A 72,089-nucleotide genomic window follows, 5' to 3' on the forward strand; every position below is an offset into this window, starting at 1 on the left:
AAGATGTAATACAGAAACTGGAGTTCCCTGTGTTTATATACACAATAGGACTGTCAATGAGAAGTGTTATTTTGCTTGACTTCTCACTACTAACACAAGAAAGAAAATACACTTTTAGTCAAACTGTCATTTTTTTTAGTAATTTATTTTGTGGAATATGGCCCGGACGCTGATGGTTTAAACACCCACACATGTTTATTATACATAGTCCCTATTTACAGTGCACACAACCCCCAAACTCCCCAAAAGTCCAGGCATCACAATGCCTCTTCTTCCTTCGGGCCGCCTCCAGTCCTCTCCACCAAGACCTCATCTCTTGTCCTCCCGACTCCAGCCCCCGAATGGAGGGAGGCGGACCCTTTTACCCCCACCCGGACGTGCTCCAGGTGCCTCCCGATAATCTTCCACCGGCAATCCCCAATGTGGCGGAAGTACCGACTGTGCACCCAGAAGCACTCCGGGTGTCCCTGGTCTTCTTCCCTCCAGCACTTCCGAGTTTGACAGAAGTACTGAGGTCCAGGGCTCCTCAGCCATTGGGGCGCCCCCAGGGGTGACCACGGGCCCCTATAGGGTTGAGCTTCCCATAGTCCCCAAAGCCACCAGGGCGGTCGCCCCCTCGTGGTCTGGAGGAGGTGCAAGCCCTCCTCTGGTCCTCCTGGGTGTCCCGGCTGGGTAGCACCCCCAGTCACTTGCCACAATTTATATTTGTTTCATATACAGCCATGGCTTTACTAGATTGCCATTTACTACTGGATTAAAAAAAATGAGTGTTTGCATAAGAGCATGAGTCCTTTTATGAACTAGCATCCCATCCAGTGCTGGTTCTTCACTTCAACACATGGCTGTCATTCTTCTGCACTCTGTTATTGTGTGGTCTGTAAAATGCCATGGATATGGATTGCTGGACATTGAAACTACATAGAGAATGCATAGAGCCAAGTCCAGTGTTTAGGAACGTGGACATACTGTAACACTTTAGGTTTAAAGGATCAAATCTCTTTCCTGGCTCACTTTGGCTTGACTGCTTTGTAATGTGGTTTTAAGGTAAGAGAAGGGAGAAAGGTGCTACAGTGTTTTTTGAGTTATTATATTATTTAGGACTGAAGGGAAATCAGCAGATACGGAAGGTTCCACAACAGCAATAGGTACACACAGAATGAATATGTATTAAAAAAAACATTTACTAAAAATCACTTTGTATTTTTAAATGTTGATGGAATACTTTTCAATTTTATGACTAGCAGTAGTGGTAATGGATCCACCCCAAGGTAGCTTTTACTATGTAAAAGGCAGGACATGGCATATTCACTCTCAGACTTAAAACATTTGTAAAACAGTAAACATATTTCTGTATTTTTATAGTGACTTGACTTCAAAAATAGTTTAAAATCCTGTGTGTTTAAACTCATTTGATTAAATAGTACCCTTCCCCACAATCTCCCTTTTCAAATCTTTATGACTTTCTCTCCATAAGCATTTCTTGCCTACTGATTTGTTACAAGGCATGGTGCTATGGCACAATGGTAGCAGCTGCCTCTCAGTATGGAGACTAAGGTTTGTATCCTGTGTCCTCCCAGTATGGAGTTTGCATGGTCTCTCTAGTGTCCACATGGGTTTCCTGCGGGTGCCCCATTTCCCTCCCCCCGGTCTAAAGACATAAAACAGTGAAACTAAACTGGCCCATAGGTATGGGTGTGTGTGTTCACCCTGAGATGGACTGGTGCCCTGTCCAGGGTGTGGTCCTGCTTTACGCCCCCCTTGATAGCTGGGATTGGCTTCCCCCATGACCCTATTCTGGATTAAGTTTTTATAGAAAATGACATGAGATGGTTAGTTACAGGGCAAAAGGAGTCGGCCCTGGCAGCATCAGGCTTGACATTTGAGTGAACACTGGATGTGACACCTTACCACACATTAAAATAAATCATTACAGTTTATTACTAACAATAATCAGCAATATCACTGGCAATCACAACTCTGTCAGTTATAGATTGATTTAAATCACATAAAATATACATTGTTTCCTCCATTGTTTAAAAAAGCACTGAAATTGAGCATATGAAGCTCCTGTCTTCCGTAGTCTCCATCTTATGGTGCAAAACACAATTTCAGGGATAAGTGTTCAATTTCTAGCTTGTTTATTGTGTGGAGTGTGCATATTGTTCAGATGTTGGCAACAGTGTTCAGTTAGAGTTGCCTAAGGTGTGTGTGGTATTTCATTGTCACATGTTGATTTAAACAATATTTCCATGCAACAAAATGTGTGCAGAATGCGAGGCACATTCTTAAATATGTCATCCTTTCAAACTGCCATTGAAAACAAAGCAGAGGCAATAAATGTGAAAAAAGGGCCCATGTAAGTAATCTGCTGAAAATAGATTAATTATCTGCAAAAGATGTATTTAAAAAGTTGCATGTTAAATGTAATGGTCCCATGCACAGAGATGCTTTTCACATCATAGGCCTGAATAATGCTGTCAACCATATTCTAAGTGCACAAAAACAAAAAAATGAGGAAACCTGACCTGCAATGAAAGGCTTCATATGGTACAGGATCCAAACATTGAATTCTGGTTCATTAATATGTTTCCTCATAGAATGAAGAAGCTGGAGTCAATATCATTTCAATTACTGGGTGCAGATGCACTAACTCATGGGGCTGAATGTTATGTACAGTGCTACAGAATATAATGAAAAAGCCTTGTTTCCAAGCAACGCAAATTTTTAATGTTTGTTAGCATCGGCCACAAAATTCACACACCATTTATGACTTGCCACTAAATAAACAGACATATTTTTGTTCTTGTATTATACAGATAGGTAGCTGTTATTTCTGCATAACAACATTTCTAAATTGTATTTAGTAAATAGTCAGCTTACATACTCTTTGAAACAACATTAATTTAAGAGAAACATAATCATTAATAAATATAATAAAAGTTTTATAATGATCTCTAGTCAGACCATAATAACATTCTTATTGCGAATACCTTTTGAGAATAATACATGTAATTTGCTTTATAGTGACTAACAATAATGACATTTATTTGCATTGCAGCTGATGCTGTTAAATCCACACTTTGAATTCTCCAGAGATTCCTACTATGTTTAAGTTTCTGGTTAGCAATATCCTTGTACAGTAATCAGCTACAGTATGATCATAAATCAACATCCAGCACACAGACTTAAAGTGCCAATAAGCACAGAGTTTAAATCCAGATAAACATATTTGCCTTTAACCAGAATGAGTTTAGTTGTAAAAATAGTGTAGACTTGCTACAATATTTTTTGGAAAACATCTTTCAATAAGTACGTTAATGCATTTTGCATTGTTCTGGTAAAATTCTACAGGGGACAGTGCTAAGGCAGCTGCTGTTTTTAATATATATAAATGATTTGGATAGGAATATAAGTAACAAGCTAATTAAGACTGCAGATAATACCAAGATAGTTGGATTGACTGATTGGTAGTGGAATCATTACAGAGGGAAAGGACAGCATACAGATTTGTGGCAGATAAAATTTAATGTCAATAAATGTATATTACCAATAGGAAATAAAATATTAGCTTAGAATACACAATGGGAAGGCCTGAAATTGAAAGTACAATAAACCTTATGAAAAGGATTTAGGAGTCATAGTGGACTTAACACTGTCAACTGCCAGTGAACATTCAGAAGCCATTAAGTAAGCCAACAGAATGCTAGGTTATATAGCATGATGTGTGGAGTATAAATCCAAGGAGGTTATGCTCAAGATTCATAATGCACTAGTGAGGCCTCATCTGCAGTACTGTTTGCAGTTTTGGTCTCTAGGCTACAAAACGGACATAGCAACACTGCAAAACATCCAGAGAAGAGCAACTAGGCTGTTTCCAGGGATATAGGGAATGCATTGGATGAAAGATTTAAAGAGGTGAGCCTTTTCAGTTTAGGCAAAAGAAGATTAAGAGGAGACTCGATTGAAATGTTTAAAATTATGAAGGGAATTAGTACAGTGGATCGAGTCTGTTATTTTAAAATGAGTTCATCATGCACATGAGGACACAGTTGGAAAGTTGTCAAGGGTAAATTTCACACAAACATTTTCCTTTACACAGAGAACCATAGACACATGGAATAAACTACCAAGTAGTGTGGTAGATGGAAGGACTTTTGGGTCTTTCATAACTAGACTTGATGTTATTTTAGAACAATTAAGTGGTTATGACTAGCGAGCTTTGCTGAGCAGAATGGCCTGTTCTTGTCTAAATTGTTACAATGTTCCAAAATGTTTCTTGGTTTTGTTGATACAAAATTAAGAGAAAATGTAGATGTTTGCAGTTGAAAAAATGTGTGTTATTACATTATATGGGAAGAAAGAATCATACATTGCTTTTAATGGCAATTGTAACTTTACATGAAAGAAAAGAATAAATACGAATAGGATGGTCCATAGCAAGCCTATAACTTGTAACATGTAGAATGCAGATTCATTGAAATAAATGCCTAGTCTTATAAATTCACTGGATCACATTGAGATGTTTAAGTCTGATTTTGTTTGAAGTTCATTCCAAATTTCTGGGTTGCCTGTATATATAAAGATACAACAAGTTATTAGTTATTCCATAAAGTGTTAGCAGTTCAAAGGCTGATATGGAAATTTATAATGTCAATAACCGGCACATTTCTCAACAAACAACTTTCTTAATGTTTGATTTATCCTTGGCGAGTTAATGCTGTAGCTTTAACAACATATTGTATGCAGAGATCATAAAAATAACTCTGCGTGACACAGTACTGCAGGAAGGCTGCTTAAAAACCAGATCTGAGCAAACATCAAGATTTGCAAATGTTCTTGTTTTATACACAGAAACTCTGATTATTTGCAAATAATTAAAACACCAAAATTGTTAATGCAGCACACTATTAGCAATAGTGACATATGTGACATATAGTGACAGAGTGAAAATGATTTAAGTCACAAGTTTTGTCTTACCAACTAGAATATATCTTTCATTTAAGTGCTGCCAAATAGCATCTACAATGTAAACTTTCTACATGATTTATTGGTCTTAAGGAAATAATTGAGAGTGATTTCTTAAGTTGCACTTTAGAAATGAAATTTATCTGAGGAACAAATTTCTACATATCTCATAAATCTCACCACTACACTGAAATGATAAATGCAGTATGCACATTGTGTAACATATTATAAAATATGCATTACTTAAGCCCAAACATATTTTTGAAAGAACACAGAGAGATGAAATCTGACAGACCTCTGAACTCCTTCTTTTCTTTGATTTTGACATGTTTTATTTTGAACAACAGTATTAATCTAGTAAATGGAAAAGGATTATTTATGTTTGATGAATTTATGTACTGTCATCTTGCCTAAAGACATCTGCATGATAATAATTCTTCTTTTTGCTGTCTTATTTATACATTAGATATATTTATCACCATAACACAAATTGAGGCATATAAGAAATATAAAATAGGATCATATGAGAAACTACATTAAAGAAAATGGGGAAGCAACGACTTGCATTACTTTGCATTAAAATAAGTGATGAGACTACAAGATGCAGGTGAAGTTTGAGAAAAGTGCTTGCTTCAATTATTTATGTCGAGTTGCTTGTATATTTCTAAAAGGAGGCAATTGTACACATCAGTACTTCAATAACTATTAGTTTTGCTCACCTCTGAGTCAATGTTCAGTGAAAGATTGCTTCCCCTTCATGGGAACATTACCCTTTTAATAGGGTTGTTAAGATTTCAAAGTGAAATAAAGTGTTAGAGAAAACAAAATTACATTACACTAGCTGAATCTGAAGTAACCTGTCACCAAATGCATTTCTGAAACAAAGGTAACATTTACAATAAAGTCTGGAATCATTGTATTCAATGAATGAATTTCAGGTTTGAAGTATACATGCCTTTGAACAATTTCTGTACAGGCTAATTTTGTTTCAGATTATGAATTAATATTTAATATTTACAAATATTCCTCAATACAACACATTTTGTGTTCCATGACAAAAGCTGATCATCCATTTATTTTCTTTACCAACAAATATCTGGTGAGAGTTATTTGCCACCAGAGGTCATCCTGACAGGAAAAAAGGCAGATTGCCTCAAGGCTGGGATTCCAGCCCATCATAAGAAAACTTCTGGCAATGTGTGACCATACAGTATACAGTACAGACAGAAAGAGACAGTGGTACTTGTGTTTTGAGCTGTAGCTGCTTTTCTCTATTGTAGGTACAGAAGTGCTACCTTGCACGTCAAGCTTACATAGCAACTGTATATACTGAATTTTCATATAGCACATTTCCTGGTACAGACCCAAAATACAGTTAATGAACGTATAGTATATAAAAAATAAAATAAAATGAAAAATAAATAAATAAAATGCTGCAACAAGAAAGAAAGCATGTACAGTATGTAAAAATAAATATAAACAGCAGAAATACTGTATACAGTTAGGTCCATAAATATTTGGACAGAGACAACTTTTTTCTAATTTTGGTTCTGTACATTACGACAATGAATTTTAAATGAAACCACTCAGATGCAGTTGAAGTGCAGACTTTCAAGCTTTAATTCAGTGGGTTGAACAAAAAGATTGCATAAATATGAGAGGCAACCAAAGTATTTTTTAACACAATCCCTTTATTTCCCTTTATTATATGCTATTATACACATTGATATATATAGACTACTATAGAACAAGATTGCTTTCAGCCTCACATAAAATATGTGAATTGGATCATGTGATAAGTTTTTTACCTTTAAGTTTCTAATTTTCCTATTAAGTTTCCATAGTCTTTTAAGCCATCTTTCTTATCAATATCTGTAAAAGTTTAGGAATGTTTTAGAAATGGAGTTCACTTGCTTCTTTCCAATAGACCTATTGAATTAAAATAAATATATATATACATATATACAGTACACCAAATCCTTTGCAGAGTGACTTCAAATGAAATCCACAACAACAGAGAAAATTAAAGCTCTAGGGGTCAAAACCATATACCTTTACTTCTATTTAGCAAATATTAATAAAACAGTTTAGAAAAAAGCATGGTTCATTTCAAACTACACCATTATCTTACAGTGTAACCCTGTAAAACAAAATCACCCAAATTGCTCACACTGTTTAAAAACGAATCACCAGCAGCTTCTGTGATGCTCTGAAGTGACGGTCTGTGCTGTAGATCTCATGTCAACTGCACTTTTATGTGGACAAAGTGTTATCACAGTATGTCAGATATTGATAACCCAGAATTATAAAATAATAATTCAACAACCTAGATATAAGCATGGCCATTTCATACGAAAATCTAAAAGCAGGACTCAAACCAATGCTTTAAATTTTAATGCTAAGACTCATGTGAAATACAAATATTTACATGATCCTCCAGTTATAAGTCTACGTTGATGGGATTGACGCCTGTAAACATTACTTTGGGTAGCAATGATAACCCACTTTGAAAAAACATTGAGAACCATTGATCTATTCAGTATATTAGAGGCTTGAGTAACAATTGACTTTAATTGAACTTTACTGCCAGGAAAACCATTGTTTGGAATAAGTACTGTACTGTATGTCTTAGTGTTACAACTATGCGGGTAATAGATATATATATATATATATATATATATATATATATATATATATATATATATATATATATATATATATATATATTTGTACTTGTGCCCCATTTGACATATAAGGCTGAATGTGTGCTTATCCAGTATAGAAAGTCTTTCACAGACTACTCTACTTTTGTAGATTCCCCTTTTCTAATAGATAAAGACCACATTGTATATATTTTATTTCAGATTATTTTCCCATTAGGTAATTTTATTTAGTGACCACACCACTGCTCTTTTAAGGATGTTCTCTTAGGAGGCATTTTTTTGCCTTGTAACAGATCTCCAAAGTATACCTCATGATGAGTTATTTTGGTTTGGGGTCAAGGTTTCCCCCCTTGGGGATTTATGTAGTGACAATATCTGCACTTTACTTCACTCCTGATGACTGGTACTGTGTATGTTTTTGTATGTGTGTGTATGTGTGTGTGTGTGTGTGTGTGTGTGTGTGTGTGTGTGTGTGTGTGTGTGTGTGTGTGTGTGTGTGTGTGTGTGTGTTGGACATATAGAAGATGTTTGAGATGAAAAGAAAGTTTTGATTGACCAGGGTAACTGAATTAGCAAAGACATTTTATGTCCCAGATGACTTTGTAACTGTTGTAAGTGGATAAGATGTTTAATTGAGTATGGTTGGGCTTTGGATCTCTTTTGCTGGGTTGTTTCCTGTTCCTAGATATAAATCCTCTAAAAAGAGTTGTGATTCAGGCCTATAATTTTTTATGTTGTCTGACCAATAAAATGCAATTATGCTGTTATGGAGGAAATTAGAATATTGTTTAACAATTTCTCTATAATGCTGGACCACCATTGATCAACTGGGTCAGGTTAAGTTTTGTTTTTGTTGGCATACAAAGCACATTCACTGTTAAGTTTTCTTGACAACAGAGATTACGTTTTCATTCTAGTTCAGACTGTGATTAACAGAGAGGCTGTGGAATGTGAATAATTTTCTCCTACAATTCACAACTATCTCCACGACTTTCAGAGCATTCAAGTACAGACTGCTGAAGGCACACCAAATGGCCACCTTTTGATCTTCATTCATGTAGACACAAGGTACTCATGCAGACAACTGTACTGCCTCTAATAAAATATTCATTATTTTTATTAATCCAGTTGGATCACAGCTACTAGATGAATGAGCAGATTTCAAGATTCTTTGAGCTTTTGTGAGTGCTACTACTGCCAATTAATACTAGTTAATAGATTTTTTGGACATCTGTTGGTTTCTTTTTTTTCATTTTTTATTTGACTATAATAATGTTGTTCATTTGTAAAATTATAAGTGTCACAACCAGCAGGCACTTATAAAATACCAAATAAATAATACACTGTGTGTGGACACACTCCAATGAATAACTAAGTTTTAGTAGTTACAGTGCAAAAGTGGTGAACAGAACATGTGACTGATTTGGAAGAAAACTATGAAAAAAGTGCACTATCAGAAATATTTAAAGTTTGCATCAGCTAAGGCAACAATCTTTAACAAAGAAAAAGAAGGAGGCACAAAACAAGGGAAAATGCTGAAAAGGTTCTAAAAATGATGGCAAAGATGGACAGAATTGGAAAAAGGTGCTTTAAAACATGAACAATACTGAATTAAACAAAGTCTAGTGCTCTCTAGCTGCTTACATGGTGTCCTAAAATGGTTACCAAGACTATGTGACCATGCCCTTAGATCTATTGTAGGGCCATCTTTATTCCTTGAAAGAAAAGCAAAATGAGGTAATATTTAAGAACTGTCCTCAACCATTGGGTTAAAGTAATCAAATTCTGAGAAACATGACAATCCATGCTTACTATGATCAGTAACTGTAATGCACATGCCTGTGAGTGATGCCATGGGCACTACCACCAAAAGGCTACACAGCAAATACAGTTTTCTTGCTGTTGTTTTTATTTTTTAGAAATTTAAAAATAAAGACACTAGCTTTAATATTCTAGAAAATGAAAAATCAGTTCTTATTTTTGTTTATCTCAAATGAAAGGCACTGGAAATAGTTTAATAATTTCTGTTTTTGTTCCTGTCCACTTGTCGTATTCTTGTTAATAACTGTGCTGTTTCTGTTCAGCTAGCTGTCTCACACCGAGCTTTCCAGTTCCTGAAAGCTTAAATCATCAATGCATTCTAAATGTACTGAACCATTCTATTACATTTTTATAAAGCAATGCTACTCAAATCTAGCCATATATAAATTAGCAGTACTATTACTGAAAGGCTGTCACCATAGTTACTACATTGTATTGTCTATAAAAGTAATTATTACATGGGAAATAATTCCATTGGAGAACAATGAACGATTGCCAAATTTCCTCCTGGGAACAAATAAAGATCTAACTATCTAAAGAAGTAAAGCAATATAAAAATTCAATGCAATCTCTTTGGTAAGCAGAAAGTTGTAGACTGAGGGACATTAGTATTTAGAAAGTTTGCAATAATAATTGAGGTCGCCAAGTTGTTTCAAATCTTCAGCAATGTACAGTACTTATCCTTGTGCACCCTATATAGCACAGCACTTATCTGATTGTTGAATAATTTGAGAAGAATAATTAAAGAGTTTTTATTTCTTTTCGATCTACAACTGAAACTAAATAAAATTGACATTTGTTACTTTCTATTTCTTCTGTATTTGTCATGACTGTGGCAGAAAGTATCAATCAAAGGCATAACTTAGACATGTTCAGTTAAATTTGGACTTAAAAGGAAATGTGATTGGATTATCATTGCCTTTGAAAAAGTTATGTAGCCTTATCTATCAAAAACATTTAAAAAGTTTAATGTAGTAATGCTTAAATTTAGTTTAACTTTAATTTGTATTATAAGATCATTAGATGACATGCACCTAACACCAAAGGTACCAACCAACCTCTTTGGTTATTTCCTTATCGGGGGATAAGAAGAAATGCCAAAATTAAGTACGTAACTGTTACCTGTAACCTCTTACCTGTCTTACTGCCCTTATGGTACCCTGTGTACAAAAAACTCGGGGCTGCTTGCAGACTGGGACTGTGTTCTTCTTTCACTTCTTTACTTCAACCCTGTTTATCACCAATTAGGGACTTCACTAAGCATCCTTCATTCCCTTAAGGTGCCACATATAGAACAAGGAATGAATAATTGTGCTTCTTGAACATTGTAGAATCAATAATCAGACAAAAAACTTGAGTTTAAGCTTTTACTTACATCTGTTTTACATCTGCGGCTTTAATATACTGTATCAGAGCAACCTTCTAAAACATGACATGTTCAGTGTCACCATGACACTTAAATTGGTGTTTTTTAAATTTCTTTGTAAAGGTTTTTTTTCTCCACAATGTTGTAGATGCCACACACATCGACAAGCAATCACAAAAGTGTGCCTAACTTTGAAACAATGTCTATACTCACCTACCCACACCCTGACTGTGACAGAAATAAATAGGCACCATTTAAGGATGAAATCTACTGCGTCTCATGAAGGGCAATTGAATTTAAACAACTGTGGCATTTCAGCGCAATAAAAAACTGATAATATGCTACCTGGTGAAGCAAGCTGCCCACCTTCACCCCTTCTGTGGAGTCTCCCACCTTTAAATAAACAATTCTGAAGACTCTCTTCTTCAGCAGATACCTACTGCTAAAATGCTTATTAATGCAGTTTCAATTTGTGGGGTTTGTAATAGAATAAGGCAACAATATTACTTCTGTATTGTATTGTAGTTCATTTGGCTGATGACTTTAATGAATGAAAGATAAATACTGTATATTTATCATATATTCATTACAATTATAAATGTGTCCTCTTATCCATTCTTAAAATAAGATACCATGAACATAATTACAGTAAAACCTTGGATTGCGAGTAACTTGGTCTGAGAGTGTTTTGCAAGATGAGCTAAAATTTGTGATAAAATTTAACTTGATAAACGAGCGAAGTCTTGCAATATGAGTAGTACGTATACGCTTTGTCTGCTGAGCGCCACGTGATCATAAGTGAGCTGATGGTGGTTCTCTCTCTCGCTGTGGGATTGTGGGTAATCATCTCCCATGCTCGGCCTCAGTCGGGGTGCCTCACTCGTATAGTCAACATCTGTACGAGCGTATACTGTTTACTATAGCATTGTGACCACGTGTGTGTGTGTGTGTGGTGTAATGTGTGAGTCCCTGTCTTGCACCCCAAAACACGAGGATGAGTCTCAGTATTTTAGCAAAACCAGCTTATTCAGCTTGAAACAGGAACACCACGCTTATTTTTCGTAGTGGGATCTCTCATATACAGAGACAAAGCAATCAGGCAGGGTCATGACCAGGTTAGTGGCCAACTAATCCTGTGCCCTGCATTTATAATGTTCCTTGTATCACCCATCGATGGTAGGCACTTATAGCATGTTCGCAATCTTTTCAGATTCACTTTTGCGGCAAACTGCTACAGTGTTGGGAGCCTGTGGTTGCTTCGGGACGCTCTTCTGCATGTCGTCGCACTGGGTGGAATCCCAAATGAGTTTAGAAACCTTATAGTGTTTAAAGCATTTTTTTCTTTTGCGTCCAAGTGTAGTGACTCTTCAGGCAAGAGCAACTGTCATTGGAGAGGTACCTTGTTAAAGTCGTCAAAAAAAGAAAACGATTCCAGTGAATGAACAGATAGCAGGGATTCCGTAGTTAAAGTGAAAGTCGTCCTACACAATAACCCTCTTCCTAATCTTCTCTCTCTTGTCTCCCTCACACCAGCCACGATTCTTTTCAAAGGTAAAGTGCAGGATAATTTGTTTGATGTATTTTTACTTTATATTTTGTATTAATCATTTTTTATGAATAGTTTTGGGTTTGGCACAAATCACCTGAGTTTCCATTATTTCTTATTTCTACGTCTCCGGAACAAATTACACTCGCAAATAAAGGCACCACTGTACTGTACTGTACAAATGATGGTGCCAAATATCCAGGGTTGGAACACGGTAAGTTATCCTTGAAAGAGTGGGTGCTGTGATTCTTCTGTGGCAGATTTTTATATGAAAGTAATTCACCTTGACTTTCTTTTGGCATGTAACGGCAGGACAATACAAGGTTAGGAGCAGGCAGAATAACATTCAACATCTCTCACATTAGTCATTCAGTCAGTCAGTCATCATCCAACCCGCTATATTCCTAACACAGGGTCATAGGGGTCTGCTGGAGCCAATCCCAGCCAGCAAAGGGCGTAAGGCAGGGACAAATCCCTCGGCAGGGTGCCAGCCCACCTAGGGGCTCTCTCACATTAACAACTAAAAATACTCAATGTATGTTGAACACTTAATGTCATGGCATTTAAGACTTTTTTGATATTATTACTTTTGCAAAAATAGTATACAATGCTTACTAGAAGCCATATGTAATATTGCTAGTGGTGTAATATTGTACACAATGCAAAACTTTACCACCCAAAGTTTCCATGGATTTCACTTGTCAACGATTTTATGCATTCATTCTTTTAGTGACATTCTTTCACACCATCCCTGTTTTGATTGCATCTGCTGTTGTATTGCCCCTCTTTTGGAGGACATGACAATAATCTTGATACACTCCCATCAGCACCACTTGCTGTGCTGGCATGAAGGTTGTACCCTTTGTTTCTCAGTCTTGTAGTACAAGGTTGATTATTCAGTGATAACCTCTTATGTGCTTGTAAATTTTGTCATGGATATGTGTCAACCTGGGTCAACCTTACTAGGATTGCATAAACCAATTGAAATCCAGTGTTTTGGGACTAGTCCATTGGTACAAAATCATGGCAAAGTAAGACAGAATTTGTTCTGAGATCCAGGATTATCTAATCTCTTTCTAGAACAGACCCCAGATGCTTTCTTAATATTGGGGACTTAAATGTGGATAGTATTCTGTGAGTCAGGGGTAATTTCTTTGCACTAGTCACAGTTTCTGTTATAAGCTATTTCGATTTTTCAATGTAGGCCTATGTCCCAGAAATTTACATCCTAAAATTACAAAAAAAAGATCTTACTTTCTATTTGTTATATTTTTAAAAGTTGTTCTCCAATAACTCCTTAAGGTTTCCTTGGTTGTTTGGTCATTACACCACAAACGGTGCTTCCTTCTCATTTCAACAACACTTGCCTTTAATTTTTAAAACTGCAGCCTTTTCTTTCTTTGTTTATTGTACTAAATACAAACTTTATTTTTTTATTAGACCACAATAGCTGCCATTTTTTTTCTTACGTAAAATATATATATATTTTTTTTTATCCACAGCAGAAACTGTGTCTCTCTTTGCTATCTATTTCTGCACCAAGCACTAACATATTTTAGGATCTCATGGTTGTTTTGTCAGGCAAATACTTCCTTTCTTCCTTTTTCTTTTGTGGTTTAATTTCCTTGAAAAAAGTGCATGATTTGCTTTAATTCTGAAAATCACAGTGCACCTTTAATACAAGCCCTTAATATTATGTGATTAGATATTAATTTCTGCACAAAATGTTTTTTTTCACAGGAAAAAGGGTATAAATCACTTCATAATATTTGCATGAAAATAAATGACATTACTAGAATGGCCTGAAAAGTGTGGGATATCTTTAATTGATTAAGTATATAGAATACCACCCAATTCTGCACTTTAAAAAATAAACTTGTCATTACAAACAGAATTAAACTTTTTGAACACAAGAGAAACCAAGCATCTAATTTTTAAGTTATCCAATTGTAATTATTAATATGGACGAAAAATTAATATGGTCATAGCTCAACAAGAATTTAAAATGGAAATTAACAATATAGGACTAAGATTAGCAAACACAAAGAAATGCCACGCAAAATATAAGAATGCTACAATACTTTATATGTCTTGGTATGTAATAAAAATAAGCGATTTCCTGGAATTTCTGGATGTGAAAAGAAAAGGAGAAGGACGATAAACTGCTAGTGTGCTCTGAAATGTAGGAAAGCTTTGCCTATAGCTATCAAAGCAGGAAAGCTACAGGCCCAGATATCTGTTCAATGATATTTTACAAAAGGCCGTTAGTTATGGATTCCAGAGAAGATAACATGTCATTATCAAGGACATTACACTAGGTATTAATTATTGCTTTTTCAAAACAACAAAAAAGAACATAAAATTCTTAAGAGTGTGCATCCTACAGACCAATCTACCTTTTCAACAATGATATTAAGATCCTGGCAAAAGTCTTAACAAAAAGAATGAGGATATGAGGCATATCCTCCATATATGTTACCAAATCACAAACCTAAGTGAGATAGTTAATCATGGAAATATTTGCTCACCCACCGAAATATAAGAAAGAAAAAAAAAGACTAGAAAAGAACAGGCCTTTCTGTTGCACTTATGCTAATTCCAATATGTCTAAAATTTCTAAAACAGTGAGAGCTGAAGATCCCCAAGATAATACTTTCAATTCCATGACATTTTGCGAAACATACCTGTAGTTCTGTCTGGGAATAAATGTACAGTATTTCTTCATTTGTATAAAAACTATTTAGAGCCAGCTTTCATCAGTGTTGCAGTTTCTTATTTGAGCACATATTTTATGGCAATTGCTGCTGTAGCTTCAACCACAGTTACCCTCTTCATTAAATAAAGTCGCAGGAGACAATGGTGGATTCCATTCCTTGTAACCCTGAATTACCAGGCTTTACCATATATACGTACTTCAGCTAATCAGTAAACCAATGCCTCCATTGTTAAGTGTCTCAACAGTCATGCTTTTGTGAGATTCGCCACTATTAGTTTACATTTTTCACAGAGCAAAATGTTGATTTTCTTTTTCTTTTGACCTTGTGCTATAATATTTTAAAATTGTAATTGGTGATGCAGTTTTGCTGTCCTCCTTTCACTGCCATGTCATTTACTTTTGCCACAGCAATGTCATGTGACATCAGGGCTTGCCTATGAAAGATGCTGGTGTGGTTCAGCTTCTATCCAAGTATTTGGGTAATTTCATAATGTTTGACTTGTGTTTATTTTTTAAATATTTGGATAATTCATAATATTTGGCTTAAGCTTATTTTCCCATTTTAGTTATGTCTTCTTTTTTGTATTTTAAACCTTTTGCCAATGTTTTTTGACTTTGATTTTTGCAAGTCATTTTGGTAGCAATATTTTTGATGTTTAGTTAACAATCCTCTGCCTGTCTTTGACTACTCACTTTGGAAATGTTCTTTATATATATATATCACCTGATAAGCTGTTAAACTGTAATTCTCAGGACAACAGCATTCTCTTTTCTTTCTAGGCATTTAACCTTGATGTGTGAGGTGTTAATATTCAAAAACCTTGACGAGTGACTAAAACAAACAAAAACATCACAACAGCAATTGGCTTTTACTCTCAGGAAGTTAAATTATTTTTACATCTTAAACAAACTGCATTTGAAATTCCAAGGAAAACTGCCTTTCCAGTTCTCAATTTGGTATCACTTTGATTACAAATTCCTCTCACTTACTAAATAAGTTTAGCCCATTTAACTTGCTGACCTATTAAAGCATATTCTCCATATTTCTCCAGACTTTCATATATATAAGGGGGAAAAACATTTTTTTATGTAGAAAACATTTATCAAAAAAGGCCCCGATATTTTGAAATCATTCGCCCACCAGTGTGATGATCAAGTCATGACTGTCACGTTAGCCTGTTTCATTTAATTTATTCTGAATTTAGTAAATATTTTGAACCAGCGGCAAAGGTGGAAATTAGCAAAGTGGGTGAACCTGGAAACAATTGGGTGGGCAAGCAATAAGCCAATCTGGGGTGATTCCTCCTTAGATGTTTACAGCGGCTCAATTCATTGACATTGGGAGCAGGGAAGGGAATCCATCTCCTTTGAATTTTACTTTAGTGCAGCTAAAATGATTGACAATTAATATAAATCAAATGAAAATGTGAGAAGGACCTGGCTTCCAAGTGAAAGTATCCTCACCCTTTCTGTCTTTTTTTGAAATCTGTAGCACTTAATTTCATTGTCATTTTTTAAATTCCATTTTGATTTGAGATTTTTCATTTTATTATACACTCATATTTTGTATTTCCTATAGCACCATGTTATTTTTTTATATAGACACTGCCATTCTGAGCACCGGTTGCTATGACACCAATTCATGTTGCTAAGGATTATGCCCCCAGAGGTTGTGTCACATGACACCATTGGCACAATGCTATTTAAGCCATGCAGTGCTCAGTGTCCAAGTCTTTCTTTTTTTTTTGGTACTTTCTAATTTGACAAATCCTTAGGTTTTCTAGGACTTTTATTTTGGTTTGCATGTTGGGTGTTGTTACACAATAGTTTGTTTCCTAGCTTTAACTCCTGCTTGACTTAAGATAAAGATTTCAACTACTGATCCTTTATATACTTTTGCCCCTGTGGCCTGCCTTACATCTATGCTAGGACAGTGACATTATCAATCATTTGTAGATTGCCTAGGGAAGTTAATCAGCCATATGCCTAGATTTATCACTTTAACTTTTTTGAGAAACATCAACCCACTAGAGAAGTATTTCCACATAAATTGGAATTTTTTTTTCTCTTCTCCCTTTCTTCCTAAATTTTACGAGGTTGGATTTTTCTTCCTTTATTTTACTCATCAATGCCCTACTGCTTGTGTGTTATTCTCTAGTCTGAGAACAGATGTGTGTATTAAATATAAATATATCAAAATTAAAGTTTGATATTAGTCTGTTAGTAAAATTTTGTTAAAATATTTCTCATATAACAATGCAGATTTGATTTGAACAATATACTAATTCCTTATTGATACCTTCCACTGAAAATATTAATATTTTACTTATTTTCTAGCCACCCTGCTGAAATATCCAAGACAGTGACAAGCAGTGTCTTCGTCTGTTAGCAATGACATTTAGCTAGAACTATTTCAATTCATAATCTAACAGAAACAAAATATCCAAAGGTCTTTTATGAGACCTTGAACATGTTATTTATAATTTTGTACTTATTCAATGAGCACAGGCCAACAAAGCAGATACATTTAAAAATGAACAAACTATTTCTACACATTTTTTTCAGGTTTTCGAATTATTGCTTAAATAATGTGCCATTCTGGTCAGAAATATTGAACTGCTAGAAGGTACAAGTCATAAATCTCCTAATTTTGTGATTCAGAGCAAACAACTGGACAGGTGTAGTGGCAAGAATATTATGACGTACTGTAAATAATGTTTTCTGTTTACTCTGTTGAAAGAAGGTCGCGTGCAGGGCAAGTGAGGAGACAGGAAGGAAGGGGGTGTGGGGGTGGTGTGTCTAGTGACCCTAAAAAAAGACAGCAGGTTGGGGAAGTTTTATGGCTGTTCTGCCCAGTTCTTGTTTAATAAACTCAGCATTTTTGGAGCACCAGGTTTTCCAGCACTTGTATTGTGTCTCACCGTCCTTAGTCGCTACAATATGATTACAACCCACTGTATTGGTTCCATACTGTTTAGTGCATATAATGTAGCTAAGTATGGACTTTTGATGTATGACTTGCTTTCAAACCCACATGTCAATGCAAATGACACTAAATATTTCAGAATAACGATTAGAATTAACCTTCCTCTACCTTTTAACATGGAAATTTAATTTTCCTCAGAATGCAATTTCTGCATTAAACTGATTTGTTTTCTTCATTTTATCCTTTCACCTTATGTCTTCAGAATACACTTGGGTCTAGCTTAATTGTAATGTAAATGTGATATTGTTTTCTATCTAGGATTATCCTATGATCATTATGCCTTTAAGAAACTATCCACGTAGTAATTAGACTCATAAGTGTAATTTATGCCAGCCAAATATTCAGATGTTTTAAAAAGTGCAAAATCAGCATGATGACTTAAGTAATTAGCAATAAGGCCACACCCATTTATTTTAGAACTCCTATTCTGAATGGAAAATGTGAATATGTACCTGTACATCTTTTTAAATAACTGTTGCCATCTAGATCCCTTTTCCTAAACCATATCTATAATTAAAATAAAGTCAAGACATTTTCTTTTCAATAACTCCTAGTGGAACATTTAATAGACAACATCTGTAATTACTTTGTTAATATCCAAAAACATCATTGTTGTCATGAAAATTTATTGGTGCCAGGCAGAAAAAAAGTGAAGAATGTACAAAGAATTTATCTCAGAAACTGCTTTTTTTTCTAACTACCTTAATTTCCTAAAAATGTCTATTCCACTTATTAAAGAGTATCTTTGCCATGGCTAAAGTCCTTCTTTTCAAAATACTATGAATCACTTTGGTGCCACATCATCACACAGAAATTAATTCTAGGGGACTGAAGCATTTCACCCTGATACCATATATAATATATGTATGAATACATTATGGTATAATTACAGAGCCTAAGATAACAATGCAATTAAGACATTAATCTTCCAGCTTCATTGCATTTCAGTTCTGGAATACATTATTAAGTGAGCTCAAGATTATTGGTAATTCTTCTTTATTTTAATGTTACCAAGCAATAATCTATTGTTAACATTAAAGGAATACTTAAGTCAGTGGTGATATGTAATTTACTTTCATTTTCTATCCTTTCCAGCTTTGTAACTTACACCTGGAGGAAAGGCAATTTATTTCAAACTTTCTTTTACTTTGCTGCATAGTTCAATAGTTTTTTTCACACTGCATCTGACTATAGAAATTTCTTAGGATAATCATAAAAGGCAGGGTTGTCCTGAATTAGAAAATTCAAAAATATTAGAATTTGGACAAATTATGGAATGGTTCCAAAGATGTTAATTTATAATGTACATTTTAACAAAAGAATTTACAGATGCTCATGGTTAAACTGAGGAATGTTTAAGTGCTCAATGGCATACGGGCACTACTTTTCTAAATTAGATGAAAAGCTATGTTTTGTATCCAGTAAACTGTTGCATCACAGCTGTGCTGTGACCAGGCTGTGTGGGGCAGGGGAAACAACTGACTGGCGTCTGCAGCCCCTACAAATGAAGGACACTAATGCTGTGTTCTATTTAAACTGGGGAGTTGAAGTTTCTATGTTCCTAGTCAGATTTTTTTCATTGGAATGCTTCAAGAAGTCAGATTTCCTATTCAGGAAATGTCTGACTTCAGATTATGACATCAGTCCAACTTGCTGATGTACACAATAAACATTGGTGAAAGCAGAGCCTAATCCTAACCCAATTAGTTGTGAACCTCCCAGTCTCACTGAGATTGCACAGGTGGTGAACTAGCTGAGGAGAAGAAAGGCTGCAGGGATCTGTGGTATCCGGGCTGAACTTCTCTTGGCTGGTGGTAAGGCTGTCCTCCTGGCATTGCAAGCAATCTTTGTTTCCATTTGGGGGACTGGTGTCATCCCAACTGACTGGAAAATGGGACTTGTCGTGCCTATCTGGAAAGGTAAGGGTGATCGCCTTGATTGTGGCAACTACATGGGGATAACACTGTTCTCGGAGCTGGGTAAGGTCCTTGTTAGGGTCATCCTCAATAGGATCATGCACACGCTTTTAACCATGTGAGCGCTACTGTTATCACCAAGGGTGAATCAGGAAGGATTGCCCGGTTACTTTCTGGACTGATCGTCCGTAGCTAATGACACAGCGGCGGTGCTGTACCAGCGGGTTTCCCGTGGACACAGGTTATACTGGTCTTGAATTTTAGCCATTGTCGCGGTAGCACAAAGCGGCGGGCAACAATGGAAATGTTGCTGCGGAATCGAGCAAGCGGAAGTTTTAAACCGTTAACGATCACGTCTGTATGCGGGACCGTCCAGCGGGTTTGTCAGAGCACACCAAGCCCTCCTCCCCTCCACCTGCATTCCTCCTCGCCTCCAAGCGGTTTTGCGTGCCAGCGCCGCGGACGCTGATGCAAGCTCCGGGTTATACAGGGAGGGGCTAGGTCTTGGGACATACCCCGGCTGAGTTTGGCAGAAGGGCGGTTCTGCTCTCCCAGAGTGTGAGGCCGCCCTCTGTGTTTCCAGAAGCTCTATGAGCCAGACATGTTCTTAAACTGCACGCCCCAGACCGGCTGGGTGAAGCCCTGGGGAAGTGCTTTCAGGAGCAGATAGCACGCTACCTGCTCAATGACCTGGTGGGGCTTGTTTTCCAAGGGCCGTAGCCACTGCCATACTTTTGCCCATAAGGACCAGGCTTGTTTACTGGTCGGCCTCTCAGGGTCCAACCTCCACTTGTTATTTTACTCACCTGCCAGTCTGGGGCACCCCAAGGTGGTAAAGGGGCTGTGGTTTCACTGGGGGCGGGCACTCTCCCCCAGGAGAGCATCCTGAGTCCCTCTTGTCTCCCCCCTCCAGGGCAGCCCAATTCGGTGAGCCCCACCCGCACACTCCCTGGCCTCTCTAGATGGCCTAGTTCTGCGTGCTGGGAGCGGAGCCCGCACGGTCTCGCCGAACCACGGGCACCCTCCCGCCTGAATACTCGGCCCGATGCGCTCCCACCTGGGTGTTTTGCAGGTCCCCTGCGGCGTGTGTGACAGCAGCTAAAATGATTGACAATTAATATAAATCAAATGAAAATGTGAGAAGGACCTGGCTTCCAAGTGAAAGTATCCTCACCCTTTCTGTCTTTTTTTGAAATCTGTAGCACTTAATTTCATTGTCATTTTTTAAATTCCATTTTGATTTGAGATTTTTCATTTTATTATACTCATATTTTGTATTTCCTATAGCACCATGTTATTTTTTTATATAGACACTGCCATTCTGAGCACCGGTTGCTATGACACCAATTCATGTTGCTAAGGATTATGCCCCCAGAGGTTGTGTCACATGACACCATTGGCACAATGCTATTTAAGCCATGCAGTGCTCAGTGTCCAAGTCTTTCTTTTTTTTTTGGTACTTTCTAATTTGACAAATCCTTAGGTTTTCTAGGACTTTTATTTTGGTTTGCATGTTGGGTGTTGTTACACAATAGTTTGTTTCCTAGCTTTAACTCCTGCTTGACTTAAGATAAAGATTTCAACTACTGATCCTTTATATACTTTTGCCCCTGTGGCCTGCCTTACATCTATGCTAGGACAGTGACATTATCAATCATTTGTAGATTGCCTAGGGAAGTTAATCAGCCATATGCCTAGATTTATCACTTTAACTTTTTTGAGAAACATCAACCCACTAGAGAAGTATTTCCACATAAATTGGAATTTTTTCTCTTCTCCCTTTCTTCCTAAATTTTACGAGGTTGGATTTTTCTTCCTTTATTTTACTCATCAATGCCCTACTGCTTGTGTGTTATTCTCTAGTCTGAGAACAGATGTGTGTATTAAATATAAATATATCAAAATTAAAGTTTGATATTAGTCTGTTAGTAAAATTTTGTTAAAATATTTCTCATATAACAATGCAGATTTGATTTGAACAATATACTAATTCCTTATTGATACCTTCCACTGAAAATATTAATATTTTACTTATTTTCTAGCCACCCTGCTGAAATATCCAAGACAGTGACAAGCAGTGTCTTCGTCTGTTAGCAATGACATTTAGCTAGAACTATTTCAATTCATAATCTAACAGAAACAAAATATCCAAAGGTCTTTTATGAGACCTTGAACATGTTATTTATAATTTTGTACTTATTCAATGAGCACAGGCCAACAAAGCAGATACATTTAAAAATGAACAAACTATTTCTACACATTTTTTTCAGGTTTTCGAATTATTGCTTAAATAATGTGCCATTCTGGTCAGAAATATTGAACTGCTAGAAGGTACAAGTCATAAATCTCCTAATTTTGTGATTCAGAGCAAACAACTGGACAGGTGTAGTGGCAAGAATATTATGACGTACTGTAATTAATGTTTTCTGTTTACTCTGTTGAAAGAAGGTGCGTGCGCAGGGCAAGTGAGGAGACAGGAAGGAAGGGGGTGTGGGGGTGGTGTGTCTAGTGACCCTAAAAAAAGACAGCAGGTTGGGGAAGTTTTTATGGCTGTTCTGCCCAGTTCTTGTTTAATAAACTCAGCATTTTTGGAGCACCAGGTTTTCCAGCACTTGTATTGTGTCTCACCGTCCTTAGTCGCTACAATATGATTACAACCCACTGTATTGGTTCCATACTGTTTAGTGCATATAATGTAGCTAAGTATGGACTTTTGATGTATGACTTGCTTTCAAACCCACATGTCAATGCAAATGACACTAAATATTTCAGAATAACGATTAGAATTAACCTTCCTCTACCTTTTAACATGGAAATTTAATTTTCCTCAGAATGCAATTTCTGCATTAAACTGATTTGTTTTCTTCATTTTATCCTTTCACCTTATGTCTTCAGAATACACTTGGGTCTAGCTTAATTGTAATGTAAATGTGATATTGTTTTCTATCTAGGATTATCCTATGATCATTATGCCTTTAAGAAACTATCCACGTAGTAATTAGACTCATAAGTGTAATTTATGCCAGCCAAATATTCAGATGTTTTTAAAAAGTGCAAAATCAGCATGATGACTTAAGTAATTAGCAATAAGGCCACACCCATTTATTTTAGAACTCCTATTCTGAATGGAAAATGTGAATATGTACCTGTACATCTTTTTAAATAACTGTTGCCATCTAGATCCCCTTTTCCTAAACCATATCTATAATTAAAATAAAGTCAAGACATTTTCTTTTCAATAACTCCTAGTGGAACATTTAATAGACAACATCTGTAATTACTTTGTTAATATCCAAAAAAACATCATTGTTGTCATGAAAATTTATTGGTGCCAGGCAGAAAAAAAGTGAAGAATGTACAAAGAATTTATCTCAGAAACTGCTTTTTTTTCTAACTACCTTAATTTCCTAAAAATGTCTATTCCACTTATTAAAGAGTATCTTTGCCATGGCTAAAGTCCTTCTTTTCAAAATACTATGAATCACTTTGGTGCCACATCATCACACAGAAATTAATTCTAGGGGACTGAAGCATTTCACCCTGATACCATATATAATATATGTATGAATACATTATGGTATAATTACAGAGCCTAAGATAACAATGCAATTAAGACATTAATCTTCCAGCTTCATTGCATTTCAGTTCTGGAATACATTATTAAGTGAGCTCAAGATTATTGGTAATTCTTCTTTATTTTAATGTTACCAAGCAATAATCTATTGTTAACATTAAAGGAATACTTAAGTCAGTGGTGATATGTAATTTACTTTCATTTTCTATCCTTTCCAGCTTTGTAACTTACACCTGGAGGAAAGGCAATTTATTTCAAACTTTCTTTTACTTTGCTGCATAGTTCAATAGTTTTTTTCACACTGCATCTGACTATAGAAATTTCTTAGGATAATCATAAAAGGCAGGGTTGTCCTGAATTAGAAAATTCAAAAATATTAGAATTTGGACAAATTATGGAATGGTTCCAAAGATGTTAATTTATAATGTACATTTTAACAAAAGAATTTACAGATGCTCATGGTTAAACTGAGGAATGTTTAAGTGCTCAATGGCATACGGGCACTACTTTTCTAAATTAGATGAAAAGCTATGTTTTGTATCCAGTAAACTGTTGCATCACAGCTGTGCTGTGACCAGGCTGTGTGGGGCAGGGGAAACAACTGACTGGCGTCTGCAGCCCCTACAAATGAAGGACACTAATGCTGTGTTCTATTTAAACTGGGGAGTTGAAGTTTCTATGTTCCTAGTCAGATTTTTTTTCACTGGAATGCCCCAAGAAGTCAGATTTCCTATTCAGGAAATGTCTGACTTCAGATTATGACATCAGTCCAACTTGCTGATGTACACAATAAACATTGGTGAAAGCAGACCCTAATCCTAACCCAATTAGTTGTGAACCTCCCAGTCTCACTGAGATTGCACAGGTGGTGAACTAGCTGAGGAGAAGAAAGGCTGCAGGGATCTGTGGTATCCGGGCTGAACTTCTCTTGGCTGGTGGTAAGGCTGTCCTCCTGGCATTGCAAGCAATCTTTGTTTCCATTTGGGGGACTGGTGTCATCCCAACTGACTGGAAAATGGGACTTGTCGTGCCTATCTGGAAAGGTAAGGGTGATCGCCTTGATTGTGGCAACTACATGGGGATAACACTGTTCTCGGAGCTGGGTAAGGTCCTTGTTAGGGTCATCCTCAATAGGATCCATGACCACTTGCTTACCTACCAGTGGCTGGAGCAGACTACTTTAACACCTAAGAAGTATACCATCGACCGCATTGTTGCACTGAAGGTTCTCATGGAGCGCAAATGTGAATATCAACAAAGTTTCTTTGTAGCTTTTGTCAAGTATCTTAAAACATTCTACTCAGTTCATCGAGCTACACTGTGGGACATCCTGAGAATTTGCACTGGTACTGTGAATGCTGTGCAGAGTGGAGACAGAACCTTTATGTTTTTCGCACTTGATTCTGGGGTTCATCAGGTGTTTGTTCTTGCTCCTACTCTGTTCAATATTTGCATGGACTGGGTGTTGGGCAAGGTCATTGGGTCCAGCAGCTTTGGGGCATCTGTTGGTGATAAGATTCACTGATCTTGACTTTGCTGACAATTCTGTGATCTTCACAGAGTCAATGGAGGCTCTAAGCGGGGGCTCTCAAGAGACTATGCGAGTAGTCTGAGTGTCTGGGCTTGTGAGTGTTCTGGATAAAAACCAAGTTCCAGGCCATAAATGACCTTGTAGGCACAGCCATCAGCAGTGTGTCTGTCTGCGGAGACAGTGTCAACCTTGTCAAGAGGTTTACTTACCTTGACATTAAAATTCATGTCTCTGGTGACTCTTGCTATGAAGTCAGTAGACATGTTGGGAGAGCAAGGGGGGTTTATGTGGTAGCTTAAAAGGGGTGTGTGGTGCTCCTGATATCTATACAAAAGGACGAAGGTCCAAGCCTTTAGAGTCCTGGTGCTTCCTGTCTTGCTATATGGTTGTGAGACATGGACGCTGTCTAGTGATCTGAGACAAAGACCGGGTTCCCTTGGTACTGTGTCTCTTCAGAGAATCCTTAGGTAACGCTGGTCTGACTTTGTGTCGAATAAGCAGTTGCTCATGGAATCCCGAACGAGGCACATTGCTTGTATTGTGAGGGAGCATCAGTTGCGGTACTAAGGCCATGTGGCATGATTCCCCGAGGGTGATCCAGCCTCAGGATTCTCATTGCTGAGTGGCTGGACAAGGCCAAGGGGATGTACACATAGCACCTGGATGCAGAAGATGGAAGGTCATTTCTGGAGGGTGGGACTTGACCGTGCATCTGCCTGGGGGGCTGTCAACCAGGATCCCAAGCTGTTTTGTCATGTGGTGGGTGCAGCAACGCACTGTACCAGTACGTGTTCCCCAACCTGACCTGTAATATTATACCGGTTATTGGCACTTCTCTCTATTTGTGCCTTATTGAATCAGTCATGCACTCAGTACTGTCCAAAGTCTATCTGTGGACATGTTGCTGCAGTGTTAAGATGTGCAAAGTACCGCATAATGCATTGTTATCAATTGGTATTTATTCTGAAAAAGCAAGCACAAAAAAGATTTTCCTTTATTGGGATTTCTGAATGTTTTACTGGAATGCAGTCAACTCAGGTGTGACATCATTCCCAGCTCTGATATGTGACTGCTGTGATAATGGGACTTAGAGGAGGGGCCAGGAGAGAAGATTGCCTAGCTCACCATGCAAAAGAATGCAAGGAGATAAAATGGGGGCAGATGCAGTCAGTTAGATTGGACAGAGGCAAAGTTAAAATATAAAAGGAAAAAAGAGCACATGCTGTGGGTCCAGAGAAAACCTGGTGGTAGGCACAGAATTTAGTTATGCAGGTTAATATTGATAGTTTTTTCCCCCATTACTTATATTTCTTTTTATAACTTTCAGGTTTTTTGGACCATACCATCCAGACTTGACAGTTATATAATAACATTTTAAAATCATATGTGATGACCATTTGGTCATCACCTGGTAGAGCTTCAATTAGTGTTTATTTAATTGTGGCACAACTGTATTTATCTCAGTTTTGTGCCCATTCATACAAAACAATTAATTAATTAATACCTAGGGTGTTTAGTAAAACTACTGTGGAAAGGATTCCAAATGAAACAGTAATACACTCAGTGCCCACTGAGGGCATCATCTACAGTGGATTCAGAAAGTATCAGACCCCTTCATTTTCTGCACACTTTATTGTGTTGCAAGATTTAATTGTTAATTGATAAATATGCCAGTTTCCCCATCAATCTACACTTAATAATCCATAAAAACAAAGTGAAAATGTGTTTACAGAAAGGCTTACAAGTATAGTATAAATCAAAAACTGAAAACTCTCATTTCTCTGAGTATTATGACCCTTAGCTGTGGAACTCCAAACTGTAGTGAGGCGCATCCAGTTTGCTTTACTTATCCTTAAGATGTTCCTAGAATTTGATTGGAATTCATTTGTGGAAAATTGAATTGGACCAAACCATGAAGTCCAAGGACTTCACCTTAACCCTCTGTGATCAAATTTTGGTGAGGCATAGATCAGGGTAAGGGTTTAAAACCATTTATTCACCTTTGAGGAACACAGTGGTCTCAATAGTTGTGAACTGAAAGACATTTGGAACCACCAGGACTCTTCCTAGGGTTGACCATTTAGCCAAACTTAATAACAGCACAAGAAGACTTTAGTCAGGGAGGTGGCTAAGGAACTCGATGTCATTCTAACAGAGCTTCAGAAGTCATTGGCTGAGATGAGAGAATTTGTTGAAAGGACAATGTCTCAATCCATCAATCGGGTATTTATGATAGAGTAGCCATAGGCAAAAGCCACTCTTAAGTAAAAGGTATTTAAAGGACTTTGAGAACATGAAAAAAAGAAACAAAAATTAAACTCTTTGGGCAGAACTCCAAGCACTATGTCCAGTGAAAACCAGTCACTACTCATCACTTGCCTAATTTATACCCCTATGTTGAAACATTATGGTGGTAGCAGCACCATACTATAGGGATGCTTCTCAGTTGCAGAAACAGGGAGACTGGTCAGAAATGAGGGAAGGATGAATTAAACCAAATACAGAGAGGTCCTTAAAAGATATGATATTGACACTTGGATACCACCAGTGCAGGGGAACATGGCTTTGATGGACATTTCACATTCATTTCATACAACAGCAACTTCAATATCATCTGTGTAAACTTTGCACAGCCTTGAGCTTTTTTTGCAGATTTAATATGGCATATTTAAAGTTGGTTCAATATAGACAGATATTTTCTGAAGACATCTTATTATCAAAATATATGTAACATTCCCTAATATGAAAATACAATATAGCTATTAAAGAATAAAGTTATTCATAATAACCTGCATTAAAAATGTAGCACACAATATATTACAGCTTTGTATATTTAATAATATATAGTCAGAAATCTTTACAATAAAATGAGTGTTACATTAAATTATTTACAACCTAATTAAACAATATCATTCTCCTTTTAGCAATTATGCAGAAATCAGGCAAGCTTTATTAGTTTTCAGTCATGAATTAAATGCCACATCCAGTATATCACAGACTGTAGTATATGATTGTCTAACCAGCACACCTGTCTATTTTCATGGATGAACCACTAGAATATTTTGAAAAATAATATTTACATATGGAGAATAACATTTTATAAATATCTGGTATTCCTTTGTGTTACTTTTTGCAAGATTTACTGTAAGTGACCTGCCTATTTACCATTTGAATACTCCAAATAATTGCGCACTGGGCAAGAGCCATTCTGTGTTGCCACCACCACTTAAAATTCAAACAACTGGAAGTGAATAATTCACAGGTGAAAAGTAATGCTGTATACTTCTTAACAACATATAAAAAAAGAAAGAAATCACCCTCTTATAATGTCGAACCGTTGGATTTGAACCCAATAAGCAAAATTATACAGTGTCAAAAACACAAGTCTGATGAATGTCTTACAAGGTCTTGTTTGAAGCAGGATAAAGGGAAGATTATGGGTGATGCACAGCCGTTAATCTGAATTCCTTCTCTGACACTTGGATGGATGGTGCAGGAAATCACATTTGGTACAGCCTTTAAGGTCCACTTTTTCCAGAACTCCTTTATAAAAGAAGTGTCACCACTGACATCTAAGGTCACATCTTCAGAAAAAAAGATCCTTGAAAATTGCTATGCGAGCCCTTTCTTTTTGTCTTTTTTTCTCTTTGCCCTTGGTAGTTAAATGACATGTTCCTTGCTAGGATCCCAACCACTGTATTGGCAGACTTGTGTTCTTGCTTACAACAGAGAAGTATGAATGTGCCACAATCGTGAATGTCCTGATACTATCATGGGATATTTTGTATGCATTTACAAAGTATGTGTTTTGCATTTTGTATACAACATACTATTTAATATACTGTACATTCATGCATGTTCAAACACAATGTAATTCAAAGTTGAAAGGAGCTGAAGATGGCTCTGGCAGCTCTGGAACCATGCAAATAACCTTAACCCAGGATGGGGAATGTCGGTCTATTACAGAGCACCCACATTAAACCAAACACATCTTTGGGCTGGGGAGAAATACTGGAGTACCCAGGGGAAAACTACACAGATGCAGAAAGAATGTATAAATTCAACACAGACAAGTCAAGGATTTGAATCCAGGACTCTAAACTGAAGTAGTCGATTGTGAGAATTTCACTTTAGATCAAAGGTCTCTCAACAGATGGAGCATGTTTTATGTATTTATGCTGAATGCTTCCAAGTTTGTTAAAAGTGGGTATTTTTACTGGGCCTAATATTATGAAATTGATTTTGATACAGAATTAGGTGGTGTGCTAAGGGATGAGACAGATAGATAGATAGATAGATAGATAGATAGATAGATAGATAGATAGATAGATAGATAGATAGATAGATAGATAGATAGACACACTCGCACACTACTGTCTCAACATACACCTGATTGATTGAAAAGGAAGAAATGTAAATATAAAGAAAACTTGAGACTTTAGAGTTACACAGATGTATTGCTGTTGGTAAAAAGGAGTCTTAATACTGTTTCCAAACACACTTCTGCTAAATGGTTCATTCCATAACTAAACCTGCCTTTTTAATTACCTTGTTGATTCAGTGACCCCCCCTTTTGAAAGTATATTACCAGCCCAGGACACTACAGTGTAGAAACTCACACTGGCCATCAAACAGTTGTAGAAGACAAGGAGGATGTCACTTCCCATATTAAAGCAACAAAGTCTACTAAGGAAAAAGAACCTGCTCTGCTCTTTATTACATAGTTCCTTTGTTTTCTGAGACCAGTCAAATATGTCATTGATGTGGACCCCCAAATACCTGTAAGAATGCACCACCTCTACATCCACTCACTGAATAGTAACTGGGCATAGAGGCTTTTAGTGTGACGAAAGTCAATAACTAGTTCCTTTATTTTGCTGATGTTAAATTGCAGTCATTTCTTTCTGAACTAAGAAACAAACTTCTCCTCCTGACTCTTATAGTCTGTCTCATTCCCCTTATCAATGAACCCCATAAGTGCAGAATCATCTAAGAATTTCTGCAAGTGACACAAGGGTATCATTCAAAGAAGTAAGTTTTTACACAAAAATAAAGATACAAATTATAAAAGAAAAATGTATTAGTTAAGTTCAAGGAAATGGGTTGCATCGTGAGTCTCAAAGTTCAGTTTTTGGATTTACATTTGGAATTTTTCCCTGAAAATCTTGGAGAGATGAGTAAACAGCAGGGTGAAAGATTCCATCATGAGATCTATAACATGGATTAAAGGTACCAGGGACATTATGATGTCATTATAATTATGGACTACAGCTACTACATTCATAGGTATGCACTAGACAAAGTGTACACATGATGGGACAGAAAATGAAGTTTTGGATCAAAACAACATACAAATGGCAAAAACTAGAAAAGCCATATGCAAGTCAGTTAATATATATTATTGTTTTATTTACATATACAGTATGTTTAAATATATTAGAATGACTGAATATTCTCATATTAAATAGAACAATATTGTATACATGAATACATTTTAATTAAAATTATTTTCAATTGTGTACTTAAAATGTGACATGTTGAAAAAGTTTTGTATGACTTTAATTTTGCAGAACTGTGAATTCTGGAGAAGCATAGATCTTGTGGCAGTAGGGGGCGCTAGTGCTCCCTTGAACCCTCAGGTACAACTCCAGACACCAGGTAAAAGTCCAAGATTCTTTATTATTTTGCACAGTGCACCAAGCACCTTCCACACTACTCATAAACTCGCTAATTCCCACACTAATCACTCCTCCACGCCCAGACACTTTGCTCCTCTCCCTCCCAGCACAGCTCAGTGTCTGGACTGAGGCATCGTCCTTTTATAGCCCCTGACCTGGAGGTGTTCCTGTCCCAGCAGTCCACAGTTCCTTATTCCTTCCGGGTCAGGGCAATCAGTCTTTTACTTCAACCTGGGAGCACATTGTTCCTTCCCGTCACATGACCGTGACGTACTCCCGGGTCATAAGGCACAAAAGAGCCCATAAGCCCTCCCACAGCGACTCCTGGTGGCCCCCAAGGTATCCAGCAGGGCTGTGTAAAAACATTACATAGTCCATAAGGCCCTGCTGGGACTCGGGGCACGATCCTGCTGTCGGGATAGCTCCTCTTGGCGGCCTGGGGGTGAGGGCCGGAGCACGAAGCCGGCAGTCCTCCACAATCTGAAGAACAGTAAAACAGCATCTCAAAATCACTAAAAAAAAACTCACAGCCCAGTGCAGCCATTCATATGGAAGTGAAAAAAATCCAAAACTCTGCATAGGTCAGAACCTTTTCTAAATCTGTCAGAATGAGACTTGTCAGAAGGACTACTGTGATGCCAGTAGTCACACTGACTGAGTTGTAGTAGTCACTCTGAGTGCAATTTTACAGGCTGTTAACAGCTTAGCAATATCCAGGGAACTGCACAAAAAGTGTTTTTAAATGAGCATTACTAGGGAAAAATCCTTGATTGAAAAAAATAAATAACTTGCAAAATGTCATTTGGATAATACTGCAAACACATGGCATAAAGTGTTGTGGTCTGATGACACTAAAGTGGAGCTGTTTAGCTTGAGTACTTAGCAATTTGTGTGGCATAAGTCTAACACTGCAGATCAGCCAAGTAACACCATACTCACTATGCAAATGTTGTGGTGGCAGCATCATTTTGTAGGAATACCTTTCAACAGTGGTGACTGGTCAGGATTAATGGAAAGATGAATGCTGACAATACAGACAGGCCCTAGAGGTAAACCTGCTCCTCTCTGCCCGGAAGATTAAACTGAGGAAGATGTTTGTTTTTCATCATGACAATAGCCGAAATCACACTGCCAGAGCAACAGTGGAGCTGCTTAAAATTAAGAAAATCCATGTCTTGATTTACTCAGACATCTAACCACATCTGTATCTGAAATTGCTGTCCACCGCCGCTCCTTACTGACCTGGTATAGCTTCAAGTTTCAAGATGATTACTCAAAAGCCAAACACAAATGGCAATGAATCTCCTCTTATTAAGTTCTGAGAGACACCCACCTGCTGGCCCTGTTTTAATAAGCAAAACCTGCAGGAAATGAACAAAAATAACTCAAAAGCACATGCGAGTCAGCTAACCAGTACCTGTACAATTAAAAGCCTAATTAAACCCACACCAGTGCACAACAGCAGAAACATGTTTTTTTTATTCCCCTTGTGCTGACCTGACAATCAAGACTCTTGCTACAATTAGCTATAATTAAATAGCCCAGCATATCTAACAAAGATGCATTTTTTACATTTTTTATATAATAAATGAATCTGCATTATAGTGTGCTGGCAGTGCGATCTGAATCTTGCAAGCTGTGTTTTGAGATTAGTCACTATAGGCCTTAAATTCAGAACAAAGATTACTTGTCATAACAAAACAGAAAAGCACTGTTGATTTATGTCACAGAAATATGAACTGCATAATATTATTTTCAATACCTTATTGTATGTTAATAGCATTTTCATGGTAGTGCAGTGGTTAGTGTTATTGCTTTAGCTCCAGGGACCTTTGTTTGAATCGTAGACTGGTCGCAGTCTGTGTGGCTCCTTTTACAGTATTCAAGATACTCTTCATAATCTTGTAACAATTTGCATTAAACTAGCTGTGTTGTCTAAATTGGGATGAAATCTAAGCAATCAATGCAGACTTTAGCATGCACCATGCAATGCATACATCTCTGTTATATGCTATTTAGTTAGTATGGGATTATTAAATTCAATGTTAATGTTTGTGATGCACCATCAGTTGGAATAACAAACAGAATGCATTTTATTACTAAAAATGTTTTGGAATGACAAAGACTGACAGAAAGACCCTTATCCTTTCATTAAGGTGGATAGCAAAGGATTTTAGGATTTTTAGGAGTGCAACAAGCCAGTGTTTCTGAGCTATGCATAGGGAAAGATAAGTAGTGAGATAAAATTAGGTCGAGAACAAACAAAAAGAAATATGATAAAGTGTATCATATTACACTAATAAACTGGAGCTAGAACACATTCTCAACTAGTGTATTAGAACAAACAAGGTAATCACAGCAAAACAAGAACCAAAGAAAGATTAAAGGAAGAATGTAAAAACAGACACCTTTGCATGTTTGTGGAAATCATTGCCACAAATAGAAAAGAGAGAGGAATAATTTTGGTGATGGGAAGTGAAGGTCTAAAGTGCTAAACCCAATCACACAGTTTTGATAAAGGAAAATAGAAATTGCATAAATGGTCTGGACTAGAATTTGTGTGGTAAGGTGCATTGGGGTCCAGGCAGGTATGTGATTTTTTTCTATATTAAAAAACAGTGTGGCTCAAGCTTTGAGGGTGTTGGTGCACACTGGTGGAAAGCTGTGCAGCCACAGTGTGTTCGACAGAGAACTTGGAAGATTACTAGTTCACATGCACATGCAATCAGCCCAGCTGACATAGTATAACAGATGGAAGAAAGAGAAAAAGAAAGTTAAAGATCAATACAAAACAAAGAATACGGAGATCAAGACAGTACGGTGGAGAGTTGGGAGGCCTAAAGAAACAGCAACCCAGGGGCTAGTTGCTCTTGTTGAGTACTTGTAGGATCAGGACTGACTGAAGACTGCAGAAATCATCCTACAGATGCCTGAGGATGGTGGTTGGATGACAGAATCTTGTTCTAGGATTCCCAGTGGGCACCAGTTGAGATAACTGCCAGTGTCTCAGCCTGGCTAAGACAACCTGATGGGTGAGCAGGAGAGACAAACCATAAGAAGACACGCTGTGCTCAACGACAGTGACTGTGTTTTAGTGATCCTTCTAACCTTTATATGCAATCTATATTCACTGTACAAGAGACACTACTTTGTTTGAGGAAAAAATGTACTAAGCAGTTTGCACCAAACCTTGCTGTTTGTGTCCTCATTGCACTATAGTTCATCCTTGGTGAATGACTATCGACATTCTGGGAAACAAGTAATGCCAAGGCTGAGTGCACTTGGAACATCAAAATTACACTTCCAAAGAAGGAAACCTAATCATAGTTAAAGTAAAATTGAAGAAAGTAAAGACAATACACTCCAATATGTCCTATTAGTGCTCGCCTGTACACATATACATCAAGTTCTTATTCTCGAGAGGCCATCGTGATAGAGCTCTCTGTAGAGATCTCCTACAGCCCTAAGCTGATTCTTATTAAAAGGCCAGCAGATTAAACAACCTACCTGTGATAACTTACAACAGAGAACAAAACAGAAAATACAGGACTCCTTTGCTGCCAAATGAATTATTCCCCCATGCCTGTGAAACAATTATTTAGTGGTACTTAGTTAACACATATGTTTCACAATGCCCTGCTGGTTTTATGGCAAGGGTGCTCTATCTAAAGCAGAAAAAAAGGCTGAGAACAAACCTGAAATGTTTACTTCAGAATATACAGCATTAATGAGTTCTTGTAAAATTCTGAAAAAGCTCTAAGCAAGATAATCGTTAAGGAGTATTTGATTATTTCCAATTTGACATAATATTGACTAACTTCAAGACTTTGTCAGGTCCTTTCCTTGCTCTATAATGTCCTCTGTACACTCTGTTATGATACAAGAGTGTTGGTAGCTCTATTAGTGTTGTAAGGAAGAAGAAGTACAAGTTGTCTAAGTCTGGCTTCTCTCATAAAATTGTCAGGAAGGCCTCCAACTTGATCCAGTAAAGAAAATGAATGCCTGGAAGAACTGAGTCTAATTTAAAAAAGGACATTTCTGTCGCTATTCAACCTCTCAAAAATGTTCTTGGTTATTTATAGAATTTGTTGATAAGAATTAATTTTATTTAGACCACTGCCACAACTAAGAAGTCCTGATAAAGATGTGATTAATATGCTCCCTCTAATACTGATGTTAAAAACATTATTTTTAGATTTTATTTATTTGTACCTTGCTTCTTACAATTTGTATTTCTTGAAGTGTTGCCCCTGAAAGAAAAAAAAAATCCACAGCAGAATACAAGACTAAAAGCGGTCAGTTCTAGGTCAGATAGGTCCGGGCAGCATGGTTTTCTCTTAAGCCAGCTACTGAAAATAAAATAAATAAATAAAAGAAAATGACTGACTATTCTGCTACTACTTATCTGGCAGTTTCAGAAATAATTTAAAATGATCTCAACCATAAAATTATAGCACAAGAAGCTCGAAATGTGAGCGTGGTAGTTGAAATTTCTATCAGAAGTGAGTCATGCATTTAGACAGTAATTATTCTATTAAACTGCAGTATATTAAATAATGGTATGGATTAAATTCCAATCATACAGCTTCCTTGCAAGTAATGAACTCACTGGGGATGTCTACACGTTCAAACTATCATTTGTTGTAGGAGTGAAATTTTAACAAAAAGAAACAGTGTATGAATTTGATATAATTAAAAGGTAATAGGCAATGAAAAGGTTTTAATTACTTGTAGACAGTTGCTTAACTTAATATTTTTTTGTTGATCCAGATATCATCCTGATAGCTTGTCAGGAAAGGAATATGCTTATTTTTTATATGTTAGTTTTTTTTATTCAGACCATGATGTTTAGAATCAGTAGCAGTATTATGAGCTGAGTTGAGATATTAGCCTTTTCCACGAAATACATCTTAGAAAACTTAGTCTGAAAAGTTAATATTACAAAATTTGTAGTGTTAAATGTATGTCCATAGTAGGGTAATTTTCATAAGTTCATGAGAAAAACAGCACAGGATATATATTAATTAAATTACTCTAAATAAATAAAATTATTAAACACCTATAAACTATTTTGCAAAATAACAAATCAGCCATTTTGGAAAATATTGTTATTTTTTGTCTCACAATTACATCAGATCCTGTAAGAAACACTTCAAGAAACATTCCCACTAAAATAATGATCACATTCCATAATAACAAGCTATGCTTTATCAAAGAGTTAAAATAGTTACTCACAGCTTTTCAGGAAATTAACACATTAAAAATAGCTTGGCTTAATGCTAGAAGTATCAAAAATAAGGTAAGTGAGTTGGAGTTGTATGTAGCAGAGCACAATTATGATATTATAGCAATAACGGAAACCTGGCTAAATAACAAAGATGGGGATGAGTGTAACATAGAGGGATACACATTTTTTAGGAAGGATAGACAGAACAGAAAAGGAGGTGGGGTTGCTGTTTATGCCAAACAGGAATTAAATGTAAGTCATCTTCAGTTGGATGATGAGCCCCATCTTAGTGAGGACATGTGGCTTCGCCTGGAAAATATTAGGGAAAAAGGTCTCATTTTAGGAGTGTGTTATAGACCACCCAATTCAGACAGTAATTTCAACACACATCTTTTTAGTAATATCAAAAAGGCAAGTTTACAGGGGATATTATAGTCATGGGGGACTTTAATTATCCAAATATTAACTGGGATAACCTTGCAGATGGAGGAGCACAAGAGCAGGAGTTTTTAGAAGTAATCAGTGACTGTTTTTTAACACAGCATGTTAAAGCACCAACATGGGGTGAAGCCTGTCTGGATTTAGTATTCTGTAATAATCAGGATAGAATTGAGGGTGTAGAGGTGATTGAACCACTAGGGTCAAGTGACCATAATGTAATACAATTCTCAGTATTTTGTAAGAGTACAGATGCAAAGACTAAAATTGTTAAGTTGAACTTTGGTAGGGCTAATTTTGAGCAGATGCGACAAAGTCTAAGTAGGATAGACTGGGATAAGCTTTTAAATGTGGAGACAGTCGAGGAGCAGTGGAACAGGTTTAAAAATGTTTTACATGTAATGCAGGACAGATACATACCTAAATTTGGAATTAATAGGAAACAAAAAAAAACTCCACGATGGATTAATAAAGATTTAAAAAAGAAGTTGCAAAGGAAAAAACTGCTGTATAAGGCATATAAGACTAATGACTGCAAAGAGAATCGTAGCGTATGAGAACATGAGGGCAACCATTAAGAAGGATATCAGAGGAGCTAAAAGACAGTTGGAGAGGAATATAGCAGATAAGGCGAAAGAAGACCCCAAGAGATTCTTTCAGTATTTTAGTAGTAAAAGAACAGTTAAGGAGGAGGTCAAGTTCATCAGGAATAGTAAAGGGAATTAAAAGATACAGACAATGAAATAGCAGATGCCCTAAACTTACATTTTTCTGAGGTGTTTACAAGTGAGCAAGTGGATAACCTGCCAGAGGTAAACAAACTACTAAGGAGGTACTGAGGGATTTGGAAATTGTAGAGGGAGAAGTGCTGCTCAGATTAAATAAGATGAAATCAAACAAATCACCAGGCCCAGATAATATTTATCCTCGTGTTCTTAAGGAGGCTAGTGAGTACATATATAAACCCTTGACACATATTTTTAGGAAGTCACTGTGCACTGGAGAGATTCCAAAGGACTGGAAAATGGCAAATATCATCCCATTATATAAAAAGGGTGACAGGGCAGATCCAAGCAACTATAGGCCAGTAAGCAACAAGCATCACAGGAAAATTAATGGAAGGAATTATTAAGGATAAGATTGAGCAACACATGGCAAGGACAGGAGTTATTCTGAACAGTCAGCATGGGTTCAGAAGGGGGAGGTCGTGTTTTACTAACATGTTGGAATTCTATGAGGAGGCAACAAAAGGATACGATCAAAGTGGAGCTTATGATATTATTTATCTGGACTTTCAGAAAGCATTTGATAAGGTGCCACATGAGAGGTTGGGCATCAAGTTAAAAGAAGTGGGAGTTCAGGGTGATGTTTTTAGATGGGTGCAGAATTGGCTCAGACACAGGAAGCAGAGGGTGATGGTGCGAGGAACCTCATCAGAACTGGCCGATGTTAAGAGTGGTGTTCCACAGGGGTCAGTGCTAGGGCCGCTGCTATTTTAATATATATAAATGATTTAGATAGGAATATAAGTAACAAGCTGGTTAAGTTTGCAGATGATACCAAGATAGGTGGATTAGCAGATAATTTGGAATCCGTTATATCATTACAGAAGGACTTGGATAGCATACAGGCTTGGGCAGATTTGTGGCAGATGAAATTTAATGTCAGTAAATGTAAAGTATTACACATAGGAAGTAAAAATATTAGGTTTGAATACACAATGGGTGGTCGGAAAATCGAGAGTACACCTTATGAGAAGGATTTAGGAGTCATAGTGGACTCTAAGCTATCAACTTCCCAACAGTGTTCAGAAGCCATTAAGAAGGCTAACAGAATGTTAGGTTATATAGCACGATCTGTGGAGTACAAGTCCAAGGAGGTTATGCTCAACCTTTATAATGCACTGGTGAGGCCTCATCTTGAGTACTGTGTGCAGTTTTGGTCTCCAGACTACAAAAAGGACATAGCAGCACTAGAAAAGGTCCAGAGAAGAGCGACTGGGCTGATTCCAGGTCTATAGGGGTTGAATTATGAGGAACGATTAAAAGAGCTGAGCCTTTACAGTTTAAGCAAAAGAAGATTAAGAGGTGACATGATTGAAGTGTTTAAAATTATGAAGGGAATTAGTACAGTGGATCGAGACTTGTATTTTAAAATGAGTTCATCAAGAACACGGGGACACAGTTGGAAACTTGTTAAGGGTAAATTTCACACAAACATTAGGAAGTTTTTCTTTACACAAAGAACGATAGACACTTGGAATAAGCTACCAAGTAGTGTGGTAGACAGTAAGACGTTAGGGACTTTCAAAACTCGACTTGATCTTTTCTTGGAGGAAACAAGTGGATAGGACTGGCGAGCTTTGTTGGGCTGAATGGCCTGTTCTCGTCTAGATTGTTCTAATGTTCTAAAAATTAGATCTGCATGGAGAGTTGATATTCAGGCTGTTGGCCTAACAACCCAAAATAGGGAAGACTTAGTTGAACTGAACTTTATTAAAAGAGCAATCCCCATGATTCTTTCCTTTAAATCAGCTAAATTCTGCAGCACAAGCATTTCCCCCTTCCCTAGTAATTCAAGTAACAGAGCTGCAGCCACCATAGTCTTACAGATCCTGACCCACAGCAGACAGGAGCTGCTAGTGACTCTGCTGAAAGGAGACAAGATAAAAAAGACAATTTCAATATTAGGATTTCTAGCTTCACAATATACATAAAGCCTTTAAAAAGATGCTCTAGTTCATCTTGAAGTGATTATTCACTATGCACAAGAACAGGGATTTCTTCCAAAATGACACTCAGACCTTGTTATATTTCCATACTAGGAACAGCCAGTAGGCAATTAATTCATGAGAAGACAACACCAAATTATAATGTCTCTCCTCTCAACTTGATGATACATTACATACATAGAATTAACTGACTTTTACAACTTTTACATTTTGATTCATTTATGAAGAGGAATACTAAAGTAAATGTAGAAACAATATTCATTTTGAAGGTGAAATAAAAAATGAATTTGCAATAAACAAAGTTCCACCTGAAGTAACCTATATATTGCAAAAAACATTTTATTCAATATACATATTAAATCTATCAATTTTCTAAACCTGTTTTATTTTCTGAATTTTCGGTATTCATTTTTTTAATCTGTTTTATTCCATTACAGATTTCAAGAGACTGGAGACATCCCAGCAGACATCAGGAACTCATCATACATAGGTGCATTTTCACTTTTATAGTACAAATTTAGTGTCGCCAGTTGAGTTAGAAATGTTAGAGAAAACAACAGTGACCTAAGGGCTGGTTTACATTTCACACTCAGAATGCAAACACGCACACATCATGGCTACAGTGCCTTCCTGATGTACATTTGACCCATCCTCTGAACAAGTCTTCAAAAATTAAAATGACGCATGTGCAACTTGCAGTACCAGCAAAAAATACAAAAATAAAAAACACGGATTGGGGCTCAGTATGCCCAAGTTGCAACGTGTTGTCAGAGTCTTTGTTTACTATCAACATATGATAGCAAGATGCTTTGGAGATCCTACAGGATCATTGTTTGATAAATGGTTCAATGTGGTGAAGCAAATCATCAAACTTTAATACTGACATACACATGTATTTGTGGTGCTTTTCTTCATCTATTTCTCACATAGGCAATACAAGTATCACATATTCTCCACTGTGTGACGCGATACATTTTAAAAGGTCTAACTTCTGTGGCATCTTTTTTTTTTTTTGCATTTTCACAACAGCATCAGAATGCACACAAGTGTATTTGAGCCACACAGAAAAAAAAATAGGGACACATTGAAGAAAAAAAGTTCTATTTTATGATTTAAGTGGAAATTTTAAAATAAACTACGAGATTAAAGTAGGCCGACCCACTTATTAATTGTTACGTGCTTCTGGATCTCCCTCCTGCATGGACAGCAGTGATAGGCAGCATTTACCACACAGAACATATTAAATTCATGATATTCCATCTCTTTGTGCATTTAGAATCCTTAGATTTATACTTGATATCACTTTCATGCTTCAATGTGTTAAAGCATGAATGCTACATTTTACAGATAAATTGTTAACTTTCTTTTAAATAATTAATACTCATAATTACACATGTGGGGGGGGTGGTGGAACGTTAGTGCTGCTTCTTCGCAGTAGGGAGTCACGTCCCTGGTGTTCCCTGCCTGGAGTTTGCATGTTTTCTTGGTGGGTTTCCACAGTGTGTTCTGGTTTCCTTCCAAGGAAATGCAGTTTTGGGGATTTGTTGATGCTAAAATGACGCTACTACATGTGTGTTCTTGTATTCAGCTTACGATGAACTGATGCTCCATCCAGGGATTGTTTCTGCCTCGCTCCCGATGAGTGTGTACATGAGTGCGTCCAGCAGTAGGATTGCTCACAGTCCAGGGATGTTTCTTGCTATGTTCAAAATACTGCTTGAACAGACCTGAATTGGATGAAGCAGATTTAAGATTTTATGTAAATTATTATAAGTGCCATTTATTAATGAAATTAGAAGAAACAAAACAACTTGATTAAAAATAGCAGCAACTAACTCAATTATTAGAATTGTTATAACTTTCATGTACTGAACACCCAAATTAAAAATAAGTACATAAAAAATATAATGGTTAGAAGACATTTTGTCTGTTTTGATTAAAATATTAGGAGAAATGTATCACAAAACATTACCTTTCTAACATGGATCCTACCAACAGACACAGCCTAAGCTTTTAAGATGCTTGAAGCTGAAACAAAGAGCTTCAGGATTACAGTCAATAATAGGAGCATAATATACAGCAGTCTCCTGATTAGCCATAATATGCTTTTATGAAACATTACAAAATGCATTTTCCATAGACTAATGTATCTATATAATGGCACACAAAGGGCATTTGGAAAGAATAGCTTTTTGAAAAGAGCTTTTATAAACATTGTAATAAAACAGGAATTTCATTGGTAAAGCTCATGTGACAGCAGCTCTTTGAAAGCTACTAAAATGACAAATGTACTTTTGCACCCTTTCATATTGCAAATGTGGAAAATTTTGGTCAAATTAAAACTACTGATCCAGATGTAAATATAATCTGTACAGTAGCAAGCTGTCAAAACTGTCCAGTAATCAATACATTGCTCCGTAAGGCATGTTAAATACTGTGACTTTTTCATTACTTGTGCATAAGTGTTAGGCACCTTAGATTCTTAATGTGTCTTTTGTGTTAGATTTGTTTTATCTCTTGCATTAGTTTGTTAGTAGAAAATACCAAATTTCATACTTCCAAATTTTTCATAAAATCTAATATTACATAAACTAAAATATTAAAATACTAAAATATTAATAGAGAAATGTTATGTCACCTTTGTCCTCTTAAAATCCCTGCCACTTTTCTCCACTTCTTCTGGGAATGTCCTCTTGCTACAGATCTCTAACACTATGTGCTTGAATCCCTCTCTACAGCTCTTTTCTTTACACATTCCTTTGTGCTCTCAAGTTATCATTCTTCTAGACCTTTCTTCTATTTGCTCACTTTCCCTTTCTGTCTGCTAGAGGAGGCTATCAATGACACACTTTCAGCTGCTATGATATCAAGTTTCTCTAATTTGATCAACACCAATAGAAATAATTCACGTTATTTGTTTGTTACATTTATCAAACTCGCACAGAATTCTCCTGCCAATAGCTCTTCATTTAATGCTGATGAATTTCAGAAATATTTCGTAAATAAGACTGGTCTACATTCCTCTCAGAAAGATGGCTATGCTCTCAACAATACTTTCATGGATGATACAGGCTCTGTGGCTCAAACCTCTTGTAAGTTTTCACAATTTGAAATAGTTTCCCCTGAGGTGTTGTCCAACCTGATAACTGCTTCCAGTCCTACACCTTGTGTATTAGACCTTTTATTGTGTTATATTTGTAACTGTTATGGATAAGTCACTTTTCAGTTGGCTCTGTGTCCTCAGGTTTTAAAACTGCTATTATTAAGTAATTGCTTAAAAAAATTAAATTGGATACACAGGTTCTGAAAAATTATCACCTATTGTCCAATTTTTTTCAATCAACTGAGTGTCTATTTGTCTGACATTCCAGCTTTTGGTCCCGTCATTCCACAGAAGCTACTTTGACCAGATTTATTACTGATCACTTTTGATTCTAATTTGATGTCAGTGTTGCAGCTTCTTGACTTATGAGCTTCTTTTGACACCATGGACCACCACAAACTTTTAAGCTGCTTAGAGAAGCATATTTGCATTCATACTTTCATGGTTTCACTCTTATTTGTCAAATAGGACTCAATGTGATAAGTTATAATACGATCTCTGAATTTTCTGAAGTAAAGTTTTGTGTACCGCAGGGATCAGTCCTTGGACCTACGTATGCTTTCTTCTATCCATATGCTTCTCCTTGATGACATCATTTGTAAATATGGTGTTCATTTTCACATTTATAGTAACTATATGCAGCTATGTGTACCTGTGATGCCAAGTGACCTTTCTCAACTACTAAATTTAGAGCCATGTCTGTCAGAAATTAAAAAATGGATGAGTATGAACTTTCTTCTCTTAATGCTGATAAAACAGAGTTATTAGTTGTCAGACCTGATAAATATGGACGATCGTGTAAAAGCTTGAACATTAACATTGATGGCTGTATTATTACTGAAAGAAACCTTATCTTAGAGTGATCATTTGATACTCGCCTCACATTTGGTCATTCCTCCAGTTCAGAAAAATTCAGCTGGTCAAACAACATGTGCCTGAAATGAAAATGATTGACCATGAGACAATCATGTCTTGATGTCAGCCTTGTTGGACATAATCTCACTGTCATTCGATCCAGGCTCACATTGCTTGAAAGGTGCATTCCACTGGCGGATACTATGGCCAGATAAGACACAGATCTGCTTGACAACTCTGAAAAAAGTCTTTACATCGGTAATGTCTGATACTGCATCTTTCAAGACTAGGTTCAAATTCGGAGTGGCACAATGTACATTAACTTCTTTTGGTTCTTTAGCCAAAATTCTAGCTTGAACCCCAGTGTAAATTCCATTCATGCATGCCGCCCCGTCATAACCTTGTCCTTGCAGTTTAATCATATCCAACTTATTATCAACGATATATTCCTTCATAATTGTGTTGCAAATGCCGCTGGCAGATTGATCATGGCGTGTGACAAATCCTATGAATGACTCATTCACTTCACTTTCAACTTCTCTGGCTTACCGGCAACATCAGTTTCCACACAAACATATCAGATAACTTGGCTATGGTGGTCAGTTTTGGAATGTCCTGTGTTGTGTCCACCACAAGTGAGAAGAAGAATGCAGCCCTGATGTCAGAAAGAATGCTGTCCTTGACATGGCTTGCACACAAACGTATCAGTGTGTTTTGTATAATAGGACTGAGGTATCTCACAGAGCCCTGAGGCATGGCCAGCAGTTTTTCAAGCATGGGATCATATTTTGCAAGCAACCTTAACACGTATAGGAATGTTTCTCAGTTTTTGTTGTCACTGCCATATTCTTTATGTCCCCTAAATAGCACATTTGATGCAGCCAACATTAATGTAACATTAACATTCTGTCTATGACTTATCTCTAGGAGTTAACTTCCTTTCACACAGCATCTTCCATTTTTGAAGAAAGAATTTTGTTCAAACGCCATTGGTCAAGAGTCATACAGCACTGAAAGTAGTCGGCTGAATTTTCGTGAACATCAAGCATGTATGATAGATGTCCCCAGTCACGGAATCCTGTTACCCATGACAAATTCAGTTTTTGGGGAACAGCCAACGGGCCTGACAATGCACATAATCTCCACCTGGTGAATAGCATTATGTAGCTCATTTAATCTTGACCCCTGCTTGGTTGACTTTAGTGTAATATGAGTCAGAGAAACATCGTCTTTTTGACTTGGATCACGTGAAAATGGTCCAGATGGCCGTCATGGACCTACTGAAATCACAAATTGTTTATCGTCAACTGTCAATGGTTCCAAGAAATGTACCTTGTCTGTAGGAAATTGTTTTGTCATATATATTGCTTGTTTGTCTTTAGCGGTTTCTCTGGTTTAAATGGTTTCAGCAGATAGCACCTGATCTGAAGCTGCTGTATCGCTAATTCCATACTTGGTATTTGCAATCATTTCACTGACTGCACTCTCTGCAAAACCTGCTTGCAGCCATTGTGATGATTTGCCTGCTTCACCATTCTCAGTTACTACTGCTGGCCCTTGCTCAGTTTTGAGAAAAGTAGAAATCTTGGTAAACTTAGCGTTTTTCAATTCCTGTTGCAGGCATGTTTAGCAGCACCATTCTTATAATGTTTGAAGGATCCGTTACTACTGGCCAACATGGTGTTGTATGACAAGAGTATAAAAAAAAATGTCAAATTGTTCAAATATTCTGTGTTATTCAGTGCCTATTAACGGGGACAAAAGCTTAGCAATAGAATCACTATGATTTACTGTTGAAAACTGTTGACATCAAAATACAAAAGTTACAATTATTTACGATAATAGTGTACATTTACATTATTCATGTGACATCCTTCAAAACTTCTTCCATTCATATCCACTATGGCATGCCAAAGATCAACAAATTTGGGAATAAGCACTTGTCTATAAGGCGGACTAAGTTGTGTTGTGCCTTCGATTAGGCTCAGGGTATCCAAACTACTGATGTCTAAAACAGATTTTTTTAAAACACTGAAGTAATAGTCTTTTTTGGTTTTGCTTTTTGTGAGGCAAATTTAATCTGCAATTCTCTGCTCTTAATTATAGGTTCAAGGCTATTCCATGTGTGATTAGAATTGGATTGTTTTAATTTCCTTTGTAACATACTGTCCTCTCTATCTGTGTTTTAGATTATTCTACAGCTTAGGAGCTATATAGCTTAAGGCTACAACACCTACAGCAATTTTATTTTTCCTTGGAATTAAAGTATGCCTGTATCTTGAGATCACATTGTATTATTAATAATTTAATAAGTTTTTTATTAATAAGTGTTCCAAGATGAGAGGGGGTTAAGTCATTTAAGGCTTCATATGTCAAAAGGGTGATGTTCACATCAACTCTAAACATAGACTATTCTGAAAGTGTCATTTTCATTTAGAAATTTATCATCTATGCACGTTTGTTTACATAGCAAACCGAAAAAAATATAAAGTGCCAAAATAACGGGGAAAAAACAAGACAGACAATGAAATACAACTGCTTTTCAAGATTACAAGCAAGTATAGCATTGCCAAAGTCATAGAAAATATACAGTAATTGCAGAAATAAATGCTTCAGAATATTTGATTGTTTCAAGGCATAGTTACTGGTGCAAAGAAAATGACCATCCCCATAGGAAAGATACAAGTACAAAGACTATTATCAAATCAATTGAAAATTTTATGTTAATGTTTTTCGAAAAGTTCAGCTTTCTATTACATACTGCAGTGTGAGACCAGCCACTAAAATTAAATATTTTGGAGAATGTTTTCAAAACGACACATTTTCAATACTTGAAATGGCCATTTCTGTTGGGATGGCAGGCCAAAAATAAAAGATGCTTTTTTAAATTTATCCATGTTAGTGTGGACTAGCATGTCCTTAACCAGAAACTGGTATGTAGTTACAGTATGTACTGACATAATTTGGTTACATGTTTTGTCACACATATGTGTCAGAGGATCACCTTTCAGACTCAGCTGAGGTATGTACTACCACTCTGAAATGAGAATGTTGCCACCAACCTTGTCACCTGTTTCTACCTCCACAGCTCAGAGAATACACCAAGTGAGGGCAACTGACTCAGCCCCTTCCAGGCCAAGCCCTATAAAGCCTGGCAACTCCAGAAGGAAACATCTCATTTTGAGCCAAGCCAAGACAGAGCTCCACAAAACGTGAACACCAGCATAACATTTGAAACAAGAGAAGGCTACAATCTATGTTTTCAGGTCAGCAACCCCATCATGTATTTGTTTTGTTTTATTGAAAGAATTAATCAGACAACCCGGTTGTTGTCCTAACATTTCTTTTTGGATCTAGGTTTTTCTACCATTCAACCACAGTTCTAGTTAGAGTGCATGATTCTAGGTGTTGTGCTTTAAAATTGCTGTAAAATAATAAACAATAAAGTATTATAAATGTGTGCCCAAATAGTAAAACTAAATTCAAGCTTATGTAGTAGAATCTGAAGTTTAATAATAACAGTGATTTTAAAGAAAAAAGGAAGAATGGTGGTTTTCTTTCAGAGTACTTTAGAATATAATTTAGAACATGTGTTAAAGCAGTTTCTGCCCTGCAAACAGGGCAAATGTAACAATGAATTGAATTATAAGATTGAAGCTTGAATTATAAGATTAAAATTTCCTTCTAAAGTTGATATTAGTTTAAAGTTCTTAAAGACATTTAGAGCTAAATGTGTCTTCTTTAATAGATGTTTAACAGTAACTGTTTTGAAGGAATTTAAGGAAGGGAAGTATTAAATATGTTAAATATTGCTTTTTTTTAATAAATTAAGTAGGGTGGTAAATGCAATGGATGTCATGATTTAGTACATAATGTAGGACAACACTACTAGATTTATCAACTGACTATTCAGTATGCAATTTTATTTTATTTTATAAATATTAGGATAAACCTCTGGTGCCTTATTTGCTAGGTAAGCTGTTGAGCATTAGAATAATCATTGGCGAGAACAGTCCATACATCCCAACAAAATTTGCTAATCCTATCCACCTAATTTTTCCAAAAACAACATCAAGTTGTGCTTTAAATTTTCTAGTAATACTATTGAACACTACATTGCTTGGTAACTTATTCCATGCATCTATATTGCTCTGCTTGAACAAAAACTTCCTAACACGCCTATGAAAATTAACTAACAAATTTCCAGCTGTGCCCCAATCCCTCTCTTAATTTTAAACACTTTATTCATATCACTTCTTAATCTCTGCTTGCTTAAACTGATAAATTTCAGCTCCTTCAGTCTTTCCTGATAACTCATACCCTTCAATACTGGAATTAGCTCTGTTGCTCATCTTTGGACCTTTTCTCCTGCTGTTACGTCTTTTTGTAGAGTAGAGAAAAAATCTGCACCCAGATCTCCAGGTGAGGCCATACTAATGTCTTATAAAACTTAAGGATAACCTCTTTTGACTTGCACTCTATACATCATCTGTTCTTAATGAGTTTTGAACATTGCCTGAAGGTTAATAATGATGAGTCCACTGTGATTCCCAAGTCCTTCTCATAAGAGGTACTTTCAACTTTCAGACCTCCCATTGTTTATTAAAACATAACATTTTTACTTCTTATGGTTAATAATTTACATTTACTTACAACAAATTTCATCTGCCACAAATCTGCGAAACCTTTACAGCCCCTTTATAATGATCCAAAGGATTCTAGTTTATCTGCCAATCTACCTAGTTAGCTGTCATCTACAAATAACCAGCATGCTGTTGATCACCCTATGTACATCATTTATGTATGTCAAAAATAGCAGTGACTCTAGGACTGACCCTTGAGGGACACCACTCTTAACATGACCCAATTCTGATGGGATCTTTTTTAAACAATCCTATTTAAATGTTATGGATGCAAGGTTAAGGCTATCATGGCAGCATCAGGCACAAGGCAGAAATTCAAAGAATAAATTAACACTCCACCACAGGGCATTCACTTACACAGATATTCCCCCACTTACTCACTCCAGACTTATTTATGGTTGCAAGTTCGACGGGAGAGGAAAACTTCATTTCCTAGAGAAAAATCCATAGAAAAACAAAGAAAACTAACAGTTCCCACACTAGAACTGTGCATAGGATTAGTTTCCCTTTGCAAATTTGCTGGCTCCATTTTCTCAACATGCTTTGAGCATCTGAGGTTTGAAATTGATGGCATTTAGATTTTTTTATCCCTGAAACAATACACAATTTTTATAATGTAACAGTTTTTGTTGATAATCAAAGCAACAAGGATTTTTACATTATTGGCAATTTTTCAAAACATGTTTATCTCATAATGTCAATTGTGACTACTCATACCCACCCACATAGGAGTCACTAGGTCCTACACCTGCAATGTTTATGATGGTCCCAGTGCTTACGCACACCTCTACTCCATACACACAAGGGAACAGCAATGTTAACCACTCAAATCAAGTCAAGTTGGGGAGCATGCACTGGTACAGTATGTTACCGCACCCACCATACAACAAAACAACTTGGGATCCCGGTTGGAAACCCCCCAGGCAGATACGCTGTCCAGTCCCGCCCTCCGGAAATGACCCTCTATCTGCCGCACCCAGGTGTTATGTGGGCGACCCCTTGACCTGGTCCAGCCACTTGCAACAATAAGGATCTTACAAACGGATTACCCTTGGGGAAATGCGGCACATGGCCATAGTGCTGTAACTGACGCTCCCTCACAATGCAGGTAATGTCCCTCATTCGTAACTCCATGAGCTACCGCTCATTCGTCACAAAGTCAAACCAACGGTATCCAAGGATTTTCCAGAGAGACACAGTACCAAAGGAGTACAGTCTTTCTCTGAGGTCACTGGATAGCAACCATATACAAGACAGGAAGCACCAGGACTCTAAAGACCTGGGGCCTCATGAATAACACCGTGCGTAGAATTCACACTAAAACATGGCGTACGGACAAAAGCAGAAATGTTCGTACACACAAAAAAATCCAGATACATAAATCTGTGCATTCGCCAACTTCCATGTTCTTCTGCTACATAATTACCGGTCAGCATGAAAAGTTATGCACGTGCATGCGCCTGCTGCCCCAACACAACTCCTCCAAGAATTACGCCTATTTGAATTTGCAAATTAATATAAACAGCCCTTAAGCTCAGCCTTCTGTGAAAAGGCAATGGCAAAAACACGGGGAAAAATTTCAGCGAATACCAAGTAGAGGCAAAGAAAAATGTACTATTTGTTGGTTTAAACAGTGGTATAAACAACAAAAGGAAGTTGATCGAGTGCTGGAGAAAAATAAAAAAGCAGTTGTCAGATATCAAAGTTGCCATGAAAAGTCGTAACCCATATGATTGCCATATGGAAGCTTATTAGGGTACAGAGAAAAGAAAAAAAATACAGAAACTATGGGAAAAAAGCTCGAAATGTCAACTTTAATCTCGAAATTTCCAATTTAATCACGTAGTTTATTTTGTCATTAAAGTAGAACATCATAAACTTCATCTTAAAATCGTTTAATTTGCTAGTTTCTCAAATACCATCGTAACTAAAGTAGCACGTTAAATGCTTTGTTTTGTATATGTTCTTCTAAGTGCTTTATGTGTGTGAATCACGTGCTTCTTAAACTGGCTTTCTCTTCCTCCGACAAGACACAGAATCTATTACATTCATGATATTGCAGCTCTCTGAATAATTAAAATACTGAGATGTATACTTGATATCATTTTCATGATGACAGGAGTTAAAGCATGTTATTAAACATAGGAACACAGTGGTGCAGTGATAGTGACAAGCTGACGCTTCGTCCAGTGATTGTTCATGCCTCCCGCAAGATGCTTGCTGCGCTGTGTGCGACCTTCAATGAAAATAATTTATTGCAGGAGTACTGTCTCTTTCAAATGTACTAACCCCCAATTCCTGTTGTTCCTTTTCTTTCTCCAAGTATCTAATCGCCACACAATCAGCTTTGTAATAGATGTAAAGCCATCTGTAAGCTTAGAACGCTGATTCTTCAAAACTTTTAAGGAACATTGAAATATCTTCGTAGTACATGTTTAACTATTCTATCCGTCTATCCATCCAGTGTCGCGCCAGCCCCAGCAAGAATACAGTGCGAGGCATTAACAATACGTGAATGGAGCGACAGGTTGTTGCTAGTGCTGCAACACCTTGTCCTCACATGTTTAATCATTAACAATATAGATTATTTAAATAATGTTAACATTTTATCTGTATAATGTAATAAACATATTTTGCTGCTTTTCATCTTAAAATGATATCATCATCATATATAAATATGCGATTTATAAAGTGGCAATATTATAACTGTATCGTAAGTTTACAGTGAGGTAATTGTACTTATAAGTACAAACAGTTCTACAAGGAGCACTTGATTGAGTGCGTTTATAGTTCTTGGGATGAAACTGTTTCTGAACTGCGAGGTCCCTACAGGAAAGGCTCTGAAGCCTTTGCCGTATGGGAGCAGTTCAAATAGGCAGCATGGCTGAGGCAGTCTGTGCTAGATGCTGTATACCAATAATTCTCTTTCCGATCAACTGCTCTAGAGCTTTGATTCCACACTCAGATACAGTGATGCAGTGAGAATAATATGGAAAAAGATGATCTGCTGTGGCAACACCTAATGGGAGCAGCTGAAAGAAGAAGAAGGTGCAGTAAGAGTAACAACACTAAAGAAGCTATGGTATTTGGAATAGTTTTGCTATTCCGTGGACCATTATATTGTTACAGGTTAATTACAATCAGATGCCTTAAACTAATAAACAATATGCGGTTAATTTCAGTGTACATGATAAAGCCGCGTCAGAGATGTGGATCTAAAAAAGAAAGGGAAACCACACTGGAACAAAAGCACTGCTTTGATGCTGGGTGCCACCAGTTTGCAAAATCGAGTGGAGAACTTGCATATGCCAGGTATTGAGCTACCATGAAAATGTGCAAGGCTTTATGCCAAGTTTAAGTGTTATACATCGTGATTTGAGTGTGGAAATAGGCGTACGCAATATTTTTGTGCATACACACCACTTATACATGAGCTTATACACCGTTTATACATGACCTTTGTCCTTTTGCATAGATATCGGGAGTACCACACACTCCTTTCCAGCGACTTCATGACCCCCCATGCTCTCCCAATACATCTACTGACTTCATAGGAAGAGTCACCAGAGACATGTATGTCACTGCCAAGGTAAGCAAACCTCTTGACAAGGTCGACACTCTCTCTGCAAACAGACACATTGCTAATGGCTGTGCCCAAGATGTCATTAAAGGCCTGGATCTTGGTTTTTATCCAGGACACTCGCAAGCCCAGACACTCTGACTCCTCGCTCAGTCTCTCGAGCTCCCCGATCAGAACCTCCATTGACTCTGTGAAGATCACAGCATTGTCACCAAAGTCAAGATCCATGAATCTTTCTTCACCAACAGATGCCCCACAGCCGCTGGACCCCACGACCCTGCCCAACACCCAGTTCATACAAGCATTTAACAGAGTAGGAGCAAGAACACACCCCTGACAAACCCCAGAATCAAGTGGGAAAAAACAGAGGTTCTGCCTCCACCCTACGCAGCACTCACAGTACCAGTGTACAGGCCACTCATGATATCCAGCAACCTCCAGGGGATCCTGCACACCCTCAGAATGTCCCACAGGGCAACACGATCAACTGATTCGAACACATTACGAAAATCGACAAAGGCTGCAAAGAAACTCTGCTGATATTCGCGTTTGCACTCCATGAGAACCCTCAATGCCAGGATGTGGTCGATGGTAGACTTCTTACACGTAAAATCAGACGTTCCGGTCGCTGGTAGGTGAGAAAGTGATCACAGTAAATCCAGAAAAGTAGTAAATGTACTCCAGGACCCTCCTAAATTGCCCAGCCATTCACCCAGTCAGATAAAGCATATGCAACAACCTTGTACAGTAACCTTACTTTAGCCACTGGTAGTCATAACCTTATTCCTTCTGTTGATGACCAAAACTTGTAATGATATGGAAAATAGACAATTCAATTGACATCTGTAGTGCACTGCAAAAATCACAGTCAGATTATGCTGGTAGGGCAATATCATTCACAAAGAGCTTAGATGCACTGCAAACTGAGGATTTTCTATGTTGCAGTTGTGTTTGGATGTCCTGTGAATGACTATCATAACCACAATAGGATGCTGTAGAATCTCCTTCACAAATGAGAGTTGAATTCGTCTCAAGAAAAGGCAGATATCCCAAGATATGTCACTACCCATTTCAATCTGATGCTTCCTGACCAGTTGTTCTCCAAGTAATGACCACTTGACAGTTCTGCATGTCTCTTTATCCTAGTGTGTCTTGAAATTATTCTGAATTATGTCATTAATCCATAATTTAGAACAGTTGTACATTGTACACATAGAAATCCAAGAATATATCATCTGGATACAGCCCAATGCAGGTTTTATTTTTCTGTTTCTTTCTAAAATCAGTCAGGGTTGTTTTCAGGTAAATAAACCATAAAAAATGTATATTTAATAATTGTGCCCCATTTTATTTGTTGGAACTGTTGCACCCTTATGTACCATCTCGCTCTCAGGTCAGCAGACCAGATGCTTTTACATGTTCCTAAGGCATAATGCAAACTCCGAGGTGATCGCGCTTTTTCATTTGCAGCTCCAGAACTCTGAAACAATTTAAATCCTATTTAAAAACACAATTTTACTCCATGGCCTTTAACCCAGTGTAGCTGCTCCTGAAAGTTTTCTCCTTGTACAGATGAAACCATGCTCCGACTGATGTTTGGTGGAATTAAAAAAGCCAAGATGGAGCATAAGAGGAGCATAGAGTCCCACCTGTCCAGCCACAATACACGGGAGATGTGGCAGGGAATACAAAACATCACAAAATAGAGCGACTTTATAAAAAAACTGGGCTCGCGGTTCACAGAGATATGTATTTCCACCATCTTTCACATTATAAGGATTGTATTAATCAAACTAAATCTGCCTACTATTCTAATATAATCAGCATGAATGAAGGCAACACTAAATCATTGTTCTCACTCCTCAAACGTGTCACCCAACCCCCTGATTTGTGGCCATCACATCTCTACTCTTATGCCTTTTGTAATTCTCTGATGTCATTTTTTATGAACAAAATCGAGAGTATCCACCACTACCTTGCTTTGCAATCCGCTCACACTACTCCTTCTGAATTCTTCCCATCTACTCACCCTTTTTCTTTCTTTCAACTTCCCTCCACCTTAGAAATATCAGATATAATCCTTCATTCTAAGTCATCCACCTGTCTGCTTGACCCCTTACCTACATCACTTGTCAAAGCCTGCCTTCCATCTCTGCTTCATATTATATCTGCTATTATCCATTCTTCTCTTTCAACTGGAATTGTTCCTGCTTCATTCAAAACTGCTGTAGTAACCCCAATTTTAAAAAATCGGCGCCGATCCATCTAATTTTAACAACCTGCGTCCGATCTCTAACCTACCTTTCTTATCCAAAATCCTAGAAAAAGTGGTAGCCAAACAGCTCCACTCTCACTTATCCCTGAATAACCTGTATGAACAATTCCAGTCTGGTTTCCGCCCACTCCATAGTACAGAAACTGCATTAATCAAAATAACTAACGATCTTCTCATGGCAGCAGACTCCGGCTTACTCTCTATCCTCATACTACTTGATTTGAGTGCGGCTTTTGACTCCATTTCTCATTCCATTCTTCTCAATAGACTATCCTCCATTGGTGTCACCCACAATGTCTATAACTGGTTCACATCCTACCTTTCTGGCCGCTCCCAATTCATACAGCTCAAATCATTTTCATCTCACTCTGTATCCGTTACCTCAGGAGTGCCTCAAGGCTCTGTACTGGGCCCCCTTCTGTTCACCATCTATCTCCTTCCTCTGGGCAATATTTTCAGGAAATATAATATCCATTTCCACTGTTATGCAGATGACACCCAGCTTTATTTTTCAACTTCACCCACAATCACCCTCCCACCTACCACCCTTACTGACTGTCTGTCCGAAATCAAAAACTGGTTTACATTTAATTTTCTTAAACTCAACAGTGATAAAACAGAGATCCTTCTTATTGGTACAAAATCCACATTATCCAAATCCCATAACTTCCCTATTATAATTGATAACTGTACTCTATCCCCCTCCTCTCAGGTCAAAAGTCTTGGTGTCATCTTGGATAATAACCTCTCCTTTCTTTCACACATCAATACTATTACACGATCTGCCTACTTCCACCTACGTAATATCAACCGTCTCCGCCCCTCTCTCACCCCTCACTCTGCTGCAGTTCTTGTTCATAGCCTTGTCACCTCTCGCCTTGACTATTGTAACTCTCTTCTTTTTGGTCTCCCTCAAAAAACTCTTCACAAACTTCAATTAGTCCAGAACTCAGCCGCCCGTATTATCACGAGATCTCCTTCTACTCACCACATCACTCCTGTTCTGCATCAACTTCACTGGCTCCCTGTCAAGTTCCGCATCGAGTTTAAAATCCTTCTGCTAACCTTTAAAGCTATTCATGATTTAGCCCCCCCATACCTGTCTAACCTTCTCCACATCGTCACCCCTTCCCGTACTCTTAGATCATCCTCCTCAATTAAATTGACTGTTCCTTCCGCTCGTCTTTCCACAATGGGGAACAGAGCTTTCAGTCGTTCTGCCCCCCGTCTTTGGAATGCACTGCCTCCTGAGATTAGAAACATTAATTCATTCTCTCTGTTTAAGTCTTCAGTTAAAACTCATCTTTTTAAACTTGCCTTCTCTATGTAAACACTGTACTGTATTGTGTGTTGGGTGTTGTGTAAAGTGTTCGGTGTCCTTGAGTGTTTGAAAGGCGCCTATAAATAAAATGTATTATTATTATTATTATTATTACAAACTACAAAGGCTGTGTTGCAACAACAGGAGATCTGAGTGCACAGCTAGCAGAGGAGCTAAACTGCTTCTTTGCTCATTTTGAATCATCACAACAGCAGCACTCACCAAGCTCCAGCCTTTCTCCCACCCTCACCAGGTTCCTGCACTACTCCACTCATTGTAAAGGGGCACGATGTCAGACGGGTGCTCCTGGCAGTGAACCCCAAGAAGGCTGCCAGCCCAGATGGAGTGCTTGGTAGGGTGCTCAGAGCGTGTGCCCACCAGCTCACCCTTATCTTCATCAAAATTTTCAACCTCTCCCTAGCCCAGGCAGTCATTCTGTCCTCCCTAAAATCAGCCACAATCATTCCAGTGCTGAAGAAGTCTCCCATCATCAGCCTAAATGATTATCGCCCTGTGGCCCTCACTCCGGTAATCATGAACTGCTTCACGAGACTGGTTCTCAGCACATCAAGGACTATCTCCCCCAAGACTTCGATCCCTACCAATTTGCATATCGCGCGAACAGATCCACCGAAGATGCCATCGCTGTAGCTCTCCACTCTGTGCTGAGCCATCTTGAGCAACCGGAGAGCTACGTCCAGATGCTCTTTGTGGATTAGAGCTCAGCTTTTAATACAATCATTCCTGAAATTCTCATCAACAAACTGGTCACTCTTGGCCTCCCCCCTCTCACACGTGTCTGGATAAAAAAGTTTCTTACCAACCGGCTCCAGACTGTGAGACTTGGCCCCCACCACTCCTCCATTTGCACACTGAACACCAGTACCCCACAAGGCTGTGTGCTGAGCCCCCTCCTGTACTGTCTCTACACCCACGACTGCAATCCGGCCCACAACAACATCATCGTCAAGTTTGCTGACAACACCACAGTGGTCGAACTCATCTCAAAGGGAGATCTGGCTCTGAACACCAGGAAAAGCAAGGAGATTATTGTCGACTTCAGGAGGCACAGCACAAACTTAGCCCCCCTTTATATCAACGGTGAGTTTGTGGAGAGGGTCCATACCTTTCGGTTTCTCTGCGTCCTTATCCCCATCTCCTGGACAGACAACATCACGGCAGTCATCAAGAAGGCTCAGCAGTGGTTACACTTCCTGCTACTGACCTTCTACCGCTCGTCCATCGAGAGCCTACTGACGTACTGTATCACAATATGGTACGGCAGGTGCACCATGGCAAACAGGGAGAGGCTTCAGAGAGTAGTAAATGCAGCACAGGAGATCATCGGCTGCCCTCTCCCCTCCCTGATGGACATTTACACCTCCCGCTGCCTCAGCAGAGCAAAAAACTTCATCAAGGACAGCTCCCACCCTGGCTCTGATCTGTTTGACCTGTTGCCTTCAGGGAGGCGCTACAGGTGCATCACAACAAGGACAAACAGACTCAAGGACAGCTTTTTTCCCAAAAGCCATAACCATTCTAAACTCACACATGCACTGACTACACAGTCTAACCCCCCAACCCCTGGACTTCCTTCTATCCATCAACTGTGCAATACCCATCCATCCATTTTCCAATCTGCTGAATCCGAATACAGGGTAACGGGGGTCTGCTGGAGCCAATAAATTGTGCAATATCCAATATCTAAATGGTACTGATAATAACTGTGCAATATCTGTATACTGTACAATATCATTACTCTCTGGGTCCAACATCCACTACTCACTGCACATGATCAACATTATTGTGCAATATTTAAATTATGTGCAATAACCCAATAGTGCAATAGTTATTTATTCTTTCTATATGTATATAGCGTTGCAGTACTTTTTTGCAACTTTTTGCACCTTTTGTTTATTTACTTGTTATGTTCTACATATATGTCTGCACTGAAGGAGCTGTCTTTAATCTCACAGTACATGTGTATAGTGACAATAAAAGGAATTCTATTCTATATGTTTGAAGAGTATTTATTTGCTCTCTCTCTCTCTTTTTACAGATCTTAAACATCGTGAAAAAATAAAATAAAATTAGGCTAGTAAATTAAACAATTAATGAATTACACAGGTGTAAGGATAACAAAACTAAAACATACCATGTGTGTCTCCCGACCAGAAATTCAGGAGTCTTTATTACAGTCTCTCTTATACTTCATTTCTTACTATCTTATTAAAACTAAAACCTTTCTTCAGCTCAGCATCCTTTAAGTGTGTCACTATGTGTATTTCCACTCCACCAATGAACCTTATCATGTGACCACAGCACTCTTCCGTTCAGACCAACTTTGTAAGCTTATCCATCCATTTTCCAACCCGCTGAATCCGAACACAGGGTCACAGGTGTCTGCTAGAGCCAATCCCAGGGCACAAGGCAGGAACCAATCCTGGGCAGGGTGCCAACCCACTGCAGAACACACACAAACACCAAGGGCAATTTAGAATCACCAGTCCACCTAACCTGCATGTCTTTGGACTGTGGGAGGAAACTGGAGCGCCCGGAAGAAACCCACGCAGACACAGGGAGAACATGCAAACTCCACGCAGGGAGGACCCAGGGCTCCTAGCTGCGAGGCAGCAGCGCTACCACTGCACCACCATGCCGCCCTTTGTAAACTTATGTACAAATACATTGAGATCATATAATAAATAAAATTACAATTAGAAAAGAAAATATTATCAACAATAAGATTGCACCACAACTATTATGATATACAATATAATTTACAAAATATATTTTACAATTAGGGGCGGCACGGTGGCGCAGTGGTAGCTTCCTTGCAGTTAGGAGACCCGGGTTCATTTCCTGTGTCCTCCCTGTGTGGAGTTTGCATGTTCTCCCCGTGTCTGTGTGGGTTTCCTCCCACAGTCCAAAGACATGCAGGTTAGGTGCATTGGCAATTCTAAATTGTGTTTGGTGTGAGGGTGGGTGTGTGTGTACCCAGTGGTGGGCTGGCACCTTATCTGGGGTTTGTTTCCTGCCTTGTGCCCTGGGATTGGCTCCAGCAGACCCCCATGACCATGTAGTTAGTATATAGTGGGTTGGATAATGGATGGATATATTTTGTGACAGCTACACCCAGTACGACATCTTGACTATCTGTGTACTTTTTATTATGAATCACTTCAGCTCTTACGTGTTTCTGTTTCTTTTACCCTTTGGTTATTGTTTGTCTGATATGTTGGGTTTTTATTGTACAGAACTTTGGTCAGCCTTGATGTTGTTTTTAAAGTGCTTTATAAATAAATAAATAAAAAGGTAAACAGCAGCCACATTAAGCAAATATTTTGCAGTCTTCACCATTAATTAAGTGTCTTAAGCATGGGAATGCCACTATATAAATAACACATATTGTTATTTTTTATTATATCTTTTTCTTGGTGAAAAAATAGGATTTTATATTTTTTCCATAAACAAATTTTATATATAGAATGGCTTTAAATAAAAAAAAAACATTTAAAAGGAGCCTTTCCATTATTATTTTCAAAATACCAAATATTAGAGAAGAGGGTTCTGAGACCCTACTGACTCCTAATCTCCTAATTAGAAAACAGTTTTCCCTGTACCCCCAAATTAACAGTTTAACACTAAGATTACTTGATGGCTAGCATTACATTATCCAGATGCACACCAATACTATTTTAAAGGAGAAGCAGAACTGTGGGGTCAGCAAAAGTGCACATAAAAACAAAGTGTACAAAAAAGTTAGGACATCCTTAAAGGTGGATAACAGTAGAATTTTAAACGTGGAATGTGCCATGGCTAGAACAAACAGCCAAAACATGTTTTTTGTGCCACATAATTGGTGCTTCAGGATATTCAGACAACCAACAGTTGTCATCCACATGGAACAGTGGCACACAGGAAAGACACACTGATAGGCAGTATGAAGCAATTTCCTAATTGTTTCCGTCACAATTTTTCTAATCACTTGTTTGATTAATAATAATAATTCATTACATTTATATATCACTTTTCTCAGTACTCAAAACACTATCCACACAGGGAGGAACCGGGAAGCAAACCCACAATCTTCTACAGTCTCCTTACTACAAAGCAGCAGCACTACCACTGCGCCACCTGTGAGGACTAAAAACTAATGGTCCCATGAAATCATGTTTACTGGTATTAACTTAACATTTTAAAATATCTGTAATATTGTGCAAATAAACACTTTTCCAATTTAGAGCAACTACTACACTATCACAGAGTATCATTTCAAATGTTTTTTTATAATTTGTACTAACAATATTACTGTTTGTTATCATATGCACCAGTATGCAGAAACATTTTTTATCAAAAATTTCTGCTATGCTAATAAAAATGATGTTTTCACAAATATACCTGTATGCAATCATTTCTGAACAATACACAAACATGGTGTGTACAGTAGTTATATAATATCTAGCTTCTTTGAAGACTTGGCTACACTGTTATCCAAACCTTGAGAGAAATGTGACTTTTACTCCTTTTTTAATACTAGGAGCATTTGTCTCTCTCTCAGTAATCAACAAATTGTTTATTATTTCATTAACATTTGCAGAAATGACCTGTTATTGCTTTTAATACACTACATTCTCCTTGATCTTTATTTTACTGCCAGAATACCTAGAAAACAGTGGAAGCTTATTACTTTCACTCAAATAAAAATATTACATTATTTCATAAAAGCATTGTTACTTTGCAAAGATACTGCTGGCTGCCATTGGTATCATCATGCATGCACACTCTATGACAGATAGATAAGGAGAGATTAAGCAAAAGGGTACTGTGCAACCCCACAGAGTTGACTTTAAGTTCACAATTTTTTTTGCATTTGTAATTGCTTTAAATATCCATATCTTGTTTGTGAAAACTAGATTTTCTGGATAAACCTGGTAAATGTCCAAACAATAAACATACAGATCAAAACTCAAAGTCAGGTTGCTGAAGTTGTGAGTAATGACTACAAAGAGTCACTCACACACACACACTAAACATAATGCAAGATGTTAGATGATTTTTTTAGGTTACTAATTAATAAACGCTTTTTTCATATTTAAATACAGCCTCCAGAATTAATGAGAAGCTTTATAAAAATGACAGGCAGTTTACAAATGGTAAAGCATATTTTCAAACAATTAAGTAAACTACAGTATATTACATAGATTATTTTGACTGACAATTTATATCATGTAAAGAAATAAGGAAATAAACCACATCCAAATGATGTTACCATCTGGAAAACCTGTTTAACTGACTGGTAAGATGTAAATGGCAGTGGCTTTAATGGCAGTGTTTACTGTATGTAGTTCTTTGAAAAAAAAGAAGTGTTTAGTGGAGTGGTCAAATAAATGATGCCCCAATTACAAATGGTGACAGTCACTAAGGCTACATGGAAGTTATGTTATTATTCTTCATCAGCTGCCTTCTCACCTGTATGTTTAAGACTGTGTCCCTCTTCCTTCTTCCTCCCAATGCACCATCAAACCAGTCCTGTAGAACACTCAGCACAATGGCATGTTTGACAATACTAACATATACATCTTATGAGTACGCTGAAAGAAATACAGTTTTGGTTAAGAATGCATACTTTTTACAATATCTTTCCTCAACAGCATTGGCTAAAATCAGAAATCTGCTCATAATGGTACAACAGTTATGTACTCATGTACCTAAATGCACATATTTCAGAAATTAAAAAAAGCAGTTAATCTGACATACAAATCACAGTGAAGTTTGGAATAAATATGAAAAATTGTTCTCAGTGATTTGACTAGAAACAGAATCAACATTCGTGGAAATTTTAAACTATACAGTATATTTTAACCTCTCTCTCATATATATATATACAGTATACTGCATATATATATATATATATACACACACATACAGTGTGTACAGTATATGGTGTTACAGTACATATATACTCTATATATGTATATATAATATCCATACACTGACTTACACCCGATAACCTTATAGCTTTAAATGATGAAATATCTAAAGTCGTTTCCCATAACTTTGATGCGCGCATCCAGGTGCAGTGTCCCATGAGGCTATATGAGTGTTCAATAAAAGATTTGATGAAAGCGTTGCTTTATCCCTTATGGTATCTCACTGTTTTTATGAATTTTAATAACCTACAATCATGACAACTCTGCTGTGTTTATATTTCATGAAGTAATGGCTGCAAATCACTAGAGAGTTCACAGAAGTATATTTTAAGAGCCCCTAAGGGGATCTGGCACCTTTAAAAATGATTTCAGGCACTGCTACATTACAGTGGACTGCTAATGCTTAAGCTTGCACAGAAAACTTCTTCTCCATGTTAATGTGGCTTTCATTGTTTGCTTGCTGCATAAAAATGCAAACATTATGCAAAGCTGTTCATCTTTATGCCTGTAAAAGCCTATGAATTGCAAATGCTTTCTTTTTTTTCCCAAATGAGTATTTGATAGTGCCTAGGTTATGTACCTAGGTGTCATTCTCCTTAATTACAATGTGTAAGTCAGCTAAGTGCAATGACAAATGAACCTGCATTTAAATATACTTAGGTAAACTTTCCGTTTATTAAAAAAAAATTTAAATAAATAATTAAATAAAACACAACATCTGTGGTTCTTTGCACAATTTTGCCAAGAATGCAATTCTGTAAACTTCCACAATTGTGGAAAGGTTCATGTCGCATGAAACTTACAAGCCAGCCTTCCATATGCTTGGCAAACAGCTTCTCATCCATAAATGAGCAGTAGCAGGCTGGCAGTTCAAATATCTTGTGAGTCAGTACAATTTGGGTGTCATCTTCAAGTAATGTTTCTTGAGAAAAGGTTTATTGGTAAGTTGTAACATTGGGTAAAGTAAAAGCTTAAAGTGAAGAATAGATTGTATGGAAGTTAAACAGAATACATCTGCACCTTTTTATCTTCTTAAAGAATGTGGAAATAAACCTTTCATTTTATGTACTTAAGCAAGCTGATAATGTACTGTAGTTTCTTAGTAGTGCTGTTATGTACAGCGTACATTAAAATTCTTTCTTACATGTCCAACCAACATGCAACATGATCACCAATCTACTGCAACATAACAAATAAAAATGCATTACAATATTTAATTTTATTTAATTTAATTGAAAACATAAATCAGCTTACCTGATGTTCTTCTTACCTCTGTTCCTATGCTTCCATTACCTGAAATCTTGTAGATACTCTTAATTTCTCTTTTTTTCCTGTTTCTATGCTCTCTCTTGATTCTGGCTTTGCCTTTAACTTAGCAAGGCTTACCTTTTTAATTATATTTAAGAAACAAAGCATAATAACATGCTGACATACTCACATAATACTAGTCCATGATTATAATAGAAATGAAAATGATCTCTAGTGCATGAATTTTAAAATATTACCATCAAATCGATTCTAATTGTGATCATTTTTTTGTTTCTTTTAAACTGAAAGTATATAAACATTAAATCAATATCTTTTACCTTTTCATGTATGTTAGACATTTACCTTGCCTCAAACCATGAAAGCACACATTTTTATAATAAATAATTAGATCAAATGTCATGTGACATTTATGTTTGAAATATTTGTTTTGGTTTTTAAAGAAGTTCCTATAGAATATTGTACATAGGTATCATCTACCCTCTGATATGTGTATGGAACGTCTTGCTTACAGTGTCCGTATAAGTTGTTGAATGCTGCCTTTAAGATGCCTTTTTTTCTCCTGTTCTCATCTAAGAAAGACCACACTGATATTTCTACCTGTGGTGTTTCAAGTGTTTAAGTATTTATACCAAATTAAAACATAATCTTCTATTCTAGGTAGCAATAATTGAGGATGCAGCAGGAAATTTCAATAACAACAACAACAACAACAACAACATTTATTTATATAGCACAAAGATGCTGAAACTGAATATTAAAATTTTAAATAAACTAAATTCCTTGCTTAGAAATGTACATTATTTAAGATTTTATGCAATTTGGCTCTAGTACCATTAGATTTTCTCATTGCTGCAACTCTTGACCAAATACACAATAAACACCAAAAAGAGAATAAAGCAAGTAAGAATGAAACTGTTTAACAGAGTTTCAATTCAGGGATGGATCTCCGGTTAATGGGCCCCTGTGCCTAATGAGACACAACAGCCCCTCCAGACCTAGGCCTCCACAACCCACCAAGCCCTTCCATCAGTCATAACCAATTTGTGGACAATTAAGAGTATATTATTCATCCAAATGTCTATGGTCATTTGTAGTTACAGGACAACAAACACAATTTAACCACTTCGTTATAGTAGTTAAGTAGAAAGTACATAGTACATAATTTCCACATTCCACAAAGACTATTTCTGTTGGGATTCACATGTTTTTCATGATGAACTAGCGATTAGGGAAACACAATAGTCAATATATACTTTTCAATAATAGATCACAAATGCTGTAAAAGCCTGTTATAACAACGCCAAGCACTGCCTTCCTTTCCTACAAGTGATCATGAAAGTCCCAGGCAGTAAATTCACTTGAATTGAGGTTGTCCTCACTAAAGCCATATAAGTGATGTGGCCCTGTATTTGGCTAACTCACACCATACGGCTGCTGGTGCTGAGGCTCACACGTCGAGTGATGCACTTAGAAGTGAAGTGAAGCTGGGGAACAAAAAGACTGCATGGAAATTAAGAAAAAGATTTGTAACAAGAAGGTTAAAAACATTTATCTATCAGTCCATTCATTATTTAAACTCAGTCATCCCAAACAGTGTCACAGGGAACCTGGGGCCTACCCTAGCAAGCACCAGGTGCACAGCAGGAACAGTCCCTAGTCAGGATGCCAGCACAAAATAGGTTGAAAACACACACACACATACAACAAGTTAGCATCTCCAATCCACCTAACCTGCATGTCACTGGACTGTGGGAGGAAACCCAGGTGACCACAGGAAGCACATTCAGACTTCACACTTGGGACTCAAAACCTGGTCTTCTTAGTGTAAAGCACCAGCACTTCCACTGTGCAACTGAATCACCCCCCATGTTAAAATGTATCATTTTAAATTGTTTGTTTTGTCCATTTAAACATGAACATGTTGATTTGTGCTCTTTTGCAATCCGGAAGGGCAGTCTGAGGTGCATCTTTGTTCCCTGCATGTGCTCCAAATGCACTTATTTTTAAGTCTTAAAGGTGTAATATAAGTTTTAAGGATTATTATTTTTATTGTATTTTGTAAGATAACATTTTGGAAAAAGAATATTTATTTACTATAAACATATTTTATGTAAATTAATATTTTTGAAATATTTAAAATCAATAAATAATCACTGGAAGTGATTAATATAGGTTCTCAATTTGTAGCAGAATTTATACTTGTATTAATTCTCATTTTATGTTTATGTAAACCTCTGGAAAAATCCTTTACTGTAAGTAAGCAATAAAATTAAACCCGTTATAATCTGTTTAATATATATGCTCAATCAAGGAAGGTAGGTCAACACTTAACACCAGGTCTAAATACAGTAGAAAACACAACTAGACTAGAAATATACTGTAGAATATTAACTCATAATTCAGTTGTCCTACCTAAGGAGAGTTCTGTCTTACTAAAAAACTAACCATTCGGCAGACACAAAATTGTTACCAGTGCACCTTTGTTAAATTCCAAAGCTGAGCTGATTCATGAGGACCCCCATGACCTTTGGGTTCCTTCTATGGTACCATTAGAGAAAGGTTCAACAAAAGTCAGTGCCTGGCAAATATATTTCCACTTACTTATAAGCAAAAGTATCAGAAAGTAAAAGAATAAATCATAAGGTCAAAGAATCATGTGTGAACTGAGTGACTAGTATTCAACAAAAAGGCTCTCTCCTGTAGAAGAGCAAATTCTGAAAGGCTGGGAGTTTACAGTGAGTAAGAAAAGCATGCTCTTACTGGGCAATTTGTGTTATATCTGGAGAAGAAAACTGAATATTCAAATCTCTGGTAAATTTTGAGAGATAATCAAATTTATTTTATTCAAAAAAACTAAAGCTATATATCTATCTTCTTAATCCCTTTAACCAGGACAGGGTCACAAGGCAGCTGAAACATATCCCACCAATCATTGGGTGCAAGGGAGAAACAACACCTAGACAGGGTCCATAACAAGGTGATACACATACCTACACATAATAGGGCCAATTTAGCAAAGCCAAGTTCACCTCAACTGCATATCTTGGGACTGTGATAAGAAAACTTGCACACCCGGAGGAAACCTACATGGACACAGGGAAAGCATACAGACTCAACACATGGATCCCTCAGGACGTGAACCCCAGTCTTCTTATTTTGAGGTAGCTTTGGTACTGCTGCACCACAGTGACATCCATATATGGGACAATAAAATATTATCTACAGCTCCAAAATACCTCTATGTTGTAGAAGACTAGTGATGACTGAACCCTGCTGAGTTTCCTTCACCATGAGTTGGGCAAAATCGTGGAAATGTTTAGGAATTTCACCAAACCCAGAAAAATGCAGTAAAGTTAATGAGTAAGGAGTTTTGAGTGAATTATAATGTTGCAATAGTTTTTTAAACATCCTTTAGAGCTAGGGAAGCATCTGTCAACTATACTGGATCAGTCATTTTAGTCACAAATGTGCCCTGAGCTGTGAGGCAGCAATGCTAACCACAGTGTCATAGTGTCTCAAGCAACAAATGATGCAGACAGAGTCACAACCACAATAAAAAACAATAAATGACCACAAACAAGCAGTAAAAGTGTATATATATAAGCAGACAGACATACAGCCAGAAGTTGGATTTTATTTATGTATTTGTATTATAACAACAACAACAGCATTTATTTATATAGCACATTTTCATACAAAAAGTAGTTCAAAGTGCTTTACATAATGAAGAACAGAAAAATAAAAGACACAGTAAGAAAATAAAATAAGTCAACATTAATTAACATAGAATAAGAGTAAGGTCCAATGGCCAGGGTGGACAGAAAAAAAAAACTCCAGACGGCTGGAGAAAAAAATAAAATCTGTGGGGATTCCAGACCATTAAACTGCCCAGTCCCCTCTGGGCATTCTACCTAACATAAATGAAACAGTCCTTTTTGGATTTAGGGTTCTCACGGAAGGATATATATACAGTATATAATTTTTGTGCTGACAGAGTTCCAACATTCTGTGCACTAACCAACCTTAAAGGTCTAGCAGCTGCAAGCCAATTACACACACAACAAGCTTTGATCTCTGTAAAATAATGATAATGAAAGATTTTACTATTTACAAGGCATTTCTATCTTTTTTGATGGAATAGTGTGAAGGATCTGCACAGATAGATCAGATACTGTAGAACGTATGAAGTTGGCACTTTTTTTGTAGCTCAGATGTAGCTGACAAGTCTTTTTTGTAGATCAGACGTAGATGGTACATTTTTTTGTTACCAATCTATCTGTGAAGATCCTTCACACTTTCCCCCCCCCCCATCAGTAAGTGTCCTGTAAATAGTAATAAATATTTTGCTACTAATCTTATTTCACTGGGTCTCAGTCTCATGTGTTTTCTGACCGTGGAAGGGGAGCATTAGTGATCAAGCTCCAAAGGTTTGTTTTTACTAGGTGCTGCATAGAATGGCTAATTATGTATGCATTCAGCCCACACCCCCTTATATGGCATGCACAGACAGTTGGCTGAGGTTCTGGCTGCTGGGACTAAAAGAATAGTCGTGCTCTGTACCAGCACTTCCCTATTTGAGTTTTGGAGTATTGGTAAATAATAAATGCATTCTGGTGTGTACCTACATACCCAAAAAGCCTCTGATAAAAGGAATAACTGATCACCTGCATAGCAAGAAGCATAACATGATAAAAGGTACAAAGATACAACATACAATAAAATTATGCAGAACAACTACATATTTTCATAATATTCTCATTATGATTAGCAAATGTACCTCTCCTATGAAAACTCTGTTTTTTTTTCTTTTTTTAACTATTGCTGGATGCAAATTGGGCTGCAGTAGTAATATTACGCTTGCATGAAGCAGACTGGGCAGCAACTTAAATATGGGGTAGAATATACATGTGTGTAAGTTCTCCTCATCACCTCTGTGATTTCATGTTGGTCTTGCAAAGCATTATGGGGCACAGGGAAAAAATTGTTTGATTAAGCTGAATGTACGGCAAATTTTAAAGAAAAATATTCTGTAAACAAGGTCACTGGCAAAGACATCATATTCACTGTGAAAAACACTTTGGTGAATTTTGCCAGTTCACACTACAGAAAACTATTTAAAGCTCTTCGATTACCTTATCATGTGAAAATGAGAATGATCTGATTATTTTTGAATTGGTTACTTTGAATGTAAAATCATTGAAATACTATTATTTTATATTTTTTTACTGAACATCAACAAGAGTTGTTAATACTTTTTTTAACAGACTCATATTAAGGTAGTAAACAATGCTGTCTTCTATATTTCATGTCTATAGATTGGTAAAAATGTATTTAAAATACAGGAAAACTCCAGAACTCTAGAAGCAGTATTTCAACATAACAAGTCAAAGCAGAGATGGGCAGTCTTGGTCACAAAAGCCTTAGGCATGAAATGGCCAGAGGTTATTGTTCCAACAAAATTCCTAATTTAAAGTTAATATTCTTACTATCTGAACTGCTGGTTTACTCAGATCCCTCACTGCCGTGATCTGTCTTCTTTCTCAAGAGACAATAATAATGATACTTTTCTTTCAAATTCAAAAACATTTTGGCTATAACCATAACTTTTAGGAGTTTCTTTATTTTCTCCCTTTTTATTTAATTTAAATAATAAGTTTGTAAGTAATTCTTTTTTTACTTTTTAATTTTTAGTAACCAAAATGCAACTAACCAAAAGTTATGAATAATAAGTGAGCAACAGCTATTTAGTTTGATTTGGACATTTTTATAATTAATTAATCCACTGATTTAATAACACTGGTTTACAGAGTTAGAAAAAGTGAAAATAATGAATATAACTAGCATCCTGAGTGAAGAGTGTAAGAAGAAATTGATTTTCCTCTGAGATGAAAAGTAACAACCAGTTTTTCACTTTGCCTGTTTTTTTTACTTCTGGCTTCAGTCAAGCTGATCATAGCATATAACGGAAAACACTGTGAAAATATGTAAGCTTATTGCAGTTTTATTTGAGGACCTGCAAAAATGAAGGCTGATATTCAAAATAAATTAAAACATAGAGACAAAATGATTTCAAAGAAAAATAATTTCTCATTATTAATTTGCTTATATTTAAATGTGTTTAGAATCTAAATACAATAATCAAAAGAAAACAACTAAAGCCAATTATATGGGATTGATTGATAGTTATCAGAGAGTAATTCTTAAAGGTCTGAATATCAACTCCATATGTAATAAATACATTCAATTCTTAATTAGGATAATGAGTTGGGCCATTAACAATCTGACAAAAGCTTAACATATTTAGCATGTATATAAAACATTTCTACATTTATGTAATTATTAAAATTACCCCTCAACAATCCATGATCATACTTTATAGATAAACCAGATAAAAGTGTCGAATTTAATCTAATAATGTCTCTGGTTGTCTGTAAATTAGTACAACTATTGCTCTGATTTCTGTTTTAGTATCTAATGAGTGCTTCAAATGAAATAAATTTTCTCAGAATTTTAAGTGACATGTAGTTCTTCACATATAATAATCCTAATGTAATGCTACCTACTTAACCAATATGCCTTGATTCAAGAAAAAAGTCAAAACCATTTGGTACAACCTCAACTAAGGGAATACTGTCAGATTTATTAAACAAGGTGTAGGTGAGAAGACATAGATCAAACTTGTACTTAGTATAATCTTGTTCACCAAAGTAGATTAATTTTCCACAAAATGATTGTTTAACAAACTGCAAAAGTGTTTTGGGCAACTTTTGTATTTTTATTTTGTTTTGAACTATGTTACTAATACATGAATCCCAGCACAGTGTCTTTAATCAGACCTTCCACTTTAATCAAATTTTAATTAGATTTTGTTCCATTACTGAATTTTGAGATGTCCTACAACAGGAATGAATAACACGTTGGCTCAAAAAAAGACTATGATTAAAAAGTGGACAGTGCTCTGATTAGTTAACCAAGCAAATTCTTGTGCCATATTTTCGATAAAACATGATTTCCTCAAATGCGGATTTAAAAACAAAAAAAAGTTAAAAAACTCACAAATTTCCCAGAAGTCATCCCAACAATTAGCAAATGCTACCTTTTATTTCCCTTTACAGGGAACTTTGGTGTAATAGAAGCATCAATTATATTTGTGCTTGTTTTTGAGTTTTTATGTATGGAACTTCTAATTTTCAATGTTAACTTCAAGATTAGTTTGGCAATTTAAAAGCTAATGGTTAATTACTGTTATACTTCATTTACATAATACCATTTTGGAGTTCAGACCACATTCATCCTGTTCCTGATATCTTGGGACTAAAAATATGGTGGAAATAATGTATTACTGTTATCCACTAGTAGATGCAACTTCTTTGTGAAGTTTAGTGGAAATTAACATCGTAGTCATAGGATTGATATTTTGGTGTCACCTTTGTTTCTCACTTATACATTTGCTCTTTGTTTCTCACTTATACATTTGCTTTTGTTTTCATTTTGTCCTTTTGTCATTGGTAATTCAGTTCTGTTTGTCTTCCCTGTTTTAACCCTTGTGGCTCCTGTTGACCATGTTTTTTGGCTTCCTTTCCAACTCCTGGTCACATTACTTGCAATAATCCTCAAGCACTGCATTTTACTTTACCATCTGGGTTTTCACAGTTTGGGACTCTAACATTCCAGACTATAGAATCTCAACGAAGAGCACTTGATGATGGGTAGCTGATTATCTTAATCAAACTGGTGGGGTAGTGGAAACCATCTTGGCATGAAAAGGTATTTGTTAGGAATCCATTATAAGGCTCCACACCTGGATCTTCCCTCCAAATGCCACTTACTCTCAAATCCACCCACACCCTCAGCAGTAACACAGTCAGAGCAACAGAGAAGATAAAAAGAGATCATTAATCTTGGAGTGGACTTAAAACCAATAATGCAAAATGTTTATTTAAGGAAAATGATGTCTTTAGAGTTCTAGTCTTTCGATCGTGTTTTTTATTACTTTTATCAAACATTCTACTAGTTTTTGGATATGGACTAAAAAATGTCTTGTGTTTTCCTCTTTGATATCCCATTCCTGTTTTTTGTTTGATATGCACATTTCAATCAGTCCCAAAAGGTTTAGATTGTACAATGTTGATGCCAATCTTGGAGTGATGGGGAGAAGGAAAACACATCCTTGTAAAGCAAAAGGAAGACTCTCAACATTGAGGTGCTAGCAGTCGAAGGAAGAACTAAGGAGACCTAAAACAAATATAACAATGCTTACATATATTATAAAAAAAAAATATTATTTATTTTTACATTTGTGCCATTTATGATGAATAATTTGAACAAGGAATGCAGCCGTGGTCACAAAAGAAATTATTTTATTTGGATAAAAGACATCATTATTATTCCCTGTACCGTATAAACTCCATGCTAAATACAGACTATTATACACACTTTTCAAGTGCATGTTACATTAGTTCATAACTGGCCCCTGCTTTGTGCCATTTGTTACTGCCCTATAATAGGAAATACATATATAAAGGTACTGTAGATGCTTATTTCTTTGCCATACAGATCATTCACTTTTTACCATTTATGGTTGCCATTCGAGTTGCTCTTCTATCCATCTTTATCTAGATAAACACATTAAAATGAGAACTTCAGCCTATATGTACCTTTTTTTTAGAAAAATCAAAGCCCACATTGTGTTTTTAGTTACTGCTCTTTCTAAGTGTTTATTATACACCCGCATAATAGATGTTAGTTTGCTTTCTGATTATCTCAACAATCATTGTTATAGCTCCACTTATTTGTGTACTTTTTGTAATTCATTAAAAAAAACATCACCCAACCCGTGCAAAAACCACCTGAGTGCCTTTAGCCAAGTGCATTAATCTAGGAAGCATTTTAAGGTAAGGCATATTTTTTTGCGAGATGAAACAAATAACTCTGTGATTTTCTGCAACAGTTACTGATTTTTGTCTCCATTTACTAAATTTGCACTGATTTCTGCAATTACTGAATTGTGGTGTTCTGAAAAGCCTGCTTATTTCAAAGCACATTAAAAGGAAATTCTTCTATGTGGTTATTTTCTACCATATTCTCTTTACTGAAAGAAATACATGGATAAAAGAAATACTACTGTTGTCAATGTGAAGATTTACTCCAGGTATGAAAAACCACTGTCCTTTTAACCACAGATTGCTTTATAAACACTTTCTTCCAAATAAAGCCCTAGAGCCTGTAGAGAGTCCCAAATGTCTCTATATTATATGTTGTAATGCAATATATAAGCAGCCTACTGCTGGCATTTACTGCAATTGGAAATCATTACATATTTGACTTTCAACTTTTACTTCACATTTGTGAATTATTAAACTAAAATGTTTGAGATAAAGCACTCTTTTCCTCTTTCGAGAAAATGAGCATCAATAACAGTGCTTCAGTAGCAGGACGAGAGACACAGACAGTGACACAACCAAGGTATTACATGTGAATTAAGAAGATTTCCTTTATGTATTTAGGGATGGAAAAAATAAGAAAAGGAGAAGGAAGGATAGCTTGTCTTAGCAAAGTGATAAGCAAGGGCCTGGAAAAAATTCCTCAAGTTGACATAAGGCCAAAATCAGTCCATTATTTATTTCAGCTAGAATGTTGCACCAAATCTGAACTTATTCCATCAACAATGGAGACAAAGTAGGAACCAATCCTGGTTGGAAATGCTAATGTTTACATTTGTATCAGATTAATTTAGAATTACCAATTAACAAAATCTGCAGTTTGAATATGGGAAAACCAGACTATGGGAATCACATAACTCTAAGGCAACAGAACACACTATTACATTTCTTAATGCCTTTCTTAGTATGAGATGATAAATGGATGAGTTACTGGATCCAGTTTACCATGTTGATATCAATGTTCTCTCCTTTGTAAACTATCTTATGTTCTCCAATGTGTATATGGGGCA

Source organism: Polypterus senegalus, chromosome 4, assembly GCF_016835505.1.
Source record: "Polypterus senegalus isolate Bchr_013 chromosome 4, ASM1683550v1, whole genome shotgun sequence".
Lineage (NCBI taxonomy): Eukaryota > Metazoa > Chordata > Cladistia > Polypteriformes > Polypteridae > Polypterus > Polypterus senegalus.